The 72,089-nt window shown below is 38.0% G+C and overlaps 2 non-coding genes across 2 annotated transcripts; one reads left to right on the forward strand and one right to left on the reverse strand.

Moving 5' to 3' along the window:
• Positions 1-38,547: 38,547 nt before the first annotated feature.
• Positions 38,548-38,650, reverse strand: LOC148580372 (small nucleolar RNA R71). The gene has a single exon (XR_015899500.1). It is a non-coding gene; the product is annotated as a small nucleolar RNA R71 (small nucleolar RNA).
• A 29,019-nt stretch (positions 38,651-67,669) lies between these two features.
• On the forward strand, positions 67,670-67,777 carry LOC148580373 (small nucleolar RNA R71). The gene has a single exon (XR_015896693.1). It is a non-coding gene; the product is annotated as a small nucleolar RNA R71 (small nucleolar RNA).
• The last annotated feature ends 4,312 nt before the right edge of the window (positions 67,778-72,089 follow it).

Below are 72,089 nucleotides of genomic sequence, written 5' to 3' on the forward strand. Positions count from 1 at the left end.
AATGGGGTTAGCATATGACCCAAGAGTCCTTCTGGACTGTTCATTTCCACTTATGTCCATGATAGAGAAAAGGGAATTGATATGAATTGCAATTAAATTACATTTTTAATTTTTTAATTTTATTTAATTAAAAGTAACCGAAAATAAAACAAAATAAATGGAAGATAAAATAACACTTTCAAAAATTAGAAGAAAATAAAATAAAAGCAAATTAAAAACTAAATTAATTAATTAATTAAAAAGATTTTGAAAAAAAAATGCTTAGTTGATTTCGAAATATGAAAGAGAAAATTAGTTAGGTGAATTTTTTTTGAAAAAGAATTTGAAATTAGTAATCAAAAAGATATGATTGAAAAGATATGATTGTAGAAATTAAATAGATTTTATTTTTGAAAAAGATTTGAAAAGATCAATTTTTGAAATTAGAATTTTGACTTGACTAGAAAAAAAGATATGATTTTGAAAATCTTTGACTAATTTAATGCACAATTTCAAAATTTATGAGTAAAATAATGAAAAGATATTTTTTTGATTTTTGAATTTTAATGAGGAAAGAGAAAAACAACAAAATGACACTAAACTTAGAAATTTTAGATTAAAATAGAGAGAACAAACAAGAAAACTTTGAATGTCAAGATGAACACCAAGAACAAATTTTTGAAAAACTTTTAAGTAAATAAAAGCAAAAGGGACACCAAACTTAAAATTTTTAGCAAATCAAACATAAATTTTCAAAAATTTAAAGGAAAACACAAAGAAGACACCAAACTTAGAATTTTCAAAGATCAAAAAAGAACTAAGAACATGCAAATTCGAAAAATTAAAAGAAAATAAAAGCATGCAATTGACACCAAACTTAAAATATGAAACTAACTCAAATAAAAGACTCAAATTTAGTGACTCTAAGCCAACAAAAATAAATTATTCCTAATCTAAGCAACAAGAAAGACCGTCAGTTGTCCAAACTCGAATAATCCCCGGCAATGGCGCCAAAAACATGGTGCACAAAATCACAATCACACTTTTGCAATTCCGCACAACTAACCAGCAAGTGCACTAGGTCGTCCAAGTAATACCTTACGTGAGTAAGGGTCGATCCCACGGAGATTGTCGGCTTGAAGCAAGCTATGGTTATCTTGTAACTCTTAGTCAGGATATCAATAATTCTGAGATTTAATTGTAAAAAGTAAAAGAACATGGAATAAATACTTGTTATGCAGTAATGGAGAACAGGTTGAGGTTTTGGAGATAATTTGTCTTCTGAATTTCTGCTTTCCTACTGTCTTCTTCTTCATGCACGCAAGGCTCCTTCCATGGCAAGCTGTATGTTGGTGGATCATCGTTGCCAATGGCTACCATCCGTCCTCTCAGTGAAAATGGTCCAAATGCGCTGTCACCGCATGGCTAATCATCTGTCGGTTCTCACTCATGTTGGAATAGGATCCATTGATCCTTTTAAGTCTGTCACTACGCCCAGGACTCGTGAGTTTGAAGCTCATCACAGTCATCCCTTCCCAGATCCTACTCGGAATACCAATGACAAGGTTTAGACTTTCTGGATCTCAGGAATGGCCACCAATAATTCTAGATTATACCACGAAGACTCTGATCTGAATCAGGAGGCTAAGAGATAAGCACTCAATCTAAGGTAGAACGGAGGTGGTTGTCATGCACGCGTTCATAGGTTGAGAATGGTGATGAGTGTCACGGATCATCACATTCATCAAGTTGAAGTACGAGTGAATATCTTAGAATAGAAGCAAGCATGATTGAATGGAAAACAGTAGTAATTGCATTAATTCATCAAAACACAGCAGAGCTCCTCACCCCTAACCATGGGGTTTAGAGACTCATGCCGGAGAAGATACAATATGAAACGTGTAGAGTGTCATGAGGTACAAGATGAATCACAAAAAGTAGTTTTTATAATAAACTAGTGACCTAGGGTTACAGAAAATGAGTAAGCTAGAATAGTTAATGTAGAAATCCACTTCCGGGGCCCACTTGGTGTGTGCTTAGGCTCAGCATTGAAGCTTTCACATGTAGAGACCTTTCTTGGAGTTAAACGCCAGCTTTTGTGCCAGTTTGGGCGTTTAACTCCAGCTTTCATGCCAGTTCTGGCGTTTTGACGCCAGAATTTCTATGCTGACTTGGAACGCCGGTTTAGGCCATCAAATCTCGAGCAAAGCATAGACTATTATATCTTGCTCAAAAGCCCAGGATGTCTACTTTCCATCGCAATTGAGAGCGTGCCAATTGGGCTTCTGTAGCTCCATAAAATCCACTTCGAGTGCAGGGAGGTCAGAATCCAACAGCATCTGCAGTCCTTTTTTAGCCTCTGAATTAGATTTTTGCTCAGGTCCCTCAATTTCAGTCAGAAAATATCTGAAATCACAGAAAAATACACAAACTCATAGTAAAGTCCAGAAATATAATTTTTGAATAAAAACTAATAAAAATATAATAAAAACTAACCAAAATATACTAAAAACATACTAAAAATAATGCCAAAAAGCGTATAAATTATCCGCTCATCAGCGCTCACCTGCCTGACGCGACCACGTGGATTGGAAGCTGCAGAAGTGACGCGAATGCATGGACAACGCGCACTCGTGGCACGGAAAAATTCTGGATGATGCGAACGCGTGGACGACGCGGTCGCGTGGCGTGCGCGATCCGCAGAATTTACAGAAGTCGCTGGCATGAATTCTGGGCCGCGTTCTAACCCAGTTTTTGGCTCTTAAATGCATATTAGAGTCAGGGAACATGCAGAGACAAAGGACGACATTCATTCTGCATAATTTTTAGTTTTTAGATCTGATTTTCGCTCTTCCCCTAGGTTTTTTCTATATACTCATAATTCAGGATTTGAAGATTTTGGCTTCGGTTATTGAGAAGAGTCTACCTCCGGACTTGGTCATTCTAGTTTGTTTACTTACTTTTTACTTACTCTTTCATATCCTTAATCTGTCCAGAGTATACATTGGATTACTTTTAGAGTTCATTAATGCAAGACTATTTTTATTTTAATTGATCTCTTTGATTATTGTTTACAATGTCTCTTTTTATTTCCCCTTTTTATTTTGTAAAGTCTACATTTATGATAATGGAATAGTTTTCCAACTTGATTGGGAGTTTATTAAAAGGAGAACCTTGAATTGGAATACTCAAGAGTTCAATTTTAATTGGTTCGTTATTGGTTGGCTTGTTAGTCACTAACTCTAATCCTTTCCAAGGGAGAGGATTAGGACTTGTGAATAGAAGTTGACTTTTAACTTGACTTTCCCTCATTTGTTGAGGGTTAACTAAGTGGAAACTACTACTAATTATTGATTGATCTTGAGAAAATTCCAACAAGGATAGAACTTCCGATTAATCTTCTCCCGGTCGAGATTTTATTTAAATTACATAAATTCTCTAATTTAATTTCCTGTTTATCAAACTAAAAAAATCATTTTGGAAAACCTCTGATTAGTAAAATAGCACATCTTCCTGCAACTCGTTAGGAGACGACCTGGGACTCATACTCCCAGTATTTTATTTCTAAAATTTGTGACAACTTTTTTCTAAATTGACAAGTGGATTTTTGCTGGTTAAGAGCTGTACTTGCAATGCCATTTTTCTTAATAATTCTTAATCTGCAAATTTCTACCGCGTCACTCACCCTAGGGAAGTCTAGCTTTAGTGCACTCCAAGTCAATTAGCAACTCTCAATTCATAATCTACAATTGATATCCACTATACAAGTATCTCCAATAACCCAACCCCTAAGCCAAGTAAGAGAAATCTACTCCATAGCTAGGATTGTCATTATCACAAACAATTGGTAGGCAATCATAGAAGACATGATGTAATTGAGAGAAGAAAATTGAATTAAAGCTATCTAATCCACACAATCATCAACAATCAAGAAATTGAATGAAATGACACAATTCATTAATCCAAATCCAAAGTAAAAAAATCAAACAAATCTAGATCTAAGAAATTGAATCAAAAGAACATCAATTAAGAGTAGAAGAAGATAGATCTATGAATTGGCAATGGATCTCACCAAGAAATCCAAGGAGAATTGCAATGGAAGAAGTAAAATTCTAGAGAGAATTTGGAGTTTCTCTCTCTAAAAACAAAATGTAACTAACTCTCTAAAATATCTCCAATTATGACTAATTGTCCTAACACTCCTAATCCTTGGTCTTCTTAAGCTTTTCCCTCCAAAATTCTGCTCCACAATAGGGCCTAGGACTCCTTAAAATTGCTGGTCATGTATTTTGATTAAAAAATCACGTGCGTCCATCGACGCGTACGCGCGCTGTAACACCCTACCATACAGAGTCTTATGCTTAAGTCATAATTCAGAGATGGCAAGGTATTACAACCTCTAAAACAAAAATTTAGTACGTATAGTAGTATGAATGATTGATATTAACTAGGAGCCTTTGTAGAAAAAGGGGTAAACAAAAACCGCAACTCGAAAGCGCAACACTCCGATCGATAACGCAACGAGCAAAGGATAAGCGAACGCGAGATAACATATATACAAAAGAGTGTCAAAAACAGGAATATCAAGACTCAAAACCCGGTTGCGAAGATAACCGGTCCGAGCATAGTAATATTTATACAAATGATAAAATAAGGAAACCCCAAAGGAAACCCAAAGGGACACAAATACATAAAACCTATTCTCCAAAATCCCCTCTAGAAGGAGTCATCACAGTTTGTATTATTTAATGGAGATAAAAGTATCTAAACAAGATATATAAACCAAAACAGAGCCCCGAGAATAGAGATCTTCGCTAATCCAGAAGTCTCCAGCATGCCTCAGCGAGAAACCTCGCGTCCTGCATCTGAAAACCACAAAATTCGCATGGGTGAGAACCAGAGGTCCCCAGTACGGTAACAGCTTCCACATATATAATACATAATAAAAGAGGAAAGCCGAAGGCAATCCTAGAACTTCCTCCATATAATATCAAAGCTTATAAACGAGCTAAATCGTAAGTGGCAACTGACTAAAGATTCTTCAGTCTAACTAATACTTCCCTTTTCCAATTCCTTTAGACCTCCCAACCACCAGCAGGAGTATAATATAGCAAACACAGTTATATCAGACAAGAGATGTACAAATAGGAACAAATAAGGCAATTAGACAGATAGCAAGTAATATGCAGTCAAATAGGCAATCTCAAACAATTCATGTAATATGCTCATGATGCATGCCTGTCCCTAGTGGCTGATGATATCATCTGTCGGTTATAGAGCCAACCCGACAAGTCCTGGTAGCTAACCATTGGACTGTCCCTCTATCATGCATCCCCAACTCGAGTTATACTCATCATAAACTTGATCATAATCATGATCCATATCCATCACCCTCACGGGTGAATATTTATCCATCACCATCACTGGTGAATATTTACGGGGGCGAGCTCATCCGGGTCTTTCACAGTGCCCGGCCACACTTACGACATTGGGATAACAGAGCTTCGAGTCTCAACCCGGAGCACGTGGGGGCTAGCCACTGCTACTACCCAGGGAAACCCTCATCTCCAATGGTGGAAGTGCAACATTCACAATTCATTCAATAGAATATATGCATTTATACTTAGCCAGAAACATGGCTCCGCCGTAACACGGCAACAATCTAGCCATCCGGCTCACGGTTAAATCCATAACTAGCCAATTCATTAGCAAATACGGCCCTTCGGCCTATGGCACAACAAGCACTTCCACCGCCATTCTCCGCATCTCACATATTCATCTTTGATCCTCAATGATCATTCATTTTTCCCCTTGCTTCACTCGCAAGTTACCACATTCACTAGCCCTTTTTCCCATGCTAGGCATATCATAATGATTTAAGACATAAATGGTGAGATCAGAGGCTTAGAAGTATGAAATTTGGCTTTTAAAACTCAAAAATCAACTTTGGGATGAAAACAGGTCCACGCATACGCGCACTCCACGCGCATGCGCGGATGGCCTTATAACTCGTCGACGCGCAAGCGTCATACGCGCGAACGCGCGGGTTGAAAATTAGCCAAACGACGTGCACGCGTCTGCCACGCGTACGCGTGGGTACTCTTGCGCCCCAAGCACAAAACTGGCACAACTTTGGCACAACTCTCTGGAAAATGGCTGGGCATTGGGTGCAGCACATTCGGCGCGCCCGCGCACATCACGCGCACGCGTGGATGGCGCTTCCTGGAAGAACGGCGCGCACGCGCCAAGTGCGCCTACACGCAGAGGGTTATTCTGCTAAAAATTTTCTAAGTTAAAAGCTGCAGAATTCACAGATTCAACCCCCAATCTTCCGACGGTCATAACTCTCTCATTTTAAATCATTTTCACCCGTTCTTCGAACGGCATGGACATCCCGGATCCAATTTCATTTCTAAACAGATTTGGCACAAATCAGAGACCTGTAGTCCAAGTTATGTCCCATCAAAGTATGCCCAAAAACCATGTTTTCATTCAAAACCACAAAGTGCCATTTTCAAAACAAGCCACTTTCAACTCTTTTCAAAATCAGTCAAAACATGCCAATTTCAACCCTTCTCTTTGAAATCATTCAAAATGTACCAAAATCAACAACAAGCCATCCTCAACTCACACATTGACATTTTACCAAAATTCCCAAAACTACCTCCAACCATTTTAACACTTCTTAATCAATGGCTAAAGGACAAACACAATCTCATGTCATACATTCTTCTCATCCCAATTTCCAATAATATTAATTTCCAAATCAACCATCATTATACATGATCAACATCATACTCACCATCAACATGGTACCACCCATCAATTCAACCTCAATCACCCATCAAGAATATATCACAACATGCATTTCTCATACATCACACAATCAAGGCATCAATATTCATAATCACATATATGAACACATCATATATCTCAACCATTCAACAACACCAACAATTCAATGCCTATCTTAGGGCCTCTAGCCTAAGTATTTCCTACCACATTACATATTAGATATGAGAAACCGAAACCATACCTTAGCCGATTTCCCAAACTCAACCGGAGCACTTCCAAACCACTTTTCCTCAAGCTCTCAAGGTCTCAACACCTCCAAGAATAGATTTTGTCACACAAAACCCTCTTCCAAGCTTTCCAAAATCACCAATCAAGCTCCAACATTCACATATACACAACCTAAGCCACAACCACCATACCAAAACACAAGAGCTCAATACCCACAACCACAAGTTCAACATTCTCACTAGGGTTTGAGATATCTTACCTTACCCAAGGTCCAAGGAGACAATATTAACCTTCTCCTTCAAGAGAGTTGGGTCCTATAACATCAAAGAACCCAAAATCTCAACATTTTTGCTCATGAAACTCGAAATCAAGGGCTGGAATTTCGAACAGTAAAACGTGGCTTACCTCAAGATTAATTGTATGGGTTTTGTAGAGCTCTCCGCGATGAACGCGTGTCCGCAAACGGAGCGGCAATCGGAGCTATAGATCAAAAGTTTTGGTGGTTTGAAGATCAAGTGAGAGAAAGAACTTGAGAGAGTGTTCTTCCTCCCCTCTCTTCAATTTCAGCGTGTTTGAGTGTGTTGTGAGGAGAGAGAGTGCTGAAAACTAGGGTTTTGGTTTAGTTTAGTTGGGCCAAGGGCCCACTTTGGGTCCGGTTGGCCCGGTTTGGCCCGTTCGGTCCAATCTTGGTCCGATTTCTATAAAATTGGTACCAAAATTCTCGTCTCACTCTCCTCTATCACATTTAGCCATAAAAATAACATTTTTGGCTTTCTAGAATAAATTCTCATTTATGGGTTAATTAGCCGTTAATTAACCGGGTCTTACATTCTACCCACCTAATTGGGAATTTTGCCCACAAAATTCAAATTCAATTACCTGAGAATAAGCGCAGATAATCCGTTCGCATCTCCGACTCAAGTTCCCAAGTGTGTTTCTCAACACCGCCTCGACTCCAAGCCACTTTGACTAATGAAACCTCCTTTCCACGCAATCGTTTAATACTAGTATCATCAATTCTGACTGGAGCCACTGGAAGCGTCAAATCTTCCCTTAACTGAACCGATTCAGGTTCTAACACATGGCTAGCATCAGGAGTGTACTTCCGAAGCTGCGATACGTGAAACACATCGTGCAGGTTCGAAAGATGAGGTGGTAGAGCCATCCGATACGCCACTGGTCCAATCCTCTCCAGGATCTGAAATGGACCAATGTATCGAGGATTCAACTTCTTTGCTTTAATTGCTCTACCTACTCCTGTGGTCGGAGTAACCTTCAGGAAAACATGATCTCCTGCCTCAAATTCCAAGGGCTTCCGCCTCTGATTGGCGTAACTCTTTTGGCGACTCTGCGCCGTAAGCATCCTATCTCGGATTTTCTTGACTTGTTCTGTGGTCTCAGCTATCATTTCCGGCCCCAACAAGCCCTTTTCTCCAGCTTCATACCAACATAGCAGAGATTGACATTTCCTCCCATACAATGCCTCATACGGAGCCATTCTGATGCTCGCATGGTAACTATTATTGTATGCAAACTCCACTAATGGCATATACCGATCCCATAGAGCTCTCCGGGTGAACGCGTGTCCGCAAACGGAGCGGCAATCGGAGCTCTAGATCAAAAGTTATGGTGGTTTGAAGATCAAGTGAGAGAAAGAACTTGAGAGAGTGTTCTTCCTCCCCTCTCTTCAATTTCAGCGTGTTTGAGTGTGTTGTGAGGAGAGAGAGTGCTGAAAACTAGGGTTTTGGTTTAGTTTAGTTGGGCCAAGGGCCCACTTTGGGTCCGGTTGGCCCGGTTTGGCCCGTTCGGTCCAATCTTGGTCCGATTTCTATAAAATTGGTACCGAAATTCTCGTCTCACTCTCCTCTATCACATTTAGCCATAAAAATAACATTTTTGGCTTTCTAGAATAAATTCTCATTTATGGGTTAATTAGCCGTTAATTAACCGGGTCTTACACGCGCGGCACGCGTAGGCGTCCCTAGGATCTTTTTGCGATCTGCGCGCAGGTGTACGGTGCACGTGAGCATCATAGGAAATATGGCCCAGCCATATAAGCACACCGGCTCCTCGCTCGGCACCACTGCACTGGCTCTGGGTGTACGCATCCACGCGTACGCGCATGGTGCGCGTGCGCGTGCATGTGCAAACATCAAATCTTTAATTTGTTCCATGCTCCTTCCATTCATGCATGCTTCCTTCACTCCTCTTAGCCATTTTTGCCCTGTAACTTCTGAAATCACTTAACAAACGGATCAAGGCATCGAATGGTAATAGAGGAGGATTACAATATATCAATTTTGATGCAAAAGAAGCATATTTTCATCTATGAGGTGAAATGGGGAAAGGAACACAAAATCACGCAGTTTTATATGAATAAGTGTGGAGGATCATTGATAGAACCCTTAAATCTATACATGATAAACCCTAAAAATGGAGTTTATCAGTGTACGCGCCAGGTACGCGCACGTACGGGTTGGTGCTCTATTTTTCAAAATTTTTCCAAGTTCTTGCACCAAACCAAGCCTTCCGAACCTTCGAACAGCTTCCAAAACACCCTAAAACCTTATTTAACATATCAAACTACCAAATAGACTCAACAAACAGAATAAAACATGGAATTAAACTAATTCTATTAATATGTACAAAAGGGAAAAATGAAAAGAATTTATTGTCCTTAAGTTGGACTTATGGGGAGCTCCTCTTAAGGTAGGTTGTGCTTGAAGTTATCCTTGAACATCCACCAATGCTTGAATCTCCAATAAGCTTTAGTCTTTAAAGATGATAACTCCAAGCCTTGATGGAGTTCCACACAAGCCATGGGCTCCCAAATTTGATTCTCCTTGTGCAATCCGGGATCCCACACTTTGTTTTGACACCCATCTTCAAATTGATTATCATGATTCCAATTGGGTGGCATGACCTTAGAATTCTCAATTAAGCATCCAAACATTCTCCTAGACCCATGCAATTTGGTTCTACACCAACCATTGCCATTCAACTTCGAGCATGCAACCATCATGAACTTAGTGTGATGTTTCCAACTACTACACAACTCTCTCCTACTCTTAACTCCACAAAGGGCTCTAAGTTGACCATCATTTTCAATCAAACCATATTCAAGTGAGAAAGTGAAGCTTAGGGATAGAAATTTTACCCACTTGAATGTCGTGTTGGATGATGGGACTTAGGAAGGGGGACCTCCCCACACTTAGCCAATGCGAGGTCTACGCCCTTGTGCTCCTTCTTGACTACCTCCACCTCTTTGTAAGCTTCTTTAACTTCAATTCCTTACTTCTTCTATACACCCCTCATTGATCAAACCATGTGTCGGATGTTGTGCACGGTCCTCCTTGTCATCAATTTCATAGCACAATGAGGGAGATTCATCAATTCCAAAAGACTCATTAGTTGGTTTGGAATCATCTTCAATGATGGAGCTTGCTTCTTGCTTAACCTCCTCCTCTTGGTGGCTTCCTTCCAATTCAATCTCTTCTTCATTGCTTACCAAGGGTATGGAAGGTGAGGTATCTTCTTCCTTACCTTCTATGTCAAACCCAATTGGAAAGGATTCAATTGTAGATAAGAACTCTTTAATGATTGAATCCATCTCTTGGTCAACCTCTTCAAAGGCTTCAACCATCTCTTTCGGCTCAGTTGTCTTAACTTCTTCCCCTTGTGACAATTCTTGCTTCAACTCCTCTTTTTCACCTTGAAGCTCTAAGCTCACTCCCTCACTATGCTCCTTAATTGCTTCTCCACATTCAACAATGGGAGTTCCTTGAGCGCATAGGCTTAGGCGGGAGGAGGCCATATTGCTAACGGCTTTCGCTAGGGTAGCCATCTTGGCTTCTTGCTCCTTAAACTCCTTTTGGTTCTCTTCTTGCCTTCGAATGTAAGAACTAACACATTCTTGGAGAGGATCATCCATTGGAGGTGGTGTGGAAAAAGAAGGTTCATTGTTTGGGAAGGAGGTTTTATAATTGGAAGTTGGTTCATCTTGGCAACGGTATGGAGGTAGTGTATATTAAGGTGGTTCTTGAGAGTAATTGTGTTGGAATGGTGGTGGTTCCATGTGTGGTTCATATGGTTCATAAGGTGGTTGGTATGATGGATAAGGATTAGGGTCATAATGAGGTGTTTGGTGGTAGAGGACTTGTGAGTAAGGTGGTTCAAAGTCATGTTGCAGGGGTGGTTCATAGGCATGTGGTGGTGGTTGTTGACAATCACAATAAGAGTCACCACATCTATTAGATTGATATGCATTAGGATTAGAATTATACCCATAAGAAACTAGAGGAGGTTGTTGCCAAGAGGGGTGATCAATCCTTTGAGGCTCCCTCCACCTTTGATTGTTCCATCCTTAATGCATGTTATCATTGTAGTTTCTATTCCCTACAACATAATTTGAACCAAACTCATAGCCAAAGTGATGAGAATTCATAATAGCAAGAGAAAATAAAAACAAAACTAGTAAGAACTAATAAAAACTAACTCCTAAAAAAAAACAAAAACTAGCAAAGAAGCATATTTAACATATATACAATAGCCAATAATGTAACACCATTGCAACTCCCCGGCAACGGCGCCATTTTGTTGAATAGAATTAGTTGATGGTGTAGATTTTCTTCTTATAGAAAAGAATTACTTTGTTGCAAGTATAGTTCTAAACCGACAAACAATTCTCACATCAAAAAATTGATGGTTGTCACAAGTACAAACCCCAATGAAATTAACCAAAGTATTTAAACCTCAGGTCGTCTCACAAGGAATTGCAATGAAGTGGTTAATTATTGGCTATGAAGATGCAAGGGGGTTTGATTTGGAAATTGACAAGAAAATATAATAACAAGAACTAATAAAAGAAATGGAAAGAACTCTTGGCTAGACATAGGTAATTGAGATCACCATCCTTGTCTACATACCAAATATTGATAATTATGAGGAACCAAGCTCATTAAGTTTACTTCTATACTTGAAGTATATCAAATAGGCTTGATCACATCAACCCATAAGTCCCAACCTATCTACTAATTAGATTAGTAGTGGGTTAGTGTCAATGGGTATCAAATTGATCACTAAGGGTTCTCAAATCACCAATTCAATGAGACCCAATGACTCAAGGTCACTCAATTCCTTTAGGCTAGGCCAAGAGTAAGGAAAGCTACCCAAAAACTAGAGAAAACATTTTATCAAACACTTAGAATGCAAGAAAATTAAACATCACCAATTGTAAGAATTAACAAGATCCATAACTATCATCAACAAGAAATCAACAAGAACAATGGAAATAACATAAAAGAGACTTAGAAACATAAGATTAGATTCAACAATGGTTCATAAACATAAAAATGGCAAAATAGGAAAATTAACAACAAGAACTAGAAGAACAAAGGTGTAATATCAAGGAATTAACAAGGGAAAACTAAATCAAAACAAGAATTAAAAGTGGATCTAAGAAAATTAAACCTAAATTACCCAAAATTCTAGAGATAAGGGAGAGCTTCTCTCTCTTGAATTCTACCTACAACATGATGAAAACTAAACTATGACTACTTGGTTCATTCCCCTTTCAATCCTTGGGTTCAATAGCATCAGAAATAAGTTGGATTGGGTCTAAAATGAGCTACAAATCACCCCCAACGAGTTGCCCAAAATGGACCCACGCTGATCCATCGGTGCGTGCGCGTCATGTGCATGTACGCGCCCCTATACGCCAGGCAAATATAGCAAATTTTATATCATTTCGAAGCTCCGGATGTTAGCTTTCTAACACAACTGAAACCGCCTCATTTGGACCTCTGTAGCTCAGGTTATGGTCGATTGAGTACGAAGAGGTCAGGCTTGACAGCTTTGCGGTTCCTTCATTTCTTCATGAGTTCTCTCACTTTGCATGCTTTTCTCCTCACTTCTTCCATCCAATACTTCCCTTATGAACCTGAAATCACTCAACAAACATATCAAGGCATCGAATGGAATTAAAGTGAGTTAAATTTAGCTATTTTAAGGCCTAAAAGGCATGTTTTCACACTTAAGCACAAATTTAGGGAGAATTACAAAACCATGCCATTTCATTGAATAAATGTGGAAAAAGGTGATAAAATCCCCCAAATTAAGCACAAGATAAACCAGAAAAATTGGGGTTTATCAAGGTACAGAGATGCTTCTGCCATAAAAGTTAGAGGTAGGCATGGTGAAGTCACCAAGAACCTTTCTTGCCTCTCCTTCATGTTCGGCCATGTCTTCAGCTTCTTGTTCAAAATTTTCTGAAAGGTTTCTTCCGGTGTGTTGTGCTTTAATTTGTTGTAAGCTCCTCATTAAAGTCCTTTTAGGTTCAGGAACAAGATTAAAGAGAGGTTCTTTATCCCTGTTCCTGGTCATAAACAAGAAAAGAAGAAACCAAGTACAGAGGAGAATGGGAGCTCTACGTTGAAGAACAGAGGACTCCCTGTGAGATGTGAAGAAAGAAGAGGAAGAAAAATGAAGATAGAAGAGGGACAGGAAGAATTCGAATAAATAGAAGTAGAGAGATAAACAAGAATTAAAATATTTTTTATCTTATTTCATTTATTTATGTAATTTGAAAATAAAAGTTAATTAATTAAAAAGAATTGAAAATTAATTAATGAATTTTGAAAAATAGAAAAGAGAGATAGGAGAGAATTTTTGAAAATATAAGAGAGAAGAATTAGTTAATAAGTTTTGAAAAAGAAGAGAGAGTAAACAAGTAACCAATTAAGAAAGATTTGAAATTAAGATAAGATAGAAGATTAGAAAAGATTTGAATTTAAAAATAATTGAAAAATTCAATAAGATAAGATAAGAATTAAAAAATTTTAAAAATATTTTATTTTAAAATTTAAAAGAAGATAAGATACGAAAGATAAGATAAGTTAGGTAAGAAAGATAAGATAAGAAAGTTAAGAGAAGATAAGTTTTAAAATTAAAAAGATTTGAATTTAAAATTTGGAAATTAAATTATAAAATTTGAATTTTGAAATAAGATAAGATAAGATTTGTGAATTTTGAAGAAAGATGAAAAAATAAGATAAGATTTTGGAAAAGATATGATCTTTGAAAAGATTTAATTTTGAAAAGATTTGAATTTTGAAATTTGAAATTAAGATAAGATAAGATAATGATTTTTGAAATTAAAATATGAAATTTTTAATTAAAATTTTTGAAAATTAATAAAAGATAAGAAAAGATATTTTATTTTTTTTATTTTTGAATTTAATGAAGAAAGAGAAAAACAACAAAAAGATACCAAACTTAAAATTTTTAGATCTACAACACCTACTATGCGAATATTAGAAGGAAAAACACAAAGAGACACCAAACTTAAAAATTTTAAGATCAAAACAAAAATAAAAACATGAACACTTTGAAGTTCAAGAAGAACGACAAGAACAAAACTCAAAGAATTCAAAGAAAACAAGAACATGCAAAAGACACCAAACTTAAAAATTTTGAAAACCAAACACAAAATTTCCGAATAATTTAAAGAAAATACACAAGAAGACACCAAACTTAAAGATTGACACAAGACACTACAAAAGATACTACTTTTGAAAATTTTTAGAAAGAAAGACTCAAAGAATTCAAAAATTCAACAAGAATAAAAACAAAAGACTCAAACCAAAAATAAAGATTAAACAAAGAAAAGAAAAAAAATTTGAAAACCTTTTTTTTATTTTTTGAAAAAAAGAAAAATAAAATAAAAGACTTTAACAAAATTAAAGACAATACCTAATCTAAGGAACAAGATAATCCGTCAGTTGTCCAAACTCGAACAATCCCTGGCAACAGCGCCAAAAACTTGGTGCACGAATCTCCACGCTTCGTACAACTAAACCAGCAAGTGCACTGGGTCATCCAAGTAATACCTGAGTGAGTCAGGGGCGATCCCACAAGGATTGTGGTTTGAAGCAAGCTATGGTTATCTTGCAGATCTTAGTCAGGCGGATAAAAGAGTTGTTGGTTTTGGTTAAAAGCATAAAAGTGAAATAGGGTATAAAATACTTTGTGAATTCGAATGTAATCAGTGATAAGAAGATGGCTAAGGCTTGGAGATGCTTTGTCCTTCTAGATTAACTCTGATCTTACTGTCTTCTTCAATTGTGAATGATTTCTTCTATGGCAGGCTGTATGTGATTGACGCTGGTTTGAGCAGCCACCAATACTCTTCCAGATCTGAACCCCAGGGTTAGTGCGGATCTAGTCTTATTAAAGGTGAAGCTCCTGTAGTTCATTCTCCTTGGTGATCCTATTAAAAATGCCACAGACAAGGTCAAATCTTCCGGATCAAAGAATGTGGCGCCTTTGGATTCTAGCCTTTACCACAGAGACCCTAATCTCCCCATACTTTGGCTGAACTAATGTCTTGAGAAGTCCTCAACGAAGTCGTGGATTAGCCGTCTAAGAGATGTATAATCAAGCTGGTGGTTCATCATTGTCCGATGAAAGACTCACTCTGAACCCATGTAGAATATGATAACCTTACGCCAGTTCAACACATTCATATTGATGAAGAACGAAGATACATCTTAGAATAGAGAATCAAACATGAATTGAGAAAGAACAGTAGTACTTTTCTTAATCCATAAAACTCAGTAAGGCTCCTCCCATCAACCTAGGAGGTTTAGAAACTCATACTGATAAAAAATACAATGTGAAAAATGAAAATATGGCAAAAATTCCTCTATGATCATGTAAAATATCCCTTAAATACTAAATTAATAACTAAGGAATACATAAGAAGGGTAAAACAGTCTTATTAGTGCTAAAATCCACTTCTAAGGCCCACTTGGTAAGTGTTTGGGCTGAGCTTTGATGAGATTCACATGCTATGAGGCCTCTAGGGTGTTGAACGCTGGCTAGGAGGTCCTCCTTGGGCGTTTGGACGCTGGTCTCCTCCTTTGGGCACTGGACACCTGGAGTGGGGTAGGAGGCTGGCGTTGGATGCTAGTTTTGGGCCTTAAATTCTGAAGCAATGTGATGACATGTCACCATGTCAGGTTTTTCTATGCTTTTTCATACAAGAAATTGATGATTTGTGCTTAAATATTGAATGCTTTTGTACTTAATTGGTATATTTCCTTGATCTTTTGATTTTATAGATTTTTGTAGGAAATAAGAAGAAAAAGAAGCAAAAGAGCACAAAATAAACCAAAAAGAAGAAAAGAGGAATTTTGGGCACACTTTAAAGATTGAGCACACTTTGGAGGCTTAGGCCACGCTTTTAAAAGCGTGGCCTATGACCAAGAATACCACGGCCAATTAAAGCATGCATGCATGCCATCATGAAATATGAATTATTTAATTGGCATTATTAATTAGCTTTACGGTATTACTAATCAATCATGCATGTAATACATTATTAAGATCAATGAATTAATGCTTCGGTGAATGAATGAAAGAATGCATGCAAGTGATATTATTTTAATACTTTGCCAAGGCATTAAATGAAAGCATGTATACATTATTAAATCCAATTGGCTAATGCATTAGCATTAGTCATGAACCAAGCATGCATGAAGTATTAGTAATGCCAATAAAGCTAGTGTTCTTTAAAGCTAAGCCAATGAAAGTGAAGGCAGCAAGCATTCAAGCAAGGTGACCAAAAGGGCTTGGAGGAGCTCAACGTTTGCGCCAATGTTTGCCTCAAACGTGAGATCAAACATTGGGTTAAGAATACCCTGGAAGAGGAGCCACGTTTGCGCCAACGTTTGCCTCAAACGTGAGGTCAAACATTGGCTGAAGATTGCCTTGGGGAGAATCACGTTTGAGCTCATGTTTGACCTCAAACGTGAACTCAAACGTGAGTGACAGCAACCACCCGTTCTGCATAATGCCATCACACGAAGACGTTTGAGTCAACATTTGCCTCAAACGTTGACTCAAATGTGAATGATCCTAAACTTCATATTGCAAACGGATTTCTTCTCAATACCAAGAGAAATCAACAGAGGCTATCTTCAACCCAATTCCATCAAGGCCAACTGGAACCATCTCTCTTCAAATCCAAAAGCAAGCAAAGCCCACATCATCACTCAAAGGCACAAGAACAAGTTAGAATAGGAATTTCATTTAGTTGTAATTTGTTTTCAATTTTATTTTTATTTTCATTTTGTAAAGCTTATATAAGGCATCATTTTCATCTTTGTTAAGGGGGGCTAGCTCCAATAGAGAGTAGTAGTAGAGAGCTCACTTTTACATCTTAACTTGAATTGGAGAATTGAAGGAATTCTGTTTCAATTCTCACTCTGAAATCTCTTTGTTCTTCTTCTAGATAATTCAAATTTCATTTGCTGTTTTAAATCTTCTTCTTCTGCAACTTTAGCTTTTCTGTTTTGGATCTTGAATTGAGGTTTAAGAGCTCTATTGATTCAAATTCTGAGAATCATCTTCCACTCTTCCTTTCAATTGATCAAAGGATTGGATTTTAATTTTCTCTGCTATTTTTAAACCTCTTTTTCTTCTGCAATATATTTTCTGACTGAGCAAAGGAGAATTGAGATCCAGATTTGCTTCCTGAGTTCATTGCTCTTCTTAGATCCTCAAATTCTCTTTTAGATTTTACAATTGAGCTAAGTTTCTTTCTGTCTTGTTCTTCAAGCAATTTTTCGTTTATGTTTGAATCTGCTGCACTTACTTCATCTTTTACTTCTCTGCTTGATTGCACTTTACATTTTCTTGTTGAAGTTTTAATTCCCAGCACCCAATCCCTTTTACTTTTCATGCAATTTAATTATTCTACAATTGTTCTAAGTGCTGCTTATTGCTTTTCTTTAAATTTCCTACACCCAATCCCCTTTACATTCACCGCAATTTATATTTCTTGTCATTTAAGATTTTGCCAATTTATTTTTCCTGCTCTTTAATCTTTTGTCTAATCTACATCCTGTTGATTTACATTTCATGAAATTTAAGTTTCTTGCTCTTTAAAATATTGCCATTTACTTTCTGCAAATTTAAATTCCTTGTCATTTACTTTCTGTTGGCTACATTTCATCCAATTTCACTTAAATGTTAGCTTGACTAAACTAATCACCCACTAAAGTTGCTTGATCCATCAATCCCTATGGGATCGACCTCACTCTAAGTGAGGTTTACTACTTGATGCGACCCGGTGCACTTGCCGATGAGTTTTAGGTGTTGGAATTTGTTTCCAACCCATCGCAAAGTATGGACTACTAAACACGGCTGGAAAGCTCTAGAAGTTATCTTTCCATCAATCCCTGTGGGATCGACCTCACTCTAAGTGAGTTATACTACTTGATGCGACCCGGTGCACTTGCCGGTGAGTTTTAGGTGTTGGAATTCGTTTCCAACCCACCACAAAGTATGGACTACTAAACACGGCTGGAAAGCTCTAGAAGTTATCTTTCCATAGCCATTGAGAATGCTCCATTTGGACTTTTATAACTCCAGAAAAGCTCTTTCGAGTGCAAGGAGGTCAGATCCAGACAGCATCTGCAATGCTTTCTCTGTCTCTGAATTAAACTTTTGCTCCAGCTCCTCAATTTCAGCCAGAAAATACCTAAAATTGCACAAAAATACAAAAACTCATAGTAGAATCTAAAAATGTGAATTTAACACTAAAAACCTATGAAAACTTAAAAAAATTAAACAAAACATGCTAAAAACTATATGAAAATGATGCCAAAAAGCGTATAAAATATTTGCTCATCAGGAGGAGTCCTGATTGGCAGAGACGCATGCATCCTAGTAGACAGCCCAATCACCAAGGAGAGCATGGAGTACACTAGGGGACCAGCTCCGGACAAGATTCAGTAGTTAGTTGACCCTCCTAAGAGGAAGACACCTGAGCAGCCTCAAGAACACAGTATCCCTCTAGTTGAATATTGGACTTAACTGGTAGTATCCGTTGAACAGTTGCATTTCACTATGGACCAATTGAGAGAGGAGCAAAAGGACCAATCTCGTATCCTTCATAAGCTGGCTGAAGAACAAGAGAAGCAGGGCAAGATTTAGAAAAGCTGAAGCTCTAGAAAGTATCTTCTGAAGAGAGTAGTGATCACCATGATTAAAGTGGTTGAGTTTCACCCCCTATTCAGTTCCTATTTTAGTATTCTAATTCCTATTTTTCATATTTAAGATTGCATGATCACTAGTAGGATTTTTAATTTTTCTAGTAGTTAATTTTTATTTCTGTCAGCTAAGTATAAGATATTCCACCAATCATTCTATTGAACTTGAATAAAATTTCGTTTTTCTTTAAAAGCAGTAAAATACAAGAATTCTTGAGTTGATTATAATTTATTCCTTCTAATTAACAAAGTGGTGGCCTTGCATTTACTCTCTGAATGTATAAATTAACTGTGCATAATTGCTTTGAAGTTGAGGGTGCTGGCTCTTGGAAGAACAGTGAATTTAGAGAAGTCTTATTAGTTCTCAGAAAAATCCAAATTATATATTCTTGAAGAAAAAGAAACAGAATTCAAAAAAAAAGTAATAAATATTTTTCCAAGAAGAAAACCAAGAAAAGGTTCCAAGGCTTTAAGCATCAATGGTTGGAAGGGTCAGAAATTGGCCTAAAAAGCTCATATGAGCTGCTATCCCTAACTATATGCTTGTGGTGTGAAGGTGTCAAGCAGAAAGCTTGAGACTGAGCAGTTAAAGTCGTGATCCAAAAGCTAAATAGTATGCTTAAGAACTCTGAACACCACTGTCTAGGAATTTAAGCAAACCTAAATTCGAATCCAAAGGGTTCCCCCAGTTAAGTGCTTGTGGCGTCTATGTATCCGGTGGCAATACGAGAAAACAAAACACTTAGAGTCACGGCTAGGATCAAAAGGTGCAAAGCACCAAAAGAAGCTGTGTTCAAGAATCAAGAGGAGCTAAAAGAAGAGAATCAATAATATCATCCGGATTCTAGTTCCAAGGGATGCCAATACTTCTGAGCTTCAAAGGAAAGTGAGATGCCAAAACTGTTCAGAAGTAAAGAGCTAATAGCCCCATTCAATTATTTGGAACTGAGCTTTATTAACAACTCTAAAACTTATTGTATCTTTCTTTTCTCTTTAGTCCTACTTTGTTTTTGGTCGCTTGAGGACAAGCAACAGTTTAAGTTTGGTGTTCTAATAAGCGGATATTTTATACCCCTTTTGGGCTTATTTTCTTAGTATTTTTAATATATTTTATTAACTTTTATTATGTTTTAGTATGTTTTATTGCAAAATTCACACTTTAGGTGCTACTTTGAGCTTTTTTTTTCTTATAATTTTAGGTGATTTTTGGGTGAATTTGGCAAGTTTTGACAAAGTCTGATACAGAGGCAAAGAAAGGAGTGTAGATGCTGTCAGATCCTGACCTCCCTGCATTCAAACGAGCCTTTTTGGAGCTACAGAGGTCCAAATGACATGCTCTTATTGGCTTTGGAAAGCTAACTTTCAGGGCTTTCCAGCAATATATAATGGTCTATACTTTTTTTTGGAATGGACTGCCCAAAACGGCTGTTGAACGCCCAAGTTACCCTCTTTTTGGTGTTCAATGCCCTAAAAGGACTATGGCCAGCATTCAACGCCCAAAACTGGCGTTCAATGCTACTAAGGGAGCAAGGAAGCAGCGTGGACACTCCTTAATGGGCGTTCAACGCCCACTTTTCTAAGTTAAACGTCAGCTCAGCCCAAACACTCACCAAGTGGGCCTAGAAGTAGATTTTCCCACCTTTCTGCCTAGTTTATTTCATTTTTGTAATTTTTAATTATTAGATTAGTATATATAGGTGATGCGTGAGAATCTTTTCTATCTTTTCTTTGTGAATTTGCATTCGAATTGTTAAGTTTAATCAAGATTTAAATATCTTTTAGCGACTATGAATGCTAATTTGAGTTGTGTGCAATTCTGTTTATTTCAGGTAGCATTCGGACGGATTTGATGGAGTTTCTATAGAAAAAGAGAAGAAAGTGAATGATGTTGTCAACTCTGACCTCCTTGCACTCCAACAGGAATAACTCGAGCTATAGAGGTCTAATTGATGTGATTCCAGCGGCATTGGAAAGCTAACTTCCAGAGTTTCCAACGATGTATAATAGTATATACTTCTTCTCCAGCATGCTCGGCCATACTAGCGCCTAACTTGGAGTTTCCTAAGTTAGGCACCACATGAAGAAGGCAGCGTCCAATTCATTCGGCCATCTCCAAGTCTAACTTCACATGAGTGAAGTTAGGCGCCAGCCACATTGACAAGGCATGGTCCCCACGTGATTGAAGGCATGCACAAAGATTGTTTATTAATTTCTTGATTTCAAAATTTTATATTTTATTTAAAATAGGAAAAGATATTATTTAGTTTTACAAACAATATTTTACATATTAATTAGGATTAGATATAAAAGGGAAAAGAATCAGCCCTTCGAGCTCTTCTCTCTGCTCTTCTCTCTAACCTCATTCTGCACTTTACAGTTTTTCAAAATCCTTGTTTTCTCTCTGAACCATGAGCAACTAAACCTCCACTGTTAAGGTTAGGAGCTCTGTTTATTCTATGGATTAATACTATTACTGTTCTATTTTAATTCATGTATTGATTTCAATTTCAAGAATTATTTTCGTTCTTTATCTTATGAATCTGGGTGGAACACAAGTATGACCCTTGTTCTAATTGAGTTCTTGTAAAACTTAAAAAAGCTCTTTGCTTGAACAACAGCTTGAAAACAATTTCTCCTAAATTTCTAATTATCTGGACTTAACAAGATACGTGACATATAATCCTCTTATATTTGGATAATTAGGATTTCTGTGGCATATAAACTAGAATTGAACTTAACCCTCTAATTGGAATCAAGTGACCAAGGAATTGGCGGTTGATGAAGGTTAGAGGAGACTAAAAAGGTCTAAGAAATTAAGGTTTAGTCACATGTAGTTTGCCATGAATTGAATCTTGCATGGTTAAAATAGTTGGTAAGAAAAGTTAATCCAAAAAATAAATATCTCTAAAACCTTAACTGTTTTTCTCCATATATTTCACACCAATTTACAACTTGCTTTTTGATATTCTAAATTTACTGTTAATGCTTTTGAACTCTCAAAACACCATTTTCTGTTTGTCTAACTAAGCCAATCACTCAATCATTGTTGTTTGATCCATCAATCCTCGTGGGATTGACACTCATTCACTTGAGGTACTACTTTGTACAACCCGGTGCACTTGCCAGTTAGTTTGTGGGTTATAAATTCCACACTAATAGGCGAAGATCACTCATATTTAGGATCTATAGCCTCTCAGAACTTATTTCTGCTTTATCTTCTATAAAATATGAGCGGCTAAACCTCCTAGGTTAAGGATAGGAGCTCTACTCATTCCTATGGATTAATATCATTACTTTTCTACTTTAATACATGTTTGATTCCATTCAATAATGTATTGTCGTTCTTCATCTTTATGAATCTGGGGTAGAATGAAAGTATAACCCCTTATTCTACATGAGTTCTTACAAGTCCTGACCCGGATAGTATTGAGCTACAGCTTGAGAGTACATCACAAGTTCCAACAAGTTATTTGGGCTAATTGGGATACGTGACATGAAATCTCATTAGTCATGGATAATTGAGGTCCCTGTGGCCTTAAGACTAGAATCATAGAGATTCATTCTCCAATACGGAAGATTCGACCTTGTCTGTGGCATTTTTAGTAGGATCATCAGAGATTGAATTGCGTGAGCTTCACCCTCATCCAGATTGACTGACCTATTTGGGCGTTTGATTTGGACAAGAGGAGATTATTGACCACTATCCCTGGCTTAATCACTTACAGCCTTATCATTGAATGAATCGCTCATTGTTAAAATAGTCAGTAAGAAGTATTAATCCAGAAGAACAAGTATCTCCGAGGCCTTAACTATTTTCTCACTATTGTTCTATGTCAATTCTTTATTGCTTTCGTTATTGTTTTGTCTATGCGCCTACAACAATAACAATCAACTTTCTATTCGTCTGACTAAGATCTACAGGATAACCACAACTTGCTCAATCCAACGATCCTCGTGGGATTCGACCCTCACTCACCTGAGGTATTAATTGGACGATCCAGTACACTTGCCGGTTAAGTTGTGAGAAATTCAATTTTCCCGCACCAGTAAGACCAAGACAAATCTCTTCCTCTTTTATATCTAATCCTGATCGATACAAAATTTAAATTTTAAAACCTAAAAAGATATTTTCTTAACTCAAAATTGATTTAAAAATAAAATTAGAGCAAGAGATTTGATACTGAATCACGTAGGGACCACTCTGGTTGTCACTACTGGTGCCAAACTTAGGGTTTCTGGCATTTGGCGCCGGGACTCCCGCATGGAATGGTGACATTGGATGTGGTTTGGCGCTAAATGCCAACGTTGCAGCGTTTTGCACCATGATGCCAAAGCGAAAGCATAAACTATTATACATCATTGGAAATCTCTAAACGCTGGCTTTCTAATGCTACTAGAACCGTGTCAATTGGACTTTTTTAGCTCAAGTTATGCACATTGGAGTGTGAGGAGGTCAGATTTGACATCATCCACGAATTCTCTTTGCACTGGTCTTCAATTTTTGGTTCCTCCTTGTTCTTTTTCTTCTCTTTTCCTAATATTTTCCTACAAGAATCATGAAATCTAGGAAATCAACGTAATAATAGAATAGCCTTGAAAATCATATAATTATTAAGCAAAAGTCACAACTTTTCTATAAGAAATGCTAATGAAAAGTGCTTAAGATGATCATGCATCAGAGACCCTGTAAATGCCGCTATTAAGCAGCAGATGCGTATGGTGGTCACAGTCGATTAGAAACCCCATGGGGTATCCAATTGGACTATAGTTCCACCTGCCAATGTGTCAAACAATAAATGAATGAATAATAGTGCTCCAAAATACTCAAGGAATTACAATTTTAATGTTTCTAGAGGAGAGTTTGGAAATTGGGTTGGATACTAGAGAAGAGGCACCTCTTGACGAGGGGCACGGAGAAGAGGTAAGCGTCGAGCTAGGTCTCAACGCAACTTTTTGGACAAAGCTCCTTTCATTCCAAGAGTTGTGACACAGCTTCAAAGGGCATATGCGGACACAGATGGTCCATATCCCGAGTTGGGTAAAGACAGTAAGTCACCCAATAAAGAAGAACAAAACGAGGATAAAACATCTCTACCAAGATCCAGGAACCAAAGGATGTGTTGAAAGAAACATCCATGACCAAGCCAATTTCCAAGTTGAAAGAAGATGAATAAACATTAGCAGAGACTTTAAACTCTGGATTTGAAGATGACTTGGATGTCTTGTTTGGTAAGACTGGTTTTGGTTACGTGGCCATAGTATCAGTACTCTCTTTCGACTTTCGAGGTGATACTAGAAACCTTTGGAATTGTCTCGAAAGGAATTGTGATGATGTCATCCTAGGAGACGAGTGTAGATTTGTCGAAAATGGTTTGAATAAAGAAGGATTATTTGAAAGGCCTGGTGAGATAACCAAGGGTTATCTTTGGCCTTTACATATCAAAGCCAAGGTGGAAAGATTGGGGATCAATCACATCTTGGTCGATGGAGGAGCAGAAATGAACTTGCTACCTGAGAGCATGCTCCCACTATTCCAGAAAATAGTCGAAGATTTGATTAAGAAAAATTTGACTGTTATTGGATTCAATGGTAAGTCGAAAACTGCCCTGGAAATGATCTCACACAGGGTTAAAGTAGGAAATGTCGAATGACCCACGATATTTATAGTGGTACCTACTAAGACAACTTTTAATATGCTATTGGTAAGAGATTGGATCCATAGAGTAGGGGCAATTCCTTCGGCCCTACATCAAAAGTTGGTTCTCTAGGATGAGGATAAAAGGATCCAAGAAATTGAAGCTGATGACAGCCCTTGCTATGTCGAACAGATGAATGTTAGCTTTAAGGAATATCATACTAGTTTGCGGCCACTGGATATTGATATGAGCACCTTTGACCCAGTTCTTATCAAAAGCTGCTATGTAAGGGCCCATGGTATGAAGTTGGTCCCTAAGGCCAAGGAAAGCTTTGCCATAAAATCCACTTGATGGATATATCGAGCCATTGGGCTCGACTCTCAGCCTATATGGCTGAGAAGAAGGAGTGCACAAGAGAACGTGCACTAGATTGTATATATGATCTCGACCTCTTAAGATTTGAAAAGTCTGATTTATTTTCAAAAGACTTGAAAAATAAAGAAGTCAAAGTACAGGACCCTCTCGAGGAACTCAAGATTGCTGGGGAAGGTCGAGTTACATATGTTAGCGAATACTTAGATCCTTTCTTAAGGAAAGGTTAATAGAGGTGCTGAAGAAACATCAGGATTGTTTTACTTGGCAATACGAGGAAATGCCTAGGTTGGACTAATCTTTGGTCGAACATAAGCTTTCCCTTATTGATAATGCTCGACCTATAAAGCAAGCTCCTAGATCCTTTGCACCTGAAATCATGGTTAAAATCAAAGAGGAGGTCGATACGTTTGAGAGCTGGTTTCATTGAAACAACTAGGTATGTCAAATGAATTTTTAATATTATACCTGTCGTTAAGAAAAATGGAAAGCTGAGGGTGTGTATTGATGATTTCAGGGATTTGAATAAAGTGACACCAAAGGAGGAGTATCACATGCCAATTGCGGAGATACTGATCGACTTTGAAGCAGGAAGCAAAATTCTGAGCTTCATGGATAGATACTCAGAATATAATCAAATATTCATATCCTTGGAAGATGTGTCAAAAACGGCTTTTTGATGTCCTGGAGCCATTGGTACCTATGAATGGTTAATCATGACATTTGGATTAAAGAATGCTGAAGAAACTTACCAAAGAGCAATGAATTCTATTTTCTATGATTTTATTGGTAAGTTTATGGAAATTTACATTGATGATATAGTAGTGATGTCGGAATCGAAAGAATCTCATCTAGAAAATTTAGAGACGGCTTTTAAACGAATGAGATATTATCAACTTAAAATGAACCCATTGAAATGTGCTTGGTGTATCTGCAGGAAACTCTGTAGGAAACATTTTGGGATTCATTGTGCAGAAAAAAGGAATAGCTGTCGATACTAACAAGTGCAAAGCTATTTTCAACTCATCACCTCCCAAAAACAAGAAAGAACTTCAATATTTCTTAGGTAAAGTGAATTTTCGTCGATGTTTCAACCTGTCAGGAAAAACAATGATATTTACTCCTTTGTTGAAATTGAAATAGGGAGAAGAATTCAAATGGGAAGAGGAACACCAACAAGTATTCGACAAAATTAAGCAGTATTTGACTTCACGGCCTATCTTGGCAGCTGTTAAGCAAGGTCGACCACGAAGGTTATATATAGCTATGCCAGAAACAACTCTAGGGGGCATGCTGACCCAAAGGGACGAAGATGGCAATGAAAAAGTAGTTTACTATCTAAGTCGAATGTTGAATGATGTAGAAACTCGATATAGTGCAGTCGAAAAACTTTGCTTAGTCCTAAATTTTACTTGTACTAAGCTGAAAAGTTATTTAATTGGAAAGAATGTTCATGTTGTTTCAAACTTCGATGTCGTTAAATACATGCTTTCTTATCCAATCTTGAGAGGTTGAATTGGCAAATGGATGTTAGCCTTAATCAAATATTCTTTATTTTATGTCCCTGCCAAGGTTGTCAAAAGGCAAGCGATTGTTGATCTTTCTAGCAGGCCACCCTTGCGTTGATATTGATGAACAACCCATACTAGGATATCTAGAGCTTAAACGCTGGAGGTTATTTTTTGATGGGTTGAAACATCAAAATAGAGTAGGATTGGGTATCTTGATGATCACCCCTGATGACATTGTGACCAAGTTCATGTTTTGACTAGAGCCATGTGATGCCAGGGCATCTTAGGCTAGTTTCACTATCCTTTTTCTTTGTTTTTGATAGGTTTTATGCACTTTCTTGAGCAATAAGTAAGAAATTGAGTTAGAAATTCATGTATGCCAAGATTCATTCAACCATTATTAATTTGATGCAATTTCATGAGAATTATGCTATAGTTACTTGTATGCTAAGAATGATGAGAATTCTCATGACTTTAGCAAGGCTTTGATGCATGTATTGGTTGATGATAGGTGAAAGAAAGCATGGAGGAAGGTTTAAGAAGGAGCTTGGAAAAGATGAAGAAGAAGCAACGTTGGTGGCTGACGAACGGATTTTTTTGCTAGTAAAGAATTTCACAAATAAATTCCCGTTGCTAGTATAGTTTCTAAACCAACAAAGAATCCTTTCATACAAAAACTTGTTTGTCACTTAAGCAAACCCAATAAAATTAAACCGAAGTATTTAAACCTCGGGTCATCTCTCAAGAAATTACAGGGAGGTGTACTTGTAATTGGTTATGAGATTGTATCTTTTTGGATTTTTGAAATAAGGAACAAGGAAATAAAATGGCAAGAAAGTAAATTAATAACTAAGAAAACTCTTGGCAAGGTATGAAAATTGGACGTCCTATCCTAGTTATCCTTATCAATTGTGATGAGAATTGTCTGTTGCTACCACTTAGTTATCCTCTAAGTATAAGGGAAGGTCAAGTGGATGAATCAATTTGATTCCTCAAGTCCTAGTCAACTCCTAAGGAAATACTAGAGTTTGTGGAATTCAAGTCAATTAGCACTCTCAATTATCAATCAACAAAGGAGTTTGATAACTCAAGCGTCTCCAATTAATCAATTCAAGCTAAGAATATAAAAAGCTAAATTAAATTCATAAATATGAAATACCTCAAATTGCATTAAATAAAGAAATCAAATCTAATATGGAGTTCATAAACTAAATTGGAAAAGAAGAGAATCAACAAGAAAAATAAATAAACTAAAGTACTAGAACAAATAAAAATAGAGGAGAAACTAAATTAAAGGAACATTGAACCTGAAATTTAGAAGAAATAAACCTAAAACTAAGAGAAATCCTAAAACCTAGAGAGAGGAGAGAGCCTATCTCTCTCTAGAAACTACATCTAAAACCTAAATTGTGTATGTTTCAATGTGTGTCGAGTCTCTGCCTGTCCCCTGGCTTTAGTCTGCGTTTTTGGGCCGAAAAATGGTTCCAAACTCAACCCAAAATTGCCCCCAGCATTTTCTGCGACTTCTGCAGGTAGCGCATGTCACGCGTACGCGTCAGTCATGCATACGCGTCGATTGAAAAAAATCCTGGTCACGCATATGCGTCACTCGCTTGTCTTCTGCGCTAGTCACGCGTACACATCAGGTACGCACACGCATCATCGTGCAAACTCCAATTCACGCGTACGCGTCAGGGTGCGCGTCGATCCTCGGTGGTTGTCTCCTTTATTTCTTGTGTTCCTTCCATTTTTGCAAGCTTCTTTTCTATCCTCTAAGCCATTCCTGCCCTATAAATCCTGAAAACACTGAACACATGGATCACGGCATCGAATGGTACAAAAGAGAGGATTAAACATAGCAATTTTAAGGCCAAAGAAGCATGTTTTCAATCAAAGAGTAAAATTGGGAAGGAATTGTAAAATCATGCAAATCATATGAATAAGTGTGCAAAGACTTGATAAAAACCACTCAAATTAGCACAAGATAAACCATAAAAGAGTGGTTTATCAATCTCCCCACACTTAAACATTAGCATGTCCTCATGCTAAGCTCAAGGAGATAAAAGGGATGAATAGGGGAAAGTAAGACTCATGAGATGCAACCTATGAATGCAGCTATATGCTAAGATGATTCTGTCTACTTAGTCAAAAGTAAATAAGCTCTTCAAGACAAAAATAAACCAAATTCCACTAATTTAAATCATTCAATAAAAGACAAGTAAACTTGTAAGAAGATAGCTTATGAAAGCAGGGAACAAAGAGTCAAGCATTCAACCTTCACTGGAAGTGTATATGCACTCTAATCACTCAAGTGTATAGGATAATCCACTCTAGTCTCCTCTATTCATGTGTTCTAAAATTTGTTCTTCATCTAACCAATCAACAAATATTTAGTGCACACATGCAAACATCATGAGGTCTTTTTCAAGGTTGTAATGGGGCTTAGGTAAGGGTGAGGATATATGTATGGCCAAGTGAGCTAAGAATTGAATCCTTGATTAACCTAAGTTCTCACCTAACGCAATACACATTCTTATTAACCAGAGTTCCCATAGTTTACCATAATTAATTTGACACACAATTCCTATCTTAAGCTAGGCAAAGATTCAATTGGGGTAGTTCATTGTTTTTCTGCTTAAGGCTAGTGATGTGGTAACATAAAGAACAAAAGGGGATAGAGAAGGCTCAAAGTGGCGAACAAAGGTAATTAGAATGGTAGTCTATTTGGGATAGTAAGCTAATAACAAATGATGGCCTCAATCATACATATGCATGAATACGTTAAACAATGGATATATAGAACATAACAAACCATAGATTGCAATCATAGAGGAGAGAAAACACACAAGAAAAAAATAATGATTAAATCATGTAACCATACAATTAGGCTCAAAATCTCACTGGGTTGTGTGTTCTAGCTCTAAACCATGTTCCAAGTTATAATCTTCAGACAAGTTTAACATAGAATTTTAATTTGAATTAGTGAAATTTTCAAAAATAGGGTCTTAAGCTAGCCAAAGATTCAATTGGGGTAGTTCATTGTTTTTCTGCTTAAGGCTAGTGATGTGGTAACATAAAGAACAAAAGGGGATAGAGAAGGCTCAAAGTGGCGAACAAAGGTAATTAGAATGGTAGTCCATTTGGGATAGTGAGCTAATAACAAATGATGGCCTCAATCATACATATGCATGAATACGTTAAACAATGGATATATAGAACAGAACAAACCATAGATTGCAATCATAGAGGAGAGAAAACGCACAAGAAAAAAATAATGGTTAAATCATGTAACCATACAATTAGGCTCAAAATCTCACTGGGTTGTGTGTTCTAGCTCTAAACCATGTTCCAAGTTTACAATCTTCAGACAAGTTTAACATAGAATTTTAATTTGAATTAGTGAAATTTTCAAAAATAGGGTCTTAAGCTAGCCAAAGATTCAATTGGGGTAGTTCATTGTTTTTCTGCTTAAGGCTAGTGATGTGGTAACATAAAGAACAAAAGGGGATAGAGAAGGCTCAAAGTGCCGAACAAAGGTAATTAGAATGGTATGCCATTTGGGATAGTGATCTAATAACAAATGATGGCCTCAATCATACATATGCATGAATACATTAAACAATGGATATATAGAACGGAACAAACCACCGATTGCAATCATAGAGGAGACAAAACACACAAGAAAAAAAATAATGGTTAAATCATGTAACCATACAATTAGGCTCAAAATCTCACTGGGTTGTGTGTTCTAGCTCTAAACCATGTTCCAAGTTACAATCTTCAGACAAGTTTAACATAGAATTTTAATTTGAATTAGTGAAATTTTCAAAAATAAGGTCTTGAAAAGAAACTTATTATTTTTTTTCAACTGAGTAGAACATCCATGCAAATACTTATTATTATACAATCTATCCTATCTAACAAAAAGTAACCTATTGGTGTTAAGAAAAAGCAATTACCTCTGGGCATCAGGTACTGACCGACCTCCCCACACTTCAAGCTTGGCACCGTCCTCGGTGCCATCAGTCAGGAACAAAGGGGGGTTGGTAACAGCATTTCCACAGTCGGGGTCGTCATGGCTCCCGGTGCTGGTAGGTGAGGTGGAGTCTGGAGTGTCTGGTTCTTCCTTAGGTGGGTGGTTGCCAACAATCAGCTCCTTGAAGTATGTAAATTGGCACTTATTACGGTGCTCCATTCGCTTTGCCTGCCGGTCTAGCTGGTCCAACCTCTGAACTATCTGAAGGAGCAATTGATTTGTTGAAGGTACTTGTGATGTGGAAGGAGAAGGAATATCTCCGGCCGGGTCTGCAGTCCGACTGGTAGTGGCTGCTGGGGGTCTGATGTACTTTTCGTTGGGGATATACTGATTATCTCGCGGAATCATGGCCTTGGTGCTCACAGTAGCGGTTAGTGAACCGCGCAGTGTCCCTTGCTGAAAAGGCGTTCTCGGTTTTACCGACCTTGATGATCTTCTTGACCTGCCTTGTGGGAGGCTTGACTGATGTTGAGGATGGTTCCACAACTAGTGCTCTTTTCATTCCTCTCGTCGCCAGTGGCTTGTTAGAGGCTTTCTCTATACCCTTCCTGGTGGCCATCCTGAAAAGGGAGAAAAGAAAGGGACATGAAATCAAATAGCTAGAACCGGGAGGAGCAAAATACAAGTGATAATCAATGCCAAGATAAAGAAGAATGTCGTAAAAACATGGTCGCGACTCCATGTAATTAGGAGATCAATGGAAATATAGCATGATATATTAAGGCAATTAGATGCAAGATGTTTAGTAGCATGCCGGCAAGGGCATGAGTAGCATAGATCAAGCATTAATAGCTCAATTGGATTATCAACTATAACAAACTAACAACCACGTTTGTGTTAACAATTATATTTAATCAATAAAAGTTTGCAAGGGTGTTGTAAAAAACAGGCAGTAGTGTAGAAGAATAGAATAATTAAGAATTCACAATGCCATACGGATTTTTCACAAACACTTGGTATGCATGTAAAATATGTTAGGGAAAGTAAGAACTCCAAACATGCATGCAACCCAAAAATTAATATTAATTGTCAAATCACACCCTAATATATCCACAAGCTCGAGTATAATAATATAAGACACAAATAAAGCTCCAACACCAACATAAAAATACATGAAAAAGGAATGAAAAAGAAACCAAAAGGAATTAAGCTAAGATAAAATTGAGAAGAAAAAAATTAATTAAATGCAATAATAAAATGAAGAACGAGAGAGTAAAGGAGAGAGAAGAAAAAAAAAGAAACCTGATGAGGAAGATGAAAAAGGAAAGTATGAAGTAAGAGGGAAGAAAGAATGAAGAAGAAAGAAGAAGAAAGAAGTAAGAATTTAAAAACAGGGCGCAACGCGCGCGCGTGCATCACGCGTACGCGTGAAAACTGAGTTGGTTGTTCGACGCGTAAGCGTCGCCCACGCGTATGCGTGGGTGGTCTGAGAGCGAAATGACACGCGAGTGTCGGTAATGCGTATGCATGAGAAATCGCGCGGCTCCAGCACCATGGCATCATAACTCTCTGTTCAAGCACCTTTTTATGCCTATTCGCAATCCCACGCATACGCGTCAGGGACGCTTACGCGTGGATTGGCAAAAATGCAGGGGACGCGTACGCATGCAGCACGCGTACGCGTGGGTTGGCTTGTACGCCAGGCACGCCTCCCCCATCGTTCCAGCAGAACTCTCTGCCTATTTGCGCATATACATACGATGCATGCGTGTCATAGATGCTTGTGCGTCGACCTTCCCCTTTTTTTTAATACAAAATGTAGAATGCAGATGCTGATGCAGACATTATGAATGAACACTAATAAAAATAGAATAAAATAAAACTAAGAATAAAACAAAATAAAATAAAACGAAGACTGAAAAAGAACGATCATACCATGGTGGGTTGTCTCCCACCTAGCACTTTTATTTAGAGTCCTTAAGTTGGACATTTGTTGAGTTTCCTGTCATGGTGGCTTGTGCTTGAACTCATCCAGAAATCCCCACCAGTGTTTGTAATTCCAATAGCCTCCGGGGTCCCAAACTAGGAACATAAAGCCTTCAAGTAGGTTAAAGCAGGTGACAAGGCCCCAAGAGTGTTGATTGCTGGAATGAATTCTGGGGTCCCAAACCTTGCTTTTACACCCGTCTTCTTGTTGATCATCATTGTTCCAACCGGGTGGCAAGCAATTTGAATCCTCAATGAGGTACCCAAACAACTTTCTAGACCCATTCGATCAAGTTTTACATCAATCCTTGCACTTCAGCTTGGAGCGTGCAACCATATTAAACCTTGCAGGACAACTCCTACCACTAACCATCTCCCTCTTACTCTTATAGCCACAAAGAGCTCTAAGTTGCCCATCCGTCTCAAGCAAAGCATATTCAAGTGGGCTAATTAAGCTTAGAGATGATAGATTTACCCACTTGAATGAAGGAATGGATGGTGATGACTTTGGGGGAGAGGTCTCCAACAACTTTGGCAAGGTGATTTCCAGCTCCATTCTCTTGAGCTCTTCCTTGACAACTTCCACCTCTTTGCAAGCTTCTTCAATTTCAACCTCTTCCTCTTGGTAGCTTTCTTCCAATTTAATCTCTTCTTCATTACTTACCAAGGGCATGAGAGGTTGTGCTTCTTCTTCTTTAATCTCCATCTCTTGATAAACCTCTGCAAAGCCTTCAACCATGATATACCTCAGAGGTTGTACACCCTGCTCAACATCAACATCAAACACCTTGGAAGGAGGCTTTATGACTGGACTTTCTCATGGAGGTTCCGAATCTCCCAAGTCTTCAACCACTTCCTCTGCTTTGATAATTTCGGGTTTTTTCACTTTCCCTAGTACAAAATCAGACTCCTCCTTGATGTCTTTCCCTTCATGACAACTTTTCTCAAGGGTCTCTACTATCTTCACCTTTAGGGCCTCCTCTAGCTTCTTTTGAAGTATGAATTCGTGAAACCGATCCATTCTCTCTTGTTCCAGGTCAGTAGCATCATTGGGATCATGTTGTTCTTGGCTTGATGGATATGGGTATTCTTGTACGGAGGGTGGTGGCGCACTAAAGCTTGAGGGTTGAATATTGGGGGTAGAGAGTTGGTTCCTGTGGGATATAAGATATTGGAGTTTAGATGTGAGACCAATGAGATTAGAGACAAGTGTGTTGTTATCCAACGGAGGTTGGGGTGGATAGGAGGGTTCATTTGTTAGGAGAAAGGGCTCATGATAGGAAGGTGGTTCATCTTGATAAGGATATGGAGATGGTGTATATTGAGGTGGGGGTTCTTGGAAGTATGGCTCGTAAGGCTCTTAGTATGGTGTGTAAGGATTAGGGTCATATGGAGGTGAATGGTTGTAGGTGGCTTGTGAGTGTGGTGTTTCAAAGTTATGTTGAGGAGATGGTTCATAAGCATATGGTGGGGCTTGTTGGTAACTACAAGGGGGTCCACCATATCCGTCATCTTGATACGCATCCTGGAATGGCTCTTGACCATAGTAATTTGGTGGAGGTTGGTTGTCACGAAAGGGTCCACCATAACTATTTTCTTGGGATGCATCATAGAATGGTCGTTGCCCATGGCACCTTGGAGGAGGTTTTTGCCGAAAGGGTTGATCAAATCCTCGTGGCTCCTCCCATCTTTGATTATTCTGACCTTGATGCATGTTCTCATTATAGCGTCCATTCCCTGCAACATAATTTGAACTAAACTCATAGCCGAAGGGGTGAGAATTCATAGTAGAAAATAAAAATAAAAACTAATAAAAATTAAAGAAAATAAACTCCTAAAACTAGAAACACTAACAAAGAAACGAAAAAGCAAATATTTACAATAACCAATAATAAGGCACACGTTTGCAACTCCCCGACAACGGTGCCATTTTGACGAACGGATTTTTTTGCTAGTAAAAAGTTTCACAAATAAATTCCCATTGCTAGTATAGTTTCTAAACCAACAATGAATCCTTTCGTACAAAAACTTATTTGTCACTTAAGCAAACCCAATAAAATTAAACCGAAGTATTTAAACCTCGGGTCGTCTCTCAAAGAATTGCAGGGAGGTGTACTTATAATTGGTTATACGACTGTATCTTTTTGGGTTTTTGAAATAAGGAACAAGGAAATAAAATGGCAAGAAAATAAATTAATAACTAAGAAAACTCTTGGCATGGTATGAAAATTGGACGGCCTATCCTAGTTATCCTTATCAATTGTGATGAGAATTGTCTGTTGCTACCATTTAGTTATCCTCTAACTATGAGGGAAGGTCAAGCGGATGAATCAATTTGATTCCTCAAGTCCTAGTCAACTCCCAAGGAAAGACTAGAGTTAGTGGAATTCAAGTCAATTAGCACTCTCAATTATCAATCAACAAAGGAGTTTGATCACTCAAGTGTCTCCAATTAATCAATTTAAGCTAAGAATGTAAAAAGCTAAATTAAATTCATAAATATGAAATACCTCAAATTGCATTAAATAAAGAAATCAAATCTAACATGGAGTTCGTAAACTAAACTGGAAAAGAAGAGAATCAACAAGAAAAATAAATAAACCAAAGTACTAGAACAAATAAAAGTAGAGGAGAAACTAAATTAAACGAACATTGAACCTGGAATTGAGAATAAATAAACCTAAAACTAAGAGAAATCCTAAAACCTAGAGAGACGAGAGAGCCTCTCTCTCTCTAGAAACTACATCTAAAACCTAAATTGTGTATGATTTAATGTGTGTCGAGTCTCTGCCTGTCCCTTGGCTTTAATCTGCATTTCTGGGCCGAAAACTGGGTCCAAACTCAACCCAAAATTGCCCCCAGCATTTTCTGCAATTTCTGCAGGTAGCGCATGTCACGCGTACGCGTTAGTCACGCGTACGCGTTAGTCACGCGTACGCATCGATTGACAAAAATCCTGGTCACGCGTACGCGTCAGGTACACGCACGCGTCGATCCTTGCTGGTTGTCTCCTTTACTTCTTGTGTTCCTTCCATTTTTGCAAGCTTCCTTTCTATCCTGTAAGCCATTCCTGCCCTATAAATCCTGAAAACACTGAACACACGGAACACGGCATCGAATGGTATAAAAGAGAGGATTAAACATAGCAATTTTAAGGCCAAAGAAGCATGTTTTCAATCAGAGTAAAATTGGGAAAGAATTGTAAAATCATGCAAATCATATGAATAAGTGTGCAAAGACTTGATAAAACCACTCAAATTAGCACAAGATAAACCTTAAAATAGTGGTTTATCAGTGGCAAAGTTGGACCACCAACGTTGCCTCAATTATTGTAGGGGAGGCAGAGCAATTGTCTGCATAATTACTGATGCTCGCGTTGGAGGGAGTGTTGGACATCCAACGTTACCCCCAACATTGTGAACAAATGAGCTTTCTGGATATTTTGAAAAAACTGTAGCGACGCGCACGCGCACTGTACTCATATGCGTGGATTGGAAATTCTGGCAATCCACGCGTACGCGTGTGTGACGCGTACGCGTGTGTGACGCGTACGCGTGGATGGGTGTCGTTGGACCCCAAATGCTACCTCCAACGTTGAAGGCCAACGTGCGCGATGGTGAACTCCAAAATCTGAATTTGAAAATGCACAATGACATGTACGCATCCATGGCACGTACGCGTAGGCCTAGTTTTTGAGAATCCACGCGTGCGCGCACGCGTGGATATGCCAACGTTGGAGGAAACGTTAGAGGTCCAACGCTAAGGCCAACGCTCCCCTGCATTATTTTAAAACTGGAAAATGAAATGTTTGCATCCACGCACATGCGTGCAGCACGCGCACGCGTGGATGAGTATTTTTAACCCTTGTGCACAAACGCGCAAAGCACGCATATACGTGGGTAGCGGAACGTTGGCCCCCCAACGTTGAGTCAAACGCCAATGACAGCAAATTCATCTGATTTTATTGAAAGGCGTTTGAGTCAACATTGGACCTCAAATGTTGACTCCAACTTGAGCACCAGAACTCTGCAATTCAAACAGATATCTTCTCAACAGCAAGGGAAACCAATTGGAGCCATTTTAACCCAATTCTATCAAGGCCAAAAGCCCAATTCAGAGATTGAAGATCAATAGAAGAAAGTGTATAAATAGCTTAGAATTTAAGTTAGGGGGGACTTTTCTTTTTTTTTGAGCTCACTGTTACTTGACTGCACTTTTCATTTTTCTATTGAATTTCGAGAATGTATCTTTCAATTCGAATTTCCATTTTGAGAGCTATGAACAACTAAACTCTTTTCATTGGGTTAGGGAGCTCTGTGTAAATTCAATGGATCAATACTAGTTCTTATTCTTCTTCTTCTTTCTTTTCTCTTGATTTTACTAGAAAGCTTTTATTCTTCATCCAATTGGATAGTTATCTTGGGAAAGAAGCTATTCATAATTGGATCTCCTCAGAACCTTGGAAGAGGAATGAGGAGATCATGCTAGAAATGCTTTCTCACATTGAATTAGATTGGGGTTTGGATGGATATAGTGACATGTAATTCTACTAACACTTTGATATATGAATTTGTGTGGTATAATCAGTGACCAAACTTCATCTCTTCCCATGAGTACTTAAATCAAGGAATTGGGCAATTGTTCATGCTTAGAGAGATTAGATTGCCAAGGGATTGGGATCTAATCACTTAAGATTTCCAAGGAGATCAATGAATGCATTGATTGAGGAAGAGATGAAAATGAATTTGATCCGGAGAATTCTCACATCTCCTGACCCCAATGAGCTTCCCCTTCTCTGATCTACCCATTCTTTTAAATTCTGCTTCCTTAATTTCATGCTTAATCCCCATTCCCATTTAATTTCTTGCAATTTAAGTTTTTGTCATTTAATTTCATGCAAAATTTAATTTCTGTCCGTTAATTCTTGCAATTTAAGTTTCCCGCCAATTTTAGTTTCTGCAATTCCAATTCAATTTTGATTTAGCTCAACTAGCATAATTCTCCAATTAACATTGATCAATCTACCAATCCCTGTGGGATTCAACCTCACTCTACAGTGAGTTTTTACTTGACGATAATTTGGTGCACTTGCCGGTAGGAAATTTGTTGAGAGGCAAATTTTCGTGAATCAAGTTTATGGCGTCGTTGCCGGGGATTGGTTTTGTATTGACAATTACTAAATTGGAGGATAACTAGATTGAGCACTTTTATTTTTGTTTGATTTATTGAATTGTACTTTCAGTTGTTCATTTTTGTTCTCTGCAATTTTTTTTAGTTATTTCTCTTTAATTTCTCTTACGTCTTTACTTTCTAGCAAAACTAACTCACTAACTCATTAACTGTTTGATTAATTACCTCAATTACTCTAACCACCCTTTTTCGTTAATTGTTAATTCTTGCTGGTTGCTGCTTGTTGTGCCACTTGTATGACAGGTAGAAGAGAGGTTTTAACCTCATTTGATAGTGAACCGGAAAGAATCTTCTTGAGATTAAGGAGGGAAGCAAGAGGAAAGAGGGCTATTGGTGCAGAAGAAGAGGAGGAAGATTTGGATATAACCATAGAGGATGATATAGAAAACCATCATGAAGGAGAGGTGAACAATCATGCCAGAAGAGGTGGAGTCAACCCTGCTGGACAAGAGAGGAGAGTTCTGGGTTCATACCTCAATCCAAACTCTGGAAACTATGGTAGCGGCATTCAAAAGCCAACTATCCATACTAATAATTTCGAATTGAAGTCTCAGCTCATAACTCTTGTCCAAAACAACTGTTCTTTTGGAGGAAGTGCCCAAGAGGATCCTAATGAGCATCTCACTAAATTCCAAAGGATATGTGACACAGTTAAATCTAATGGTGTTCACCCTGACACCTATAGATTACTACTGTTTCCATTTTCTTTGAGAGACAAAGCATCAAAATGGCTAGAATCCTTTTCCAAGGAAAACTTGACAACCTGAGAAGATGTAATGAACAGATTCTTAACAAGGTTCTATCCTCCACAAAAAATAAATAGGCTGAGAATTGAAGTGCAAACATTCAGACAGCAGAATGGTGAGACTCTTTATGAAGCCTGGGAGAGATTCAAAGATTTGACAAGGAAATACCCCCTGGTATGTTTAATGAGTGGGTGCAAATTCATATCTTTTATGAAGGGCTGAGTCATGAATCAAAGAAGGCTATAGACCACTCATCTGGAGGTTCCTTAAACAAGAAGACCATTAAAGAAGCCATTGATGTTATAGAGACAGTGGCTGACAATGAGTACTTTTATGCCTCAGATAGGAGCAACAACAGGGGAGTCTTGGAATTAAACCATATGGATGCAATCCTGGCCCAGAATAAGATGATTACCAAGCAACTGGCTGAATTGACCAAGCAAATGGAGAAAAATCATACTGCAGCTATCCACACTCAACCATCAACCCAAGAAGAGTTGAACACAGAAGAAAGAGTTAATTGGGAGGAAGTTAATTACCTTGGAAATTCATTTAGGCAAGCTAATGATCCATACTCTAAAACTTATAACTCTGGTTGGTGGAACCACCCAAACTTTGGGTGGGGAAACCAACAAAACCAATGCCAAGATCACAGACCACATAATCCAAACCAGTATAACAACTCCACTCACCAAAACTCCAACAAAAAACCATACCAGACCACACAAAATACTTACTCACAACCACCATACCAAAGCCACAACAACCACTCTTAACACCCCAATTTTAACTAACCATCACCACACGATGAGGACAGAATGGCCAAAATGGAAGCAATGCTTGCAAACCTTTGCAAGGAGTCTGCAGACATGAAGAAATTCAAGGAAAAAGTGAGAGGGAGTATAAAAATCCGAGGAGAGGTTCTTAAGAGTCTAGAATTTTAGGTAGGACATCTTGCACAACAGACTCCGAAGTCCACTGACAGTTTTCCAAGTGACACAGAGAAAAATCCAAAAGGGAAAATGAAGAAGGTGAAATGGGAAGAGTGTAAGGTAGTTACCCTTGCGAATGAAGAAATTCAGGAAGGAGATGCCAGCAAACCAACAGAGCACTGCCAAGGAAGCTCCTAGAGCAATTTGGAGATAAAGGAACAAGAAACTGGATCTGTACAAAGGAAGGAAACAACAAGGAAGGAAACTCCGAAGCCTTATGTGCCAAAGGCACCATTCCCTCAGAGACTCAAAGGAGATGAAAAAGAAAATTCATATTCAAGATTCCTAGACATGCTTGCATCTCTCAGTGTCAACATCCCCTTCATCAAAATTCTCCAACAGATGCCCACATACATCAAGTGCATGAAAGAGCTGCTGACGAAGAAAGGAACCTTAAAAGGGGGACAAACAGTGAAAATGAACAAGGAATGTAGTGCCCTCATTGAGAAGGATGTACCTGTGAAGAAAAAAGATCCAGGGAGCTTTCATATTCCCTGTGCCATAGGAGAGACAAAAATTGACAGGGGATTTTATGATCTTGGAGCTAGCATAAATGTGATGCCTCTATCTCTTATGAAGAAGTTGTAAATCAATGAGCTGAGATCCACAGATGTAATCATCCAATTGGCAGATAAAACTCAGAAGTGGGCCGAAGGAGTAGTGGAAAATGTGTTGGTGAAAGTGGGAAACTACTTCCTCTCCACTGACTTTGTTGTTCTGGACATGGAGGAAAGTTACCTCCATCTTATTATTCTGGGAAGACCATTTTTAGCCACTGCTAGAGCCCTGATAGATGTGGAACAAGGAGAGTTAATCCTGAGAATACATGATGAACACCTCACCTTCCATGTTTTCAAACATACATCTGAGTCTAAACAAGAACTTAAAGAGCCGAAGGATGATCACAGCAACATGTGCACAAAAGAAAGCAACAGTGAATCAGTAGTTGAACCCCTGAAACAGTCCTTGGTAAACAAAGCAAGAATTTCAAGAATTACAGCAACCGAGGAAACTCAAGAAAGAACTGAAGCCACAAGAGTTGGGAAGAGCAATCAATGAGGAAGCCCCTGACACAATAATCACTGGAGCACCACTGGAAGAAGAGAAAAGAGTTGTGAAGAAATTGCCAAGGGGATGGAGAAATAAGAAGATTCCTACAGAGGGTTTTTCCCCTGGAGACAAGGTGATATCAGCCCACTTTCCACCAACCCCACCCCATCTTCCATACATTCCATCTCAGTTATCTCAAGTGTTCACCATTAGAAAGGTCCTCTCCCTAGAGTATGTAGAGATCATCAAGGAATCAAGTGGAGACTGCTTCACTGTAAGGGGAGAATATTTGAAGCATTACAATCTACCCTAACAGTAAACCAACCGTCAAGCTAATGACACTAAAGAAGCGATCCATGGGAGGTAGCCCATGATTTTGCTTCCTTGTTTTTAATTCTTCAGTATGAATAATAAGTGTTGCTCTAACATGAATTCAAGCTCGTATAGACAATTTTGATAATTATCCATGACATTGTGAAGCATATGATCCAATTCTAAGTTTGGTGTGCTGGTGCATGGAATTATGATCACACTTTTCACAACTCTGGTACAACTAACCAGCAAGTGCACCGGGTCGTCCAAGTAATAAAACCTTACGTGAGTAAGGGTCGATCCCATGGAGATTGCCAGCTTGAAGCAAGCTATAGTCATCTTGTAAATCTTAGTCAGGCGGATTCAATTAGTTAAGAGTTTTGATAATTGAAAGATAAATAAAACGTAAATTAAAATAAAGATACTTATGTAATTCATTGGTGGGAATTTCAGATAAGCACTTGGAGATGCTTTGTTGCTTCTGAACCTCTGCTTTCCTATTGTCTTCATCCAATCATGCGTGCTCCCTTCCATGGCAAGCTATGTGTTGGTGGATCACCGTTGTCAATGGCTACCATCCGTCCTCTCAGTGAAAATGGTCCAGCTACGGTTTCTGTACGGCTAATCAACTGTCGGATCTCTCGTCTCGGATGAAAAATACCAGGCACAGCTATCGCACGGCTAATCATCTGTCGGTTCTCACTTGTGTCGGAATAGAATCTCTATCCTTTTGCCCACTGTCACTACGCCCAACATTCGTGAGTTTGAAGCTCGTCACAGTCATCCCATCCTAGATCCTACTCGGAATACCACAGACAAGGTTTAGACTTTTCGGATCTCAGGAATGCCGCCAATTGGTTCTAGCCTCTACCACGAAGGTCCTAATCTCACGGATTCGAATGCTCTATTGTCAGGAGAGGTGAGACAAATCCGTGGATCAGAGACCTAAGAGATTATACTCTAGCTGTCGTCCAATGACTACGTTGAACATCATGTAGATCGCTTGTGGTTGTCAAGCACGCGGATCTTGGCTAAGCGAGTAATGAAGATAGTGGGTGATTGTCATGGGTAACCCCTTCATTCTGACTTAACTGAATTAAGAATGAGAGTATATCTTGGAGAAGAAACATGCGTGAATTGAAAGAGAAACAATAGTACTTTCATTAATTCATGAAGAACAGCAGAGCTCCGCACCTTAATCTGTGAGGTGTAGAAACTCCACCGTAGAAAATACATAAGAGAAAAATGTCTTGGCATGGCCGTGTGGCCAGCCTCCAAATGTGAAAAATGGCATAAGATGATAAAAGTATGAATACAATAGGAAAGACTAGTATTTATACTAAACTAGTTACTAAGGATTACAGAAATTGAGTAACTAAGTGCAGATAGTGCAGAAATCTACCTCTGGGGCCCACTTGGTGTGTGCTTGGGCTGAGCATTGAGCTTTACACGTGCATAGGCCTTTTCTAGAGTTAAATGCTAGCTTGGATGCCAGTTTGGGAGTTTAACTCCAGTTCTGGTGCCAGTTCTGGCGTTTTACGCCAGAAAAAGGGTCTCTGGCTGACATTGAACGCCAGCTTGGGCCATCAAATCTCGGGCAAAGAATAGACTATTATACATTGCTGGAAAGCGCAAGATGTCTACTTTCCAACCCAATTAAGATCGCGCCAATTGGGCTTTTTTAGCTCTAGAAAATCCACTTTGAGTGCAGGAGGGTCAGAATCCAACAGCATCTACAGTCCTTTCTCAGCCTCTGAATCAGATTTTTGTTCAGGTCTCTCAATTTCAGCCAGAAAATATCTGAATTTACAGAAAAACACACAAACTCATAGTAAAGTCCAGAAATGTGATTTTTGCATAAAAACTAATAAAAATATAATAAAAAGTGACTAAAACATACTAAAAACTATGTAAAAATAATGCCAAAAAGCATATAAATTATCCGCTATTAACAACACCAAACTTAAATTGTTGCTTGTCCCCAAGCAACTAAAAACAAAATAGGATAAAAAGTAGAGAAAATACAATAAATTTCAAAATATCAATGAAGCTTAGTTCCAATTAGATGAGCGGGACTAGTAGCTTTTTTGCTTCTGAACTGCTTTGGCATCTCACTTTATACTTTGAAGTTCGGAATGATTGGCATCCATAGGAACTCAGAATTCAGATAGTGTTATTGATTCTCCTAGTTTAGAATATGACACAAGGATTTACACCGGTTCGGAATTCCACAAAATAATCCCGTTGTTAGTATAGTCCAAACCAATAGTCAATCCTCGAATCAAATTAAAATTTTTTAGTTGTCACAAGTACAAACCCCAATAAGAATTAACCGAAGTATTTAGACTTTGGGTCGTCTCACGAGGAATTGCAATGAAGTGAATGATTATTGGCTATGAAGGGGTAAAGGGGGTTTGGTTGATAATTGGGCAAGAAAATAAATGGCAAGAAAAGTAAATTAAGCAAGTAATTAAAGAGAGCAATTAATGAAGAGAGACATTCATGGCAAGGATTGAGAATATAGGCTTTCTATCCTAGTCATATAATGATTAATTCATCTTATTTAGTGAACTCTAACAAATAGGGAGAATGTCAAACAAGACTAATTAATCATGTCACAAATATAAACAAGAATTTATCTTATTACGTCATCCCCGAAGATAGAGGAAGGTATCATGTTATCCTCATACTCGGAGAAAGTCTAACAAGACTAGCTAATCTCAATCTAAAAGTCCTAATCAACTTACTAATTACATTAGCAAAAGATTAGCGTCAATGGAAACAATATTAGCTAACAACTCTAGATCACCAACATGAGTTGGGTTTTTATGACTCAAGATTGCCTAATTACTCTTTCCAAGCCAAGAATGCTCAAAATCTACTCTAACATCCTTCCAAGCATTTTATCAAACACTTGGAAGGCATATAATGAAAGCATAGTAAAAGTGCAAGAAATATAAATTTACCAACTACTAATTGCAAGAAAAGTAAATCACAACTCAAATCAACATCAAAAGAACATCAAACATCAAATCTCATTAAAGAAAAATCCAAATCCAACAAGTGTTCATCAATCACAAAATGATGCTCAAAAGAGAAATTAACAAGAGAATCAAGAAGATTACATCACTAGAGCATGGAAATGTAGAAGAAACAAGATGAAAGCAAGAAATTAAACATGGATCTATGATAATCTAACTTAAACCTAACCTAATTCTAGAGAGAAGAGGGAGCTTCTCTCTCTAGAAACTAACCTACATGTTGCTAATGCTACAAACAATTGCTCTCCCTTTGTCGAAGCTTGAATTCTACATGAAATAGCATTAGAAATGAGTTGGGTTGGGCCCAAAGTGCTTCAGAAATTGCTGGGGGCGATTTCACTTTAGTGGGCCACGGACAGCATTGGCGCGCATGCGTACATGGCGCGTGCGCGCCCTTGAGCGCGAAGTAACATATGACAAATTTTATATCATTTCGAAGCCCCAGATGTTAGCTTTCCAACGCAACTGAAACCGCCTCATTTGGACCTCTATAGCTCAAGTTATGGTCAATTGAGTGCGAAGAGGTCGGACTTGACAGCTTTCCGGTTCCTTCATTTCTTCATGAGTTCTCCCACTTTGCATGCTTTTCTCCTCACTTCTTCCATCCAATACTTGCCCTATGAACCTGAAATCACTCAACAAATACCTCAAGGCATCGAATGGAATTAAAGTGAATTAAAATTACCAATTTTAGGGCCTAAAAAGCATGTTTTCACATTTAAGCACAATTCAAGGGAGAATTACAAAACCATACTATTTTATTGAATAAATGTAGGAAAAGGTGATAAAATCCCACAAAATAAGCACAAGATAAACCACGAAATTGGGGTTTATCAAATCTCTCCACACTTAAACTAAGCATGTCCTCATGCTAAAATCAAGAAAGAAGCAAAGGGACATCAACATTTATTCAATGCAAACTAACTACATGCAACCTATCTATATGCAATCTATCTACATGAATGCATCCACTTAGTCAAAATAAATTAATTCCCAATAATACATATACAGACACAAGGGCTAAGGCAATAGCAATCACTCAACCCACAATTGAATTGAATTATTAAAAAGATTTTACAAACTTGCAAGAAAAGAGATGATCATGGGTGGAAACATGTCATTGAGCGATCGATCCCTCACCGGATGTGTATCCGCTCTAGGCACTCAAGTGTATGGGGTTGATTCGCTCAATTCTCCCCTAATCATGCTTTCCAAGATTTATTTTTCATCTAACAATCAACAATTATTTCATGCATGCATACAAATATCATGAGGACTTTCTCATAGGTTGTAGTGGGGCTAGGGTCAAGGTAGGATGCATATGGTCAAGTGAGCTTGAAATTTGAATCTTTGATTAACTTAAACTTCCCACCTAACCTATGACAATCTATACAATTCTAAACAAACCTAACTACCCATTCTTCACTTTTCACACACACTCATGTATTCTCTTTTTGATCACCACACATATGCATTGATTTTTATTGAACTTTGAACTTTGGGGCATTTTTGTCCCCTTCTTATTGTAATTCTTTGTCTTTTTTTTATTATTATTTTTTTTCGTTAATTTTTTTTTTCTTTTCAAATTAAAATATATATATACAAGAACATCAATGCATATGGTTTACACATGATTAATGCATGAGTATGTACCCAATTCCCAAGATTCTCAACACAAATACAAAAATACACTTTTATCTCTACCCAATGTTCCCAACTCTCCCAAAATCAAATGATAAACACTCTCACTAGCCTAAGCTAATCAAAGATCCAAATTAAGGACATTTATTATTTTTCACTTAGGCTTGTAATGTGCTACAATTAAGAACAAATGGGTTAAGCATAGGCTCAAAATTGGCTAACAATAGAAGATAGAAGGTAGGCTGTTTGGGTAAGTGAGCTATTTGAACAATGGCCTCAATCATGTAAATGCATATATACACAAAATAATGGACATATAGAATTAAACAAATCAAAGATTACAATCATAGGAAGAGAATAATGCACACATGAATGAAAATAAGTGGTTATATGATGTAACCACATAATTAGTTTCAAATCTCACATGCTTGTGTTCTTAGCTCAAAAATCATGTTCCACAAAGTATATAATTCAAGCAAGTTCTAAAAAAAATTTTTTTTAATTGGGGTGCCCTATAGATAAAATCCTTGGAAAATATCATGATTTTGACTAAGCTTAATATATACATATGCAAAATAAGAAAATGCAACAAAAAAATCTAAAAGTCCTAAAAATGAAATGAAAAAGTGTTGGGATTAGAAACTTGTTACCCAAAAACGCTGAATGGTCAGACGACCTCCCCACACTTAAAAGTTTGCACCGTCCTTGGTGCATCCAAAGATGAACAAGGGGGGTACGGCGACTTTCCGAGTTTCTACCTTCAGCTGGTAGGTCAACTGGTGCTGCGTGTTCTTCTCCCGCTTCCATTTTTGCTTATGATGATTCATCCTGAACATAGAAAACAGGGGATAATAAGACAAGTAAATGCACAAGCAAGGAAGCATGGATTGTTGGAAAGCGGTAAATCACTAGAATTGAGTGAGTGAAATAGTGTGACATTAATGAAATGTAAGTGTGCGGGTCCTAACTTGCATGCGGTTTAGAACTCACACTCTAGTATTTAGAGACCATGTCACAATTATACAAAAGAAGACACACATTTCACTCATTCTAGTGTGCTTGAAATACTTCAAAAAGACTTGTAGGTTAAGTTAACCAAACAAGTAGTGAAGAGGCATGAAAGCACTCAAGCAATTAATCAAGCAATTGTGAAATTGGATAATGCATGGACATTGATTGATGTATAAGTAATTTTAATGAACAAAATGGTATAGAGAGCTCACACATCAAACAATGACACATATTGAAGTTGTTGCAACACCTAAGTGACATAGAGGTGAAACACATAGATGCTATGGAACCTAAGAAAAGGATGTAGAAGTAAAACAAAATCAATCACATAGCAAGCATGGTCCACAAAGCTTGAAAAGCTCAAAAATACATCACTAGGTAAGCTTTCGATCCAATTTCACAATTCTACAATCTCAAAGCATGAAATAAGTGATGTGAATAAGGGTAAACTATAAACAAGCATCACCTAAAAAAAATCAATGATAATATACAATTGCCTAACAATAGATGATGAATGCATGGTGGCCAAAACATGCAATTCAAAAGAGTTAAGAAGCATGAAGGCAATGTAACATGTAGTTGGTATTCAAAAGCGTTAAACATGAAAAGTTCCGAACTAAGTAACCAAATATAACCTCAACAAAGAAATCCAACAATGACAATTAACAACAATGATGTTAGACTAACATCCTATCAGTAATAAGCAGCAGTAAATAGTAAACAAGATCAGTAATCCAACACTTATAATGGAAAACAAAAGTTAAATGAAAATTAAACTAACTAAAAGAAATGGTGTTACATGATATTTGGTAGTGTTGGCTGATGTTTGAAGGGTGTAAAGAGAAGAGAAGAAGGAAAGAAATGGAAAGAGAAGAAGAAAAGAAGGTGAGTGAAACAAGGCAATCCACGCGTGTGCGTCATGTGCGCGTAAGCGTGGATTGATGAAATGGAGGCAGCGCGTACGCGTACATGGCGCGTCCGCATCGATGGCTTATTTTGAGAGGGGCGCGTACGCGCAAGGTGCGCGTGCGCGTGCCTTGGGCACAAAGTTGGCACACGTCAGGCACAACTCTCGGGTGAATGTATGGAGGGGTGGAAAACTCAATCCACGCGTACGCGTACATGGCGCGTCCGCGTGGATGGTCGAAAATGCTTGAGGCGCGCGTACGCGTGAAGTGCGCGTGCGCGTGGATGGTGCTCTGTTTTTCAAAATTTTTCCATGTCTTTGCACCAAACCAAGCATTCCAAACCTCCAAACAGCTACCAAAACATCATAAAGCCTTATTTAACCTACTAGACTCCCAAATAAACTCAACTAAGCAATCAAAACAAGGAAGTAAACCTATATTACGAATATTTACAAAGAGAAAAAGGGAAAGATGTTACCATGGTGGGGTCTCTCCCACTAGCACTTTTGTTTATTGTCCTTAAGTTGGACTTATGGGGAGCTCTTCATCAAGGTGGCTTGTGCTTGAATCCATCCTTGAACATCTACCAATGCTTGGACTTCCATTGTGCTTCATCATTCAAAGATAATAACTCCAAGCTTTGATGGAGTTCTTCACAAACCATAGGCTCCCAAAGTTGATCTTCCTTGTGCGATCCGGGATCCCACACTTTGTTTTCACACCCATCCTCGAGTTGATCATGGGGATTTCCTCCGGGTGGCAAGGGAGATGAATTCTCATGGAAGTACCAAACTATCCTCCTAGACCCATCCAATTGAGCACTAGTCCAACCTTTACTCCTTGAAGCTTCAACCATAATAAGTCTTGATTTACAACGCCAACCACGAAACATCTTTCTTTTATGCTTCATCCCACAAAGCATCCTAAGTTGACCATCCGTTTCAAGCAATCCATATTCAAGTGGGATAATAAAGATAATAGAAATGAGTTTCATCCACTCAAATGAAGGTGTAGATGGCAACCTAGGCAAAGGTGATTCCAAGGGTCTTGCTAAAGCATATTCAATTCCCATCCTCCTTTTTCTAAGGATCTCCACCTCCTCACAAGATCTCTTAATATCAATCCTTGGTTCAACACTTTTATCTAACTCTTTTCCCTTACTCAAATCATAAATAGGAGGGTGAGAGACATTTACCTCTACATTGCTTTCCATCTCATTAGGAGAAGGTTCTTCATGTTCAAAGGATTCGTCACCACTAAGACTTGATGCTTGATCTTCATCACTAAGGGGACTCAATTCTTGCTCTATCCCATCCAATTCTTCATAAGAGATATGCCTTGGAGGTTGTGCACATTCCTCCTTAGCATCAATTTCAATAACTTTGGAGTGGTTTTCTTCAATCTTAGACTCCCAAGGTGGTTCCGCATCTCCTAAGTCTTCAACCACTTCTTCCTCTTCTTTAATAATCTCTACTTCCTCCTCTTGTTGCATTTCTTGCTTTAACTCCTATTCTTCTCCTTGGAGCTTTAAGTTCACTCCCTCACTAAGCTTCTTCGTTGCTTCTCCACATTCCACAATGGAAGTGCCTTGATCGCATAGGCTTAGGCAGGATGAGACTATGTTGCCAATGGCTTCTACCATGATGGTCATTTTCGCTCTTAACTCCTCAAAATTCTTTTCATCCTCCTCGTGTTGCCTTAAGATATGAGATTCAAGATCCCTTAATTCTAGCATAGAGGCTTCATCGGGGGTGATGGTGGAAGAGAGGGTTCATTGTTTGAGGGGAAGGTATTATAGTCGGAAGGTGGTTGTGGCGAAAAGTAGAATTCATCTTGTAGTTGAAAATTTGCATGCGTTGGAGGTGGTTCTTCTTGGTAATAGTATGGAGGAGGTGGTTCTTGAAAATGTTGATGTTAGAATGGTGGTGGCTCTATGTGTGGTTCATATGGCTCATATGATTGTTTGTAGGATGGATATGGATTAGGGTCATATGGAGATGGTTGGTAAGAAGGGGCTTGTGAGTATGGTTGAGGGTTATATTGGGGATATGGCTCATAGACATATGGTGGTGGTTCTTGAAAGTCATAAGGCGATTCACCATAGCCATTGGATTGATATGCATCATAGAATGGCTCTTCTTCATAATGCATTGGTGGAGGTTGTTGCCATGAGGATTGATCATATGCATATGACTCCTCCCACCTTTGATTGTCCCATCCTTCATACACATCCTCATTGAAGCTCTCATTTCCTACAACATAGTTAGAACCAAACTCATAGCCAAATTGAGAATTCATAGTGAAAAGTGAAAATAAGAAACAAAAGCTAACAAGAAATAATGAAATAAAGTCCTAAAACTAACAAAAACTAACAAGCAATCCAAAAATCAAGTTATTCACAATATTCACATATATACAATAACCAATAACACAACACCATTGCAATTCCCCGGCAACGGCGCCATTTTGATGATGAGATTTGCTCGATGGTCTAGATTTTCTTCTTATAGAAAAGAATTACTTCGTTGTAAGCATAGCTCTAAACCAACAAACAATTCTCACATCAAAAATTTTGGTTGTCACAAAGAACAAATCCCAAATAAGAATTAGCCGGAGTATTTAGACTCCGGGTCGTCTCACGAGGAATTGCAATGAAGTGAATGATTATTGGCTATGAAGGGGTAAAAGGGGTTTTGGGTTGATAAGAAGGGCACTAAAATAAATGACAAGAAAAGTAAATTAAGCAAGTAATTAAAGAGGACAAGTAATTAAGAGAAAGCAAATAATAAAGAGAGACATTCATGACAAGAATTGAGATCATAGGCTTTCTATCCTAGTCATACAATGATTAATTCGCCTTATTTAGTCAACTCCAACAAACTGAAGAAGGTATCATGTCATCTTCACATAGGGAGAATGTCAAACAAGACTAATTAATCATGTCACAATTATAAACAAGAATTTATCTCATTACGTCATCTCCAACATTGGAAGAAGATATACGTTATCTTCCATGAGAGAAAGTCTAACAAGAGTACCTAATCTCAATCCAAAATTTCTAATCAACTTACTAATTACATTAGTAAAAGATTAGCGTTAATGGAAATAATATTTGCTAACAACTCTAGATCACCAACATGAGTTGGGTTCTCATGACTCAAGATTGCCTAATTACTCTTTCCAAGCCAAGAATGCTCAAAATCTACTCTAAAGCCCAACCAAGCATTTTGTCAAACACTTGGTGGGTACAAATGGAAGGCATGGTAAAAATGCAAGAATAATAAAATCTAACAACTACCAATTGCAAAGAAAGTAAATCAACAACTTAATTCATCAATGAAATAAACATCAACATCAAATTGCTTAAAATGTAAACTAAATCCAACATGAGTTCATCATAAAAAAAGAGTGCAAAATGAGAAATTAACATGACAATTAAGAAAATCAAGATGTAAAAAAGAGAAATTATAGAAGAAACAAGATGAGATCAAGGAATTAAACATGGATCTATGGTAATTTAACCTAATCCTAACCTAATTCTAGAGAGAAGAGGGAGCTTCTCTCTCTAGAAACTAACCTACATGATGCTAAGTTACTAACAATTGCTCCCTCCTTTGCCCCAGCTTGAATTCTGCATGAAATAGCATTAGAAATGAGTTGGGTTGGGCCCAAAGTGCTTCAGAAATCGCTGGGGGCGATTTCACTTTAGTGGGCCACAGACAGCATCGGCGCGCACGCGTGGATGGCGCGTGGGCGCTCCTGAGCTCGAAGTAATATATAGCAAATTTTTTATCATTTCGAAGCCCTGGAAGTTAGCTTTCCAACGCAACTAGAACTGCCTCATTTGGACCTCTGTAGCTCAAGTTATGGTCGATTGAGTGCGAAGAGGTCGGGCTTGACAGCTTTCCGGTTCCTTCATTTCTTCATGTGTTCTCCCGCTTTGCATGCTTTTCTCCTCACTTCTTCCATCCGATACTTGCCTTATGAACCTGAAATCACTCAACAAACACATCAAGGCATCGAATGGAATTAAAGTGAATTAAAATCACCAATTTTAGGGCCTAAAAAGCATGTTTTCACATTTAAGCACAATTCAAGGGAGAATTACAAAACCATGCTATTTCATTGAATAAATGTGGGAAAAGGTGATAAAATCTCCTAAAATAAGTACAAGATAAACCACACAATCGGGATTTATCAAATCTCCCCACACTTAAACAAAGCATGTCCTCATGCTAGAATCAAGAAAGAAGAAAAGGGATATCAACATTTATTCAATGCAAACTAACTAAATGCAATCTATCTATATGCAACCTATCTACATGAATGCATCCACTTAGTCAAAATAAATCAATTCCCAAGAATACATATACAAACACAAGGGCTAAGGCAGTAGCAATCACTCAACCCACAATTGAATTGAATTATTAAAAAGATTTTACAAACTTGCAAGAAAAGATGATCATGGGTGGAGACATGTAATTGAGCAATCGAACCCTCACCGAATGTATATCCGCTCTAGTCCCTCAAGTGTATGGGGTTGATTCACTCAATTCTCCCTTAATTATGTTTTCCAAGATTTGTTTTTCATCTAACAATTAACAATTATTTCATGCATGCATACAAGTATCATGAGGACTTCCCATAGGTTGTAATGAGGTTAGGGTCAAGGTAGGATGCGTATGGTCAAGTGGGCTTGAAATTCGAATCTTTGATTAACTTAAACTTCCCACCTAACCTATGACAACCTATACAATTCTAAACAAACCTAACTACCCATTCTTCACTTTTCACACACACTCATGTATTCTCTTTTTGATCACCATACATATGCATTAATTTTTATTGAACTTTGAACTTTGGGGCATTTTTGTCCCCTTCTTATTGCAATTCTTTGTCTTTTTTTTATTATTATTTTTTTTCGTTAAATTTTTTTTTCTTTTCAAACTAAAATATATATATACAAGAACATCAATGCATATGGTTTACACATGATTAATGCATGAGTATGTACCCAATTCTCAAGATTCTCAATACAAATACAAAAACACACTTTTATCTCTACCCAATGTTCCCAACTCTCCCAAAATCAAATGATAAACACTCTCACTAGTCTAAGCTAATCAAAGATCCAAATTAAGAACATTTATTGTTTTTCACTTAGGCTTGTAATGTGCTACAACTAAGAACAAATGGGTTAAGCATAGGCTCAAAATTGGCTAACAATGGAAGATAGAAGGTAGGCTATTTGGGTAAGTGAGCTATTTGAAAAATGGCCTCAATCATGTAAATGGATGTATACACAAAATAATGGACATATAGAATTAAACAAATCAAATATTACAATCATAGGAAGAGAATAATGCACACAAGAATGAAAATAAGTGGTTATATGATGTAACCACACAATTAGGCTCAAATCTCACATGCTTGTGTTCTTAGCTCAAAAATTATGTTTCACAAAGTATATAATTCAAGCAAGTTCTAAAAAAAAAATTTTTTTTTCAATTGGGGTTCCCTATTGATAAAATCCTTGGAAAATATCATGATTTTGACTAAGCTTAATATATACATATGCTAAATAAGAAAATGCAACCAAAAAATCTAAAAGTCCTAAAAATGAAATGAAAAAGTGTTGGGATTAGAAACTTGTTACCCAAAAACGCCGAATGGTCGGACGACCGCATTTTGATGATGAGATTTGCTCGATGGTCTAGATTTTCTTCTTATAGAAAAGAATTACTTCGTTGTAAGCATAGCTCTAAACCAACAAACAATTCTCACATCAAAAATTTTGGTTGTCACAAAGAACAAACCCCAAATAAGAATTAACCGGAGTATTTAGACTCTGGGTCGTCTCACGAGGAATTGCAATGAAGTGAATGATTATTGGCTATGAAGGGGTAAAAGGGGTTTTGGGTTGATAAGAAATGCACTAAAATAAATGACAAGAAAAGTAAATTAAGCAAGTAATTAAAGAGGACAAGTAATTAAGAGAAAGCAAATAATAAAGAGAGACATTCATGGCAAGAATTGAGATCATAGGCTTTCTATCCTAGTCTTACAATGATTAATTCGCCTTATTTAGTCAACTCCAACAGACGGAAGAAGGTATCATGTCATCTTCACATAGGGAGAATGTCAAACAAGACTAATTAATCATGTCACAATTATAAACAAGAATTTATCTCATTACGTCATCTCCAACATTGGAAGAAGATATAGGTTATCTTCCATGAGAGAAAGTCTAACAAGACTAGCTAATCTCAATCCAAAAGTCCTAATAAACTTACTAATTACATTAGCAAAAGATTAGCGTTAATGAAAATAATATTAGCTAACAACTCTAGATCACCAACATGAGTTGGGTTCTCATGACTCAAGATTGCCTAGTTACTCTTTGCAAGCCAAGAATGCTCAAAATCTACTCTAAAGCCCAACCAAGCATTTTGTTAAATACTTAGTGCGTACAAATGGAAGGCATGGTAAAAATGCAAGAATAATAAAATCTAACAACTACCAATTGCAAAGAAAGTAAATCAACAACTTAATTCATTAATGAAATAAACATCAACATCAAATTGCATTAAATGTAAACTAAATCCAACATGAGTTCATCATCACAAAAGAGTGCAAAATGGTAAATTAACATGACAATTAAGAAAATCAAGATGTAGAAAAGAGAAAATATAGAAGAAACAAGATGAGATCAAGGAATTAAACATGGATCTATGGCAACTTAACCTAATCCTAACCTAATTCTAAAGAGAAGAGGGAGCTTCTCTCTCTAGAAACTAACCTACATGATGCTAAGTTACAAACAATTGCTCCCCCCTTTGCCCCAGCTTGAGTTCTACATGAAATAGCATTAGAAATGAGTTGGGTTGGGCCCAAAGTGCTTCAGAAATCGCTGGGGGCGATTTCACTTTAGTGTGCCACTGACAGCATCGGCGCGCACGCGTACATGGCACGTGCGCGCCCCTGAGCGCGAAGTAACATATGACAAATTTTATATCATTTCGAAGCCCCGGATGTTAGCTTTCAAACGCAACTGGAACTGCCTCATTTGGATCTCTGTAGCTCATGTTATGGTTAATTGAGTGCGAAGAGGTCGGACTTGACAGCTTTCCGGTTCCTTCATTTCTTCATGTGTTCTCCCGCTTTGGATGCTTTTCTCCTCACTTCTTCCATCCGATACTTGCCTTATGAACCTGAAATCACTCAGCAAACACATCAAGGCATTGAATGGAATTAAAGTGAATTAAAATCACCAATTTTAGGGCCTAAAAAGCATGTTTTCACATTTAAGCTCAATTCAAGGGAGAATTACAAAACCGTGCTATTTCATTGAATAAATGTGGGAAAAGGTGATAAAATCCCCTAAAATAAGCACAAGATAAACCACGAAATCGGGGTTTATCAGTATGTTGATTCTTGAACACAACTACTTTATGAGTCTTGGCCGTGACCCTTAGCATTTTGTTTTCCAGTATTACCACCGGATACATAAATGCCTCGGACACATAACTGGGTGAACCTTTTCAGATTGTGACTCAGCTTTGCTAGAGTCCCCAATTAGAGGTGCCCAGAGTTCTTAAGCACACTCTTTTTGCTTTGGATCACGACTTTTACCACTCAGTCTCAAGATTTTCACTTGGACCTTCATGACACAAGCACATGGTTAGGGATAGCCTGATTTAGCCGCTTAGGCCAGGATTTTATTCCTTTGGGCCCTCCTATCCATTAATGCTCAAAGCCTTGGATCCTTTTTACCCTTGCTTTTTAGTTTAAAGGATTATTGAATTTTTGCTCTTGCCTTTTGGATTAAAGAGCTATTGGCTTTTTCTGCTTGCTTTTTCTTTTTCTTTCTTTTTCTTTATTTTTCACCCTTTTTTTTCACACGCTTTTGTGTTTTTCACTACTTTTTCTTACTTCAAGAATCAATTTTATGATTTTTCAGTTTATCAATAACATTTCTCTTTTTTCATTATTCTTTCAAGAGCCAACAATTTTAACATTCATAAACTTCACTATCAAAAATATGCACTGTTCAAGAATTTATTCAGAAAACAAAAAGTATTGCCACCACATCAAAATAATTAAACTATTTTCAAGATAGAATTCGAAATTCATGTACTTCTTTTTCTTTTTGAAAAAACATTTTTCATTTAAGAAAGGTGAAAGATTCATGGAACATTCATAGCTTTAAGACATAAACACTAAACACTAATGATCATGTAATGAAGACACAAACATAGTCAAAACATAAAGCATAAAAACCGAAAACGGAAAAGAAAATAAACAAGGAGATTAAAGAACGGATCCACCTTAGTGATGGTGGCTTCTTCTTCCTCTTGAAGAACCAATGGAGTTCTTGAGCTCTTTTATGTCTCTTCCTTGGCTTTGTTGGTCCTCTCTGATTTCATGGAGGATGATGGAGTGCTCTTGGTGCTGCACTCTTAGTTGCTCTATGTTGGAACTCAATTCTCCTAAAGAGGTGTTGAGTTGCTCCCAATAGTTGTGTGGAGGAAAATGCATCCCTTGAGGCACCTCAGGGATTTCTTGATGAGGGACTTCCTCATGCTCTTGTTGAGGTCTATGAGTGGGCTCTCTTGTTTGCTCCATCCTATTTTTAGTGATGGGCTTTTGAGATGAATCTCTCCATCTCCCATGACTCGGAGTTGGAAGCAACTGCCTTCCCTTTCCTCTTCCTAGAGGTTTTTCCGGCCTTAGGTGCCATTAATGGTTATGGAAAAACAAAAAGCAAAGCTTTTTTCCACACCAAACTTAAAAGGTTTGCTCGTCCTCGAGCAAAAGAAGAAAGAAAGGATTAGAGGAAGAAAAGATAGAGGAGATGGAGGTGTGTGAATGTTTCGGCCAAGGGGGGTTTTAGGTGATAATGATGTGTGAAAATAAAGGAGTGATGAGGGACTTATATAGGAGTGGAGTGGAGAGGGAATTCTAGTAATAAAGGTTGGGTTTGGGAGGGAGATGGTGATATTTCTTCAAGAGCTCTCTGCAATTGACTTAAATCTATGGCACCAAGAGTTTGTTCTCCGTCCCTTTGAGATCTTCTTCTCCTTCGGGGTTCTTCTTCTTGCTCATCTTCTTCATTAATGCCTTCCATGCTTCTCTTTGTAATTCCCTTCCCTTTCTTTACTTTCTCCATGTCCTCATCTTCAAAGATCACTCCAGCTTTGTTGCAGAGCCTTAGGATGGTGCTTGGATGGCCAAGCCTACTTGAAGTGCTTGTGTTTTCAGCCATTTCTTGGATACTGTTGGCAATGAGTTGTGCCAAATTGATTTTTCCTCCATGTAGGATACAGTATACTAAGAGTGCACGCTTAATTATAACAGATGAGGTGTTCCCTGTGGGAAGTATGGATCTTTTTACTACCTCGTACCACCCCTTAGCTTCAGGGGTAAGATTCATTCTCTTCAAGTGGCTTGGGACTCCTTTTGAATCTCTTTCCCAGTCTGTGCCTTCCAAGCATATCTCCTGTAGGATCTTATCAGGATCATTCTCCCTTCGCAGTCTGGCTTCATAGCTGGGCTCTTCATAGTTTATGGTTCTCAATTTCAGGGCCCTTGTAATGGATGCTGGACTGAAATCCACTTCAACTCCTCTATCATAGCTCTTGTAGGAGACACTGTCTTCGCTTCCTTTCACCACGTTTGCATAAAATTCTCTGATCATCACCGCACTAATATCAGTGAGAGGATCGCACAGAAGCTCCCATCTTCTTTCATTAGTGATTTGCTTCATTATGGGGTATTCCCCTTCCTTTAGCTCGAAGCCCATCTCATAAATAATGCGCTTTGACTTCATGAGCCTGTGGTATCTTCCTTCATGAAATTGAGATCTGAATTTCCTTGCATCGTAGGCTGGAGGTTCTGTTACCATTGGTTCTTTTCCTGGTCTTCTCCTTGAACTTGATGAGGCCATGGGTTTAGAGAAAGCAGAGAAGTAGGGATGGACTTGGGGATTGGTTGAGGCACGGCTTAGCAATGTACAGGAGATATAGAGAGGAATGTTGCTATTATAAGAGAGGTGGTGTATATGTATAGAATTGCAAAAGGTGGAGGCAGAGATTTGTGTTTGTAAAGAAAGTTTGTAGGTACATATGCTGCAAGAGATGTCTCCACTCATTTATAGGTAATGAGAAAAGTGTTGGCCGAAGACTACACTTGAGGAATGGTTCGGTCATAGATTATGAAGGGTGGAGATTGAGTTGAACAACCTAGTGACTCTATGAGATGAACGGCTTGCATGTTCTCTTGAAGGTTGACAAGGATTCTCCTCCCATTGGTTGCATGGAGTCCGTTCCTCAAGGTGACTAGCATGCAGAATTTTTTTTTTGCTTTCCAAAGTTGGCACACCTCCATAGGCACATGCGACCCTTCTCTTGACTTGTCATAACCGTTCCCTTGCCTTCTCTTTGCTTCAGCCTTCTTTCTTTCTAATTAAACAAAATTGATGTGCTTTAGGATACACTTGAAGCACGGTGGTAAAAAAAGATTGCATTATTTATTTATTTCTTTTTTTTTTCATGAAAGATCAATTGTGTCCCTTACTTAGTGAACCAAGATTTGGTGAACACCAAACTAGTCTCTTGCTAAGAGATTAATGTTAAGAACAAGCATTTGTCACAATTGATACTTTCATCATGAATTTTAATTCAAAAATTCCTAGAATAAAATGATGCATGATTCATCTCTGCATGATTTTGGTTGTCTCTTTTCTTTTCTGAACAAAAGTTGATCCTTCTTATAATTGATACATATGCCGACACCAAACTTAATGTTTGGTCATATACTTCACCGAAGTGACCAAGCATATGTTTGAAAAGTTAGTTTCTATGTGCTGTCAAGCACACCAAACTTAGAAGTCTGGCATATGTTTCAAAACAATTTATGCATCTGTCAAGTACATTCAAAATCATGCTAAGGTGATCATAATTTATTGAATTTAAAAGCAAGCAGGAATCTTAAATCATGGGTTGCCTCCCATGGAGCGCTCTTTTATTGTCATTAGCTTGACATTAAACCCTTCTTTTATGGTGGTTGATGACTGTAGTGCCTCAGCTTGTCCCCTCTGACTGTGAGCTTCTTCTTTGTTCCTTGGTGCTCAATTTCCACATGCTCGAGAGAGAGTATTTGATTAACAGTATAGTGATCCTCAGTCCCCAACTGTTGATAAACTAATTGCACCTTATCACCTTTGGAGAACCCTTCTGTTGGAATTTTTTTGTTCTTCCAACCCTTTTTGCTTCTGTTCTTGTTTTTCTTCCCTCTTTTTGTTCACCTTTCTTCTTTGACAATAGGTTTCCCCTTGAGATTTCTCTTTTTGGTTGCCACTACTCCAATGTCTTCTTGAACTTCTTCATTATTTTGCACAGTCTCTTTCTCTATTTGACCAGCTGCATCATCTATCTCTTTCTTGGGAGGACAGTTATTGTTTGTCTTGTTGATTCCCTCCTTCCACTGTAGATTCTCTTTGTCCGTTTCTGTACCATTCTTTTTTCATTACTGCTCTGTGTTTCTGGCAGTACATTCAGAGTGATACTTTCATCATGCATCCTGAGGGTTAATTCTCCTTGCTCTATATCTATGATAGCCCTAGCAGTGGCCAAGAACGGTCTTCCCAGTATAATGGAGTCGCCCTCATCCTGGTCTGAATCTAAGATCACAAAATCTGTAGGAAAGATGAATCTGTCTACTTTGACTAGAAGGTTTTCAATTATACCCCTGGGGCATATCACTGATTTGTCCACCAATTCTAGAGACATCTGTACTGGTTTCACCTCTTTTATGCTTAGCTTGTTCACTAGAGAGGCAGGCATTAGATTGATACTAGCTCCTAAGTCACACATCGCCTTGTTGATGGTCATACTGCCAATGGTGCACGGTAGAAAGAAACTCCCAGGGTCATCGAGTTTGGGAGGAAGTCCCTTCTGGATTAGTGCTCTGCATTCCTCAGTAAGCAGTACAGTTTCATTAACTTGCCAACTCCTCTTCTTGTTGATAAGTTCCTTCATGAATTTTGCATACAGGGGCATTTGCTCAAGTGCTTCAGCTAAGGGAATATTGATCTCCAACTTCTTGAAGATTTCAAGAAATTTTGGGAAGTGTTGGTCCTTAGTCTCTTTGTTGAACCTTTGAGGATATGGCAAAGGTGGTGTGAAGTTCACTCCCTGCCTTTGTTCCTTGGTTGGCTCTTTCATTGCTTCCTTCTCTTTCCTTGATTTTTGTGGCTGATCTTCTTTTTCTTTGAGCTCTTCTGAGGTCTGCTTGCTTGCTATCTCTTCCTTGTCATTGACTCTCTCTTCTTCAGCTTGTTTCTTGTCACTTTCCTTTGGCTTCTTGGTCGCTTCTACATTTTTCACCAGAATTTTTCCACTCCTCAATTGTATTGCCTTGCACTCCTTTTTTGGATTAGGAATGGTGTCATTTGGTAGTGAGCTTGATGGCCTTTCGATGGCAATCTGCTTGGAGAGTTGTCCAATTTGTCTTTCCATATTTTTCATAGAGGCTTCCTGGTTCCTCAATGTCATCTCTTGATTTTTCATCATCTTTTCCATTAAGAGCTCCAAGTTGTTAATCCTTTGAGATTCTTGTGAGATTGGTTGATTGTGGGGTGTTAAGGGTTGAGGGTAAGTGTTTTGATTTGAGGTTTGATTATTGGATGGGTAATGGTTAGAGTTGGGGTAGTTGTTTTGGGGTTTTCTCTAAGGGTTTTGGTTAGTTTACTGCTGGTTGTGGTTTTGGTTGTTTCTTGAAGTGTTTTGATTTGAGTTTCTCTGCCATGGTTGTTGATTCTGGTTGTGATTGTCTCCCCACCTAAGGTTTGGGTGGTTCTTCCAAGAAGGGTTGTAAGTATCACCATAGACTTCATTTGGCCCAGAATTTTAGTTGTGCATGTACTGGACTTGTTCTTGCTGCTGCTCCTCTTGAGTTTCTTCATTTTACCCCCATGTGGATGATGGTTGGCTTGTGTTAACTGCTGCAACTTGGAGGCTATCAATCCTCTTGGCCATTTGCTCAAATTGTTGTTGAATTTACTACTGCATCATTTTGTTTTGAGCCAAGATTGAGTCCACTCCTTCCAACTCCATCACTCCTTTCCTTTGTGATGGTTGCCGTTGCCTTTGGTGAGCAAAGAAATATTGATTGTTGGCCACCATATCAATGAGATTTTGAGCTTTCTCTGCCGTTTTCATTAATTGTAAAGAGCCTCCTGCTGAATAATCCAAAGCCTCTTGAGATTTCAGTGTCAAGCCTTCATAGAAATTTTGCAATCTGTCCCACTCACTAAACATTCCTGGTGGACACTTCCTGATTAGAGCTTTGTATCGTTCCCATGCCTCATACAAGGGTTCAGCATCCATTTGTGTGAATGTTTGCACTTCAGTCTTCAATCTAATAACTCTTTGAGGTGGGTAAAACTTGGCAAGGAACTTGGTTACTAGATCATCCCAATTGTTGATGCTGTCTCTTGGAAAGGATTCCAACCATTGAGTGGCTTTGTCTCTGAGAGAAAATGGAAATAGCAGTAGCTTGTAACTGTCAGGGTGTACACCATTGGTTTTGACAGTGTCACAAATCCTCAAGAAGGTGGACAAGTGTTGGTTAGGCTCTTCAAGTGGTCCTCCTCCATAAGAACAATTGTTTTGAACCAAGGTGATGAGTTGTGGCTTTAGTTCAAAGTTATTTGCATTAACATTTGGGGTAAGAATGCTACTCCCACAATGTCTAGGATCTGCACATGTGTAGGAAGCCAAAACTCTTCTCTGTGGTGGATTATTGTTGTTATTGGCTGCTCCTTCAGCTCCATTTGGTGGGTTTGTTAAGTGTTCCTCCATATCTTGGAATTCTTCTTCTGACTCTTCTTCTCCAATAATGTTTTCCCTCTTTCAGCTCTTCTTAATCTTCTGAGGGTTCTTTCGTCTTGTTCACAAAATATGGGTATAATTCTCCTTGTACCTGACATACAACCAAAGCATAAGAATCACAACACCAGAAAGCAATAACACTTCAATCCATGGCTGAAGTGAAATGTTAATTGGCTTATGCAAAAATTCAAACAGTTAGTGTGTTAGTCAAAAATTAAAGAAACAGAAAATAAAAAGTGCTTGATCTAGATCCTCACTTTACTTAATCATTGTCAATCTAATCAATCCCCGGCAACGGCGCCAAAAACTTGATGTGTGGAAAACGATCCAACACAAAACTCACCGGCAAGTGGACCGGGTCGCATCAAGTAATAATAACTCACATGAGTGTGGTCGATCCCACAGGGATTGAAGGATTGAGCAATTTTAGTTTAGTGGTTGATTTAGTCAAGCGAATCAAGTATTGGTTGAGTTGTTTGTGATTGACAGAAATTAAATTTGCTTGAAATGTAAAGGGAGAGGGGTAAATTGCAGGAAATTAAAGAGCAAAGAAAGTAAATAAGCTGAATCTTAAAGAACAAGTAATGTAAATTGCAGAAACTTAGATTGCAAGAAATTTAAATGACTGAATCTTAAAGTACAAGAAATGTAAATTTGCTTGAATTGTAAAAGGGATTGGGAGTTGGGATTGCAGAATTTAAACAAGAGGAAGTAAATTGCAGCAAAACAGAAGAGCAAAAGATGAATTGAATTGAAATAGATCTCAAACAGAGAGGTAAAATTCTTTGAGAAGTAAACAGAAAGGGTGCTTAATTTGCAGCAAAATAAAAGAGGTTGAAGATCTCAGGAGTGGAAGAGACTAGAAAACAAGTCTAGATCTCAAATCCTTCCTTGATCCAACAAGATTAATTGTAAAAGAAATAAAGAAAAGTAAATTGCAGAATCAAAGAGGAGATGAAGAAGATGCAGTAAACAGAAGTGGAAATTGAATTATGCAGTAAAAGTAAACAAGAGATCTCAAGGTGAGATTGAAACAGAAGTTCTTCAATTCTTCACCCAAGATCAAAAGCAAGAAAATAAAAGAGTGCTCAAGCAAGAACAAGGAAGAAGAGAGATCAATTCTCCTTCCCAATTCTCTAAGATCTAACTTCAAAATGAAAATGAAAGTTCAAAAGAAAAATTCAAAGTAAATTCTAAAAGTGTCAAAAGGTCCTAATTACATTAAACTAGCTCCTATTTATACACTTTCTATTCTTGGATTTTGGAATTTGGATGGGCTTTTGATTTGGTGAAGAAATGAATTAATTTGGATTTTTAGTTCAATTTTCAGCCCATGGTGCACCTCCCAGGGAAGAGTTCGGCTCTTGGCAAGAGCTTTGGCGAAGAGCTTTGGTTCCCTTTTCTTCCAATGTGTTGCGCACGGTTCCTTGTGACAAGAGAACAAAGCTCTTGGCAAGAGCTTTACTTGTCCTTGAGGTCCTTGGTTTAAATCTTGGGTGGAGCACTTGTGGAGCTAATTTCCTTGGCACTAGAGAAGCCCCCAAAGTCTTGCTTCCTTGAGGTGCCCGGTTCAATCCTTGGTGAAGGAAGACAAGCCAATTTTTCTCGGCACATGAGTGGTGCACAAGGCCTTGCTTCCTTGAGATGCCTAGTTCGAACCTTGGTGAGTGAAAACAAGCTAATTTTGGCTTGTTTTTTCCTTGTGAAGTAGCGCTGGCCCCCCTCCCCTTGGTCATGGGTTCAAGTCTTGGTGAGTGCATTAGTGAGCTTTTCCTTTTTGATTTTCTCCAAGGCATGCACGAAAAAGCTCTTTGGCAAGAGCTTCAAATCTCTTTGCCAAGAGCTTGGCTCTTGGTTCCTTCTTCATGTGTTCTTGATAAAGCTCTTTGGCAAGAGCTTCAAAGCTCTTTGCCAAGAGCTTGGCTCTTGATTCTTTGAAGGAAAGCTCTCCACAAGAGCTTTAAAGCTCTTGGCAAGAGCTTTGTGCCCTTGTTTCTTGAATGCACTTATGCTTCTCCTTCTTTGAGCCACGCTTCCTTTCCTTGTGCCACGCTTTCTTTCTTTGCTTAGATCATGCTCCTTAGGTTATGCTTTTCTTATTTTTTTCTTTTCTTCACCTACACGTAATCAAAACAACCAATCAAAGTATCACCAAATTCACAAGGTTCATAAATCATTAAAAATCAATTAAATTTAGCTTAAACCTCATGATTTAGCATCAATAAAATGGTGGTTGTTTGATTCGAAGAAACCATGCATTTCCATTCCAAATTACTTACTTAGAATGCAAGAAAGTGCATAAAACTAAATAAAATCAAAGAAAAAGGCTAGTGAAACTAGGCTAAGATGACTTGTCATCAGATGGTTTGAATTTGAATGGGTGGGGGTAGGTGGGTTGTATGATGGTTTTGGAGGAGAAATGGAGGTGATTGGTTGAGGTTATTTTGGGGAAGAGTGTTATAGAAAGGTGTGAAAAGGAGAGAAAAAGAGTTGGGGTAGGTGGTGCACGGAAATCGTGATTCACACCTTTCACATCTCCGCACAACTAACCAGCAAGTGCACTAGGTCGTCCAAGTAATAAACCTTACGTGAGTAATGGTCGATCTCACGGAGATTGTCGGCTTGAAGCAAGCTATGGTCATCCTTGTAAATCTTAGTCAGGCGGATTCAAATGGTTGAGGTTTTGATAATTAAAATATAAGTAAAACATAAAATAAAATAAAGTTACTTATGTAATTCATTGGTGGGAATTTCATATAAGCGTTTGGAGATGCTTTGTTGCTTCTGAACCTCTGCTTTGCTATTGCCTTCTTCCAACAATGCGTTACTTCCTTCCATGGCAAGCTGTAGGATCCTCTCAGTGAAAATGGTCCTCTAAGGTTTCTGCACGGCTAATCAACTATCAGATTTCTCGTCTCAGATGAAAAATACCAGGCACGGCTACCGCATGGCTAATCATCTGTCAGTTCCCGCTAGCGTCGGAATAGGATCCATTGATCCTTTTGCACACTGTCACTTGCACCCAACATTCGCAGGTTTGAAGCTCTTTACAGTCATCCCTTCCCAGATCCTACTCAGAATACCATAGACAAGGTTTAGACTTTCTGGATCCTAGGAATGCTGCCAATTGTTCTAGCCTATACCACGAAGATACTAATCTCACGGACTCGGTCCATGTATTAGATATCCAAGAGAATATACTCCAGCTATCGTCCAATGACTACGTTGAACATCATGTAGACTGCTTTGTGGTTGTCAGGCACGTGGATATTGGCTAAGCAAGTAACGAAGATTGGGTGATTGTCACGGGTCACCCCTTCATTCTGACTTAACTGAATTAAGTGCGAGAGTATATCTTGGAGAAGAAGTAGGCGTGAATTGAATAGAAAACAGTAGTAATTGCATTAATTCATGAAGAACAGCAGAGCTCCACACCTTAATCTATGGGGTGTAGAAACTCCACCGTAGAGAATACATAAGTGAAAAAGGTCTAGGCATGGCCGTGAGGCCAGCCTCCAAAACGTGTACAATGGTCTATGATAGCGTTCGTTCTTCAAAAAGATGGTCAAAAGATGATAAAAGATGTAAAATAAATCTCTAAAAGTAGTTTTTATACTAAACTAGTAACTAGGGTTTATAGAAAATGAGTAACTAAGTGCAGATAGTGCACAAATCCACTTCCGGGGCCCACTTGGTGTGTGCTTGGGCTGAGCATTGAAGCTTTTTCGTGCATAGGATGTTCCTGGAGTTAAACACCAGCTTTGGTGCCAGTTTGGGCGTTTAACTCTAATTCTGGTGCCAGTTTGGGCGTTTTACGCCAAGATATTTTAGGCTGGATTTGGACGCCAGTTTGGGCCATAAAATCTCGAGCAAAGTATGGACTATTATATATTTCTGGAAAGCCCAGGATATCTAATTTCCAACTCAATTGAGAGCGCACCAATTGGGCTTCTGTAGCTCAAGAAAATCCATTTCGAATGCAGCAGGGTCAGAATCCAACAGCATCTGCAGTCCTTTTTCAGCCTCTGAATCAGTTTTTTGCTCAGGTCCCTCAATTTCAGCCAGAAAATACATGAAATCACAGAAAAACACAAAAAACTCATAGTAAAGTCCAGAAATGTGATTTTTGAATGAAAACTAATAAAAATATAATAAAAAGTAACTAAAACATACTAAAAACTATGTAAAAACCATGCCAAAAAGGGTATAAATTATCCGCTCATCAGTAGGTGGGGATCTGTGGATTCTGCTCCCTGCACCTTTCTGGCATTTAAATGCCCTCTATGTGCCATTTCTAGCATTTAACGCCAGCTCTACTGCCCATTCTGGCGTTAAACGCCAGACTGATGCTACTTTCTGGCGTTTAACGCCAGCCAGACACCCTTTTCTGGCGTTAAACGCCTGTCTATCTGCTAATTCTGGCGTTTAACACTCAGAATACTGCCAGACTAGGCACTAAACGCCCATTCTGCTATCCTTACTGGCGTTTAAACACCAATAAGCCTGTCCTCCAGGGTGTGCTGTTTTTTATGCTATTTTTGATTCCGCTTTAATTCTGCAGTTGTTTTTAAGACTCCACATGATCATCAACCTAAAGAAAAGTAAAATAACAATGGAAAATAAAATGAAAAAGTAATTAACATAGATAAATAAGATTGGGTTGCCTCCCGATAAGCGCTTCTTTAATGTCAATAGCTTGACAGTTATTTCTTACAGAGCTTCATAAATACTCAGAGCATGATTGTGGCCTCCCAACACCAAACTTAGAGTTTGAATGTGGGGGCTCTGCTTGACTCTGTATTTAGAGAAGCTTTTCATACTTCCTCTCCATGGTTACAGCAGAAGATCCTTGAGCGTTAAACACAAGGTAGTCCTCATTCAGTTGTAGGACTAACTCTCCTTTGTCCATATCAATCAAAGCTCTTACTGTGGCTAGGAAGGGCCTTCTAAGGATGATACATTCATCCTCATCCTTCCCAGTGTCTAGGATTATGAAGTCAGCAGGGATGTAAAGGCCTTCAACCTTCACTATGACATCCTCTACAAGTCCATAAGCCTGTTTCATTGATTTGTCTGCCATCTCTAGTGAGATTCTTGTAGGTTGTACCTCAAAGATCCCTAGTTTCTCCATTACAGAGAGTAGCATGGGGTTTATACCTAACCCCAGGTCACACAGAGCCTTCTCAAAGGTCATGGTGCCTATGGTACAAGGTATTAAGAACCTTCCAGGATCCGGTTTCTTCTGAAGTAATTTCTGCTGAACCAAGGCATTCAGTTCATTGATGAGCAATGGAGGTTCATCCTCCCAAGTCTCATTACCAAATAAATTGGCATTCAGCTTCATGATTGCTCCTAGATATTGAGCAACTTGCTCTTCAATAATATCTTCATCCTTTTCAGAGGAAGAATACTCATCAGAGCTCATGAATGACAACAGTAAGTTCAGTGGAATCTCTATGGTCTCTGTATGAGCCTCAGATTCCTTTGGTTCCTCATTAGAGAACTCCTTAGTGGTCAGTGGACATCTATTGAGGTCTTCCTCACTGGAAATTAGTGCCTCTTCCTCTTCTATAGGTTCGGCAACTTTGGATATATTGATGGCCTTGCACTCTCTTTGGATTCTCTTCTGTATTGCTTGGAAGAGTACTAGAAGGGATTTCAGTAACTCTTTTACTCAGCTAACCCACTTGTGCCTCCAAATTTCTGATGGAAGACCTTTTTTCAGTCATGAAACAGAGAGTGGTTTTAGATAGATCAGAGACTATGGTTGCTAAGTCAGAGAGGCTTTGCTTAGAATTCTCTGTCTGTTGCTGAGAAGATAATGGAAAAGGTTTGCTATTGCCAAACTTATTTCTCCTACCATTATTATTATTGAAGCCTTGTTGAGGCTTCTGTTGATCCTTCCATGAGAAATTTGGATGATTTCTCCATGAAGGATTATAGGTGTTTCCATAGGGTTCTCCCATGTAATTCACCTCTTCCATTGCAGGATTCTCAGGGTTATAAGTTTCTCCTTCAGAGGAGGCTTCTTTAGTACTACCGGATGCAACTTGCAATCCAGTCAGATTCTGAGAAATCACATTGACTTGCTGAGTCAATATTTTATTCTGAGCCAATATGGCATTCAGAGTATCAATCTCAAGAACTCCTTTCTTTTGAGTCATCACATTATTCACAGGATTTCTTTTAGAAGTATACATGAACTGGTTATTTGCAACCACTTTAATGAGTTCCTGGGCTTCTGCAGGTGTTTTCGCCAAATGAAGAGATCCACCAACACAGTGGTCCAATGACATGTTGGACAATTCAGACAGACCATCATATAATATACCTAAGATGCTCCATTCTGAAAGCATGTCAGAAGGACACCTTCTGATCAATTGCTTGTATCTTTTCCAAGCTTCATAGAGGGATTCACCTTCCTTCTGTCTGAAGGTCTAGACTTCCACTCTAAGCTTGCTCATCCTTTGAGGTGGAAAAATTTTGGCCAAGAAAGTATTGACCAACTTTTCCTAAGAGTTCAAGCTTTCTTTAGGTTGTGAGTCTAACCATATCCTAGCTCTGTCTCTTACAGTAAAAGGGAAAAGCAGAAGTCTGTAGACCTCGGAATTAACCCCATTGGTTTTAACAGTGTCACAGATTTGTAAGAATTCAACTAAGAACTGATGATGATCTTCCAATGGAAGTCCATGAAACTTGCAATTCTGCTGCGTTAGAGAAACTAATTGAGGCTTAAGCTCAAAGTTGTTTGCTCCAATTGCAGGAATTGAGATGCTTCTTCCATAGAAGTTGGAAGTTGGTGCAGTAAAGTCACCAAGCATCTTTCTTGCATCTCCACCATTGTTGTTGGGTTCGGCTGCCATGTCTGCTTCTTTTTTGAAATTTTCTGTAAGGTCCTCTTCGGAGTGTTGTGCTTTAGCTTCTCTTAGCTTCCTCTTCAGAGTCCTTTCAAGTTCAGGATCAGCTTCAACAAGAATGTCCTTATCCTTGTTCCTGCTCATATGAAAAAGAAGAGAATAAAGAGAAAATGGGAATCCTCTATGTCACAGTATAGAGATTCCTTTATGTGAGTATCAGAATAGAAGAATAGAAGAATAAGAAGAGAGAGGAGATGAGTAATTCGAACAGAGAGAAGAGAGAGGAGTTCGAATTATGAGTAGAAGAGAAGTCTTAGTAATTAAATAAATAAATAGAAAGATATGAGAGAGAGAGAGAGAGAGAGTATTCAAAATTTTTTTTAAGTAGAATAAAAGAAAAAAATATTTTTGTTTTTATTTTAATTATTTATTTAGTGATAAAAAACATTAAAAGAAATAAAATAAAATTAGAATTTAAAATAATTAGTTAATTAAAAAGAATTTTGAAAAAGTGGTTAGTTGTTTTCGAAAATGAGAAGTGAAAAAGTAGTTAGGTGGTTTTGAAAAGATAAGAAATAGTAAATTTTTAAAATTAAAACAAACAAATCAAGTAATTAGTTGAAAAGGTTTGAAAGTAAATTTTGAAAAGATAAGAAGTTAGAAAAAGATTTTGAAATTAAAATTTTAAAAAGATATGATTGAAATTTATTTTGAAAAAGAATTGAAAAAAATTAAAAAGATTTGATTTTTAAAATTAAAGTTGATGACTTGACTAACAAGAAACTAAAAGATATGATTCTAGAATTTAAAGATTAAATCTTTCTTAACAAGAAAGTAACAAACTTAAAATTTTTGAATCAAAACATTAAATGTTAGCAATAATTTCGAAAATTATGAAATAAAATTAAGAAAAAGATTTTGAAAATTAATTTTAAAATTTTCGAAAACATTAAAAGAAAAATGAAAAAGATTTTGAAAAATTTTAAGAATGAAATTCGAAAATCATAAAAAAATGAAAAAGAATTGATTTTGAAAAAGATTTGAAAAGATAAAGTTTTTAAATTGAAATTTTGACTTGACTAACAAGAAACAACTAAATTTTAAAAATTTTTGACCAAGTCAACTCAAAATTTCGAAAATTATGAGAAGAATAAGGAAGATATATTTTTTTTTTGACTTTTGAATTTTTAATGAGGAGAGAGAAAAACAACAAAATGAAACAAAACATAAAAATTTAAGATCAAAACAAATAATGCATGCAAGAACACTTTGAATGTCAAGATGAACATCGAGTATATATTTTTGAAAATTTTTAAGAAAAGAAAGACATGCAAGACACCAAACATAAGAACTTTTGTACCAGGGACACTAACAATTTGAAAATGCATATGAAAAATAAGAAAAGACATAAAACAAGAAAATGTAAAGATCAAACAAAGAAAATCATCAAGAACAACTTGAAGATCATGAAGAACATAATGCAAGAAATTTCAAAAATTTTAAGAAAATTAAATTAAAAAAAATGCAGTTGACACCAAACTTAAAATTTGACACAAGACTCAAACAAGAAACACAAAATTTTTTCTTGGTTTTTATGATTTTATGAAATTTTTTTTTCGAAAATAAAAATAAAAAGCTTAAACATAAAATAAAATTACCCAATCTAAGCAACAAGATGAACCGTCAGTTGTTCAAACTTGAACAATCCCCGGCAACGGCGCCAAAAACTTGGTGCACAAAATTGTGATCACACTTTTCACAACTCTGGTACAACTAACCAGCAAGTGCATTGGGTCGTCCAAGTAATAAAACCTTACGCGAGTAAGGGTCGATCCCACAGAGATTGCCGGCTTGAAGCAAGCTATCGTCATCCTGTAAATCTTAGTCAGGCGAATTCAATTAGTTATGAGTTTTGATAATTGAAAGATAAATAAAACATAAATTAAAATAAAGATACTTATGTAATTCATTGGTGGGAATTTCAAATAAGCGTTTGGAGATGCTTTGTTGCTTCTAAACCTCTACTTTCCTGTTGTCTTCATCCAATCATGCGTGCTCCCTTCCATGGCAAGTTGTATGTTGGTGGATCACCATTGTCAATGGCTACCATCCGTTCTCTCGGTGAACATGGTCCAGGTACAGTTTCTGTACGGCTAATCAACTATCGGATCTCTCGTCTCGGATGAAAAATACCAGGCACAACTACCGCACGGCTAATCATCTGTCGGTTCTCACTTGTGTCGGAATAGGATCTCTCTATCCTTTTGCAAACTGTCACTGTGCCCAATATTCGTGAGTTTGAAGCTCGTCACAGTCATCCCGTCCCAGATCCTACTCGGAATACTGATGAGCGGATAATTTATACGCTTTTTGGCATTATTTTTAGTATGTTTTTAGTAGGATCTAGTTACTTTTAGGGATGTTTTTATTAGTTTTTATGTTAAATTCACATTTCTAGACTTTTCTATGAGTTTGTATGTTTTTCTATGATTTCAGGAATTTTCTGGCTGAAATTGAGGGACTTGAGCAAAAATTAGATTCAGAGGTTGAAGAAGGACTACTGATGCTGTTGGATTCTGACCTCCCTGCACTCAAAGTGGATTTTCTGGAGCTACAGAACTCAAAATGGTGCGCTTCTAATTGCGTTGGAAAGTAGACATCCAGGGCTTTCCAAAACTATATAATAGTCCATACTTTGGCCGAGATTAAATGATACAAAAGGGCGTTGAACGCCAGTTCTACGCTGCAGTCTGGAGTTAAACGCCAGAAACATGTCACGAGCCAGAGTTGAATGCCAGAAATACGTTACAACCTGGCGTTCAACTCCAAAAGAAGCCTCTACACGTGTAAACTTCAAGATCAGCCCAAGCACACACCAAGTGGGCCCCGGAAGTGGATTTATGCATCAATTACTTACTTCTGTAAACCCTAGTAACTAGTTTAGTATAAATAGGACTTTTTACTATTGTATTAGACATCTTTGGAAGATCCTGGATTGTATTTTTGATCCTGTGATCACGTTTTATTATTCGAAAACTCCATAACCATTTGAGATCCGCCTGACTGAGATTTACAAGATGACCATAGCTTGCTTCATACCAACAATCTCCGTGGGATCGACCCTTACTCACGTAAGGTTTTATTACTTAGACGACCCAGTGCACTTGCTGGTTAGTTATGCGAAGTTGTGAAGTTATGTTTAGACCATGGTTCTGTGCACCCGTTTTTGGCGCCATTGCCAGGGAAAGAACGAACAAATAATTTTACAACCTAAAATGAGTAACAATTTCGCATACCAAATACCACAGACAAGGTTTAGACTTTCCAAATCTCAGGAATGCTGCCAATTGGTTCTAGCCTCTACCACGAAGGTTCTAATTTCATGGATTCGAATGCTCTGTTGTCAGGAGAGGCGAGTCAAATCCGTGGATCAGAGACCTAAGAGATTATACTCCAGCTGTCATCGAATGACTTCGTTGAACATCATGTAGACCGCTTGTGGTTGTCAGGCACGCGGATCTTAGCTAAGCGAGTAATGAAGATAGTGGGTGATTGTCATGGGTCACCCCTTCATTCTGACTTAACTAAATTAAGAACGATAGTATATCTTGGAGAAGAGACATGTGTGAATTGAAAGAGAAACAATAGTACTTTCATTAGTTCATGAAGAACAGCAGAGCTCCGCACCTTAATCTATGAGGTGTAGAAACTCCACCGTAGAAAATACATAAGATAAAAATGTCTTGGCATGGCCGTGTGGCCAGCCTCCAAATGTGAAAAATGGCATAAGATGATAAAAGTACGAATACAATAGGAAAAACTAGTATTTATACTAAACTAGTTACTAAGGATTACAGAAATTGAGTAACTAAGTGCAGATAGTGCAGAAATTCACTTCTGGGGTCCACTTGTT

This window comes from Arachis ipaensis, chromosome B10 (genome assembly GCF_059453495.1).
Source record: "Arachis ipaensis isolate K30076 ecotype BB chromosome B10, ASM5945349v1, whole genome shotgun sequence".
NCBI classification, from domain to species: Eukaryota; Viridiplantae; Streptophyta; class Magnoliopsida; order Fabales; family Fabaceae; genus Arachis; species Arachis ipaensis.